This window comes from Gymnoscopelus microlampas (genome assembly GCF_963454915.1).
Source record: "Gymnoscopelus microlampas genome assembly, chromosome: 17".
NCBI lineage: Eukaryota > Metazoa > Chordata > Actinopteri > Myctophiformes > Myctophidae > Gymnoscopelus > Gymnoscopelus microlampas.
This window is the reverse complement of record NC_139954.1, coordinates 24,199,649-24,271,737: the sequence shown is the minus strand read 5'-3', so window position 1 is coordinate 24,271,737 and position 72,089 is coordinate 24,199,649. Positions and strand designations below refer to the sequence as shown.

Here is a 72,089-nt window from a genome sequence, read left to right as displayed (position 1 = left end):
GTGTGTTTATTTTGTTTTGGCAGCAGTGGGGGCGATGGGGGAATGATGAGCAGGGGAAGCTAGGGGTGGGGTTATACTGTTGGCGTTGTGCAAGGCAGGTGTGGCTCCTAACTGCCCAGTGTATGTTAAAGGATAATGTTTATTCTGATTGTCAATCTGAATAGTATTTATCAATTCCACTACACAGACCCTTATGCTCAGCTACAAAACGTTGAAGTGTGACCAAGCTACATTGCTGCCGAGTTGCTGTTGAAGTGTTACTGAAGTAACGCTGTATAAATGAAAAGGGTATAGGGTTAAATAACACAGGGAACCTTGGCGAGAATTAAACACTGGAAACATTCACAGACAGACAGATACACAACAATTCTGCACATTTCTAGATGGATATGCCTCCTTAGCACAACTCTCTCTAATTCATCAGGCCAACAAAAGTTCATACCAGTAGGATTTAATGTAATTTGTGAATTAGACAAAATAAACTGCACTACATTGCAATAGTTCTAATGTAATTTGCATCTGATCGTATCTCTACCATTCTGTTTGTTTAGCGTAGCATGTTGCCCTGAGATGTCTGTATATTTCTGTTGTGATTATTTGGTTTGGATTTCTCGGGAACAATCTGACCTAAAGTTGGGAAAGTTTGCATCAGAAAAAGCAGATAGAATTCAGAAACTCTAGACAAGCACATTCACTTCTATCTAGCTATCTATGATTAGGAAATTAATCCCTGAGGGGCAATTCCTCCTCTGCATTTGACTCATCCTAAGTTTGAGCAGTGGGCAGAAACTGAACAGCGCCCAGGGACCAGCTGCAGCTGTTGCAGTAGTGCATCCCAGTATCATTGATATTGACTGAACAACATTCAAGGACATGTAATAGTATGTGAGTTGTAATACTGTAGATCAGTGTTTCCCAAACATAGCATGACCTGTTTTTTAAACATATCCTAAAAAAGAAAAAGGAAAAATCATCATCATCATAAAAAAGTATGGGTTTTCTTTTTCAAAAACGTTTCAGAAGATTTACTGAAGAATTCAATTTTTTTTCAGACATCTTCAAAATGTTTCTAAAATAGTGAAAATAGCAGATCTACAATCTCACAACGGTGTCACAATGCTAACAGCTATTTTCTCTATCCTTCTATAAATGCTCGAAATCTCTGTATGTGTGCGTGTGTGTCACCAGTGTATCTTGAGTATTTCCTCACAGATCGACTTCAAACTCGCCACGCGTATCGCCGAGGACCCAAGGGAGTGATACGCCGAGTGGGAGGTCATAAAATCATAAATCCTCATATTTGGAGTACCCCGTTGTTATCAATATGACGTCATATTACTGATGTCATAGACTGGCCTGGGCTCCATATCTAAGCATGCCTGACACAGAGCTCCATATATGGGTTATTATTATTAGACCAGTTTTATCCCATGGGGGAAATTCAGTTATCTGCTTCACTCAGCTGAGTGCTGCCCATGGAGGGGCGTTGCAGTTAGGGGTTGAGTGTCTTGCTCAGAGATACCTCGATTGCCGGGGCCAGGATTTTGATTTCTGGGACCTTCTGCTTCCCAGGTGAGATCTCTACCATTCAGCTATGGTCGCCCTCTTTGACAATGAGTACAACGGGTATTTCATGACTGGGTGTGGCATGCATTTCCAACAAGTGGTTAATTCATAATGTATTTTTGTATGTTTTAGTTCCAGGGAGACAAAAACTTTATCTATTGAGTCTCAAGCTGAAATAGTTTGGGAGCCCCTGAGCAGATAGATGCATGCATAGAGATGGCAGGGTGGGTGAACTGTACAGGTGCTACTGTGAGTCTGGAGAAAGCGAGTGAGGTGGGGGGGGGGGGGGGGGGGGGTCTAGAGAGAGCGGGGGTCACGTATCAGATATGTGGGTCACATGTGATCTGCCTCCTCCAGATGGTTTGCCAGATGCGGAGCTGCCAGTCATCTGACAGAGCACACGCCCCAACCTTGCATACAAAGAACAAACACATTGATTAAAACAAGAGAGTGACATTCATTGAAAACTATAAGGCTGACTCTAAAGCCTAAAGCAGTCCATATGACCAATTACTGGAGTAAGGAAAAAGCAAGATTGTTTAAAGATGTAATATTATTTCATAATAAAATAAACGTTTTTGGTTAAAAGGTTAAAGCTCCGTATTCCAGTATAGTAGGCCTACTCATTTCTATAGTGTAACAGGGGTCTCCCCATCTCTCCACCTCTTTAGTATAGAGAAAATACTTTTTTCAGGAATACCAATTTGATCCAGTCTCAGGAGAAAGAACTCCACAAATACCATTTATCAGCTTAAATTTTATAGTGTCCAATTTTTACATTTTGTGTCATTGCTTCCAATTTCATCCAAGTTTATCCTGTATCCTGTATGAGTTCTCTCTCCTGATTGGATAGAATTAGTATCCCACCCTGAAAATGTATTTTCTGTTTACTAGTGGAGAGACTCCTGTTACAGAACAAACACTTTATAGCAATGATTATAATCAGAATATAGAGCTATTTAACACTTATTTAACAAAAGGAAATATCAATTACACCACCTTTAAGTAAGTCCACGAGCCCATACACAACGTCTCTGTTTAGGAAAATGATTGGATAGTATTTAAAGTAATATAACTGATGTACTGTATGAATAGTAGTGGGACTGGGATGAAGTAATGGTCTCGCTGTGCTCTGAAGTGCCCTGAGTCCATCTAATAATGTAAAACAACACTAATTTGAGAGAGCCGCTTCATCTCTGCATGTTAATCAATAAACTCATTACCTCCAGTGCTTAGTGAAGGATTCCCTAGTGCCTTCTCACTGATGGAAAGAGAGAGAGAGACAGAGTGAAAAGAGGAGAGAGATGGAGGCGGGAGCTGAGCAGGGGAAAAAGGAAAGGTGGAGGAGAGGTTGATTATAATTACAGATTTTAGCAGCTTGTGCCTTAGCATAACCTGCTCATTACAGCGAGTGAGAGTGCTCTGTGTGTGTGTGTGTGTGTGTGTGTGTGTGTGTGTGTGTGTGTGTGTGTGTGTGTGTGTGTGTGTGTGCTCTGTGTGTGCTCTGTGTGTGTGTGTGTGTGTGTGTGTGTGTGTGTGTGTGTGTGTGTGTGTGTGTGTGTGTGTGTGTGTGTGTGTGTGTGTGTGTGTGTGTGTGTGTGTGTGTGTGTGCGTGTGTGCGTGCGTGTGTGTGCGTGTGCACCCGTGTGTGTGTATGTATAGGTACAGTATATGCATATGTGCGTGTGTGTGTGTGTGTGTCTGTGTGCGGGTGCCTACCTCACACTCTCTCCCTAAGCTCTATAGACACCGTGTTCCCCAGCTTCCCTCTCTGCAAAACGCCAGGACCAGCCAACACAAGCGGCCCATTTAGAATATAAACACACAAAAACCTGTTATTTCAATTGACCTTCGTCACATCAAGCTGTCAATGATCTCAGCCCCGAACTCTTAGTTCTCTCTCTCTCTGTCTCCCGGGCAGGCCTCATGGTAATGACCATTTTGGTTTAGAATATGAGAAAGAGCAAGAGTGTGCGCGCATGGGAGAGAGGAAACAGGGCAAGAGCGGGAGAGAGAGAGTTAGGGAGAGAGACAGAGAGAGAGAGGGAAGAGGGGAAAAGGCAGACGATATGCCAGGGCATTTAGCCTGGGAGTGTTCCTGGTGTCGGTGAGACAGCCAGCAGCGTTTATGGAAATGGACAGAGCCGAGGGAGACACTGGGACTGCTGCTGTGTTTTCACCCAAACTCATAACAACAGAGGGATGGAGGGTACTCTGTCAAATTGACTATTCCTTTGTCAAAGCGATTGGCAAGCCTTCATTTTGGCAGCTGATTTCTTGTGGTTGCCTGTGTTATTAAATATAGGCTGCAGCATCCTCTGTTTGCTTACTTATGAAATAAAATATGAGCACAGCCGCACTGGCAATATCTGTCTGCTGTGGTGTTTGTGGATTTGTGTGTGTGTGTGTTCGTGTACGTGTGTGTTTGCCTGCGTGCAAGGGGGTATTTGTGGCTCAACGTGTTTGTGTACTGTACGGTATGTGCATTCACTTGTGTTTGTGCGTGTGTGTGCGTACCAGTCAGATTGTCAGTGGTTGTTGATCATTATATATAGCAGTGTTGTGCGGTGGTGTATCTAGCAGGCGTCCCCTGGCCTGCTTATGCCTTGTGATTATGAGATGAGAGGCGTTTATGATTGACTGAACCATTTGCTGTCACTTTATGCATCCATTATCATAACTCCTCAACCCGTCACTGCTTCCCTGCCTGCGTACTGTGGGGAGGCTTCATGAGATATATATGAAACTAGTGATTATGAATGAAAAAAATAAACAAAATAAAAAAACACCACTCCTCTCTGCTTTGTAATCAAGATCTTGCGTTTTTCCACCACGGTTGACTTGAGTTACACGGTGTCATCTCAATTTTGTGTCGAGGCATGCGACATTCAATCGTTTGGACATGTGCCTTCAATCTCAATGTTGGGATTGGGACAGATAGTTATTGATGTATTGTTACCAGAGGATATACACTCTGAGATTTAGTTGATTAGAAAATGGAATGTCACAATCGGTGCCACCCATTAATATCCGACACTGTGCAAAACTTCTGTGCAAAGGAATGCTTCGAGTTGTTTGTTTGTTTTGTTTTTGTTTACCGCTGTCAACGGGTGAATAAAAGATATAGTAAATGGAGGTAATAGAATATATATCTGCATGTAAACTCACTTTGAGGATTTAATAGTCCAAAACGATTAATACTCGATGTGGCAAACAAAATACCTCTAACTGTTTTCAGCTTGAGAAAATCATCACTGAGGCCGGTGAGGCACTTCTGTTTTGTGCTTCCAATGTGAAATTCAGATCAGATCAATAGCAAGAAAATAAATGACACGGACAGACTGCTTCCTCGTTCCTTTTTTTATTTTAATTTTTTTGACGTGAGGCCGCTACTCTTCTGTTAAGTTATATGACTTTTTATGAGCAACCATTCAAAGCACTCTAGTCCTGCTAGGATGTCCATTTCTGTTCTGGTCCCCGTCTAATCTTCATTAGTCTCCTGCTTGGTTGAAGTCAATTTCTAGTCTTTATTGCCTTGTTTTACTAAATCAAGTTCAGTTCAGTCCTGTCCAGTCCAATCCAGTCTTGACCAGTCCAGTCCAAGGAAAGGAACGTTTATTGTCTCCGCCAGGCCGAAAGTTATGGCGAGAGAGTATGTTTTGCCCCCTGTCCGTCCGTCCGTCCTTCCGTGTGTCCGTCTGTCCGTCCGTCCTTCTGTCTGCGAGCAGCTAATCTCCGCCACCGTTGGCCCGGTCGTTGTGAAACTGCGCACACATACTCCCTGGATGCCACAGCAGAACCTCTGCCCCACATTTTTCAGATCAGCCTGTCATAGCGCCACCATGAGGCCGACTTTGCAAAACACATTTTTTGATATTACTCCTACAGATTTTGTCCAAAAAACACGCAAATCTGTACACAGTATCTCTATAGCCATGTGATCAACACGGATCTGTCCCATTTTCCATATTCCATCCTGATTGGCTAAGATTGGCTTCCAAAGTTTGCAGGATTGGTTCATTTTGAACAAAATGCCTCAAATCATGAACGCAGCATGCACTTTCCGTGCAATTTTCCACGTACATTCCCACTTGGTCCAGGAAGAAATGTCACTCGAAAACTTTCAAATCAGCCTCATGGTGGCGCTATAACAGGCTGATTCACGTTTTTAGCTATAACTGCACCGATCTGCGTGCAACTTTGCATGCACACTCCTTAGAGGCCAAGGAAAAACCTTTGCCCTGCATTTTTCACATATGCCTTTTAGAGCGCCACCAGGAGGCTGAGTTTTGTAAAAATGTTTTTTGCTCTTGCTCCTTCAGATTCTGTTCAGAAATCACGCAAATCGGTACACAGTATCTCTATAGTCATGTAATCAAGATGGATGTGTCCGATATTTCATATTCTATCCTACTTGGCTAACATTGGCTTCTAAAGTTAGCAGGATAGGTCTGTTTTGAACAAAATTCCTCAAATCATGTACGCAGTGTGCGATTTCCGTGAACTTTTGCACACACATTCCCACTAGGCCGAGGAAGAAATGCCACCCTTTTCACATTGGCTTGTTATAGCGTCACCAGCTGGTCTAATTTAGCAAACCACATTTTTGGAACAAAATGCCTCAAATCATGAATGCAGTGTCCGATTGCCGTGCAAGGCCTAAGAAGAAATGGCACCCTTTTCACATTGGCCTATTATAGCGCCACCAGGAGGCCATAATAACCTACTTGTGCTCCGAGGAGCACTTTTTCTAGTTTGTTTATCAAGTGTTTTCATAAGGCATAAAAAGTCATTTAAACTGAAAACAATACCACCAAGGGGACTCGAACCTCACGAAGCTGGTTGTACAACAATTGGGACACACATAGTTATGGGAATTGAACCCATCCTGTATTACAATTGATTATAATCCAAACTCTTGTGAGCACACCTGTTCACAAGTTAGTCCAGTCTAATACAGTCCAGTACATTATTACATAATACTAGTCTTGCCAAGATCTAGCACCCACTTCAAAGCTAGTCCTGTTAGCAGGAAGGCTGTCATTAAAACCCTCAAGACATGGTGATAATGTATTTCAGTGGTTAGCCAGCCTTCTCCATTCCTGTGGTAAGACCATTATCACTCTTTTGGGTAGTGTAAAGCTTTGAATATCACACACCCCCTGCACGCGCGCGCGCGCGCACACACACACACACACACACACACACACACACACACACACACACACACACACACACACACACACACACACACACACACACACACACACACACACACACACACACACACACACACACAGAGAGATTACCAACACAAAAAACATATGGAATCCACCTACAGTATAAGAAAGATAAAGTGGTGGACATCAGCCTTTACTGTTGGCCGCTTGAACATGCACAAACAAAAATGCATGTGCCTACGCACTCATACATTGGCAACCAAAAAGTTACACATTCACGTTTAGAAGTAAGGAGTCCTTGCCTTGATATGGACTTCTGGGCGATTCTACCCTGTGCTTAGTTCAGTGGGCACCACGGGCACAGGATCTGGCAATGCCAAGACATCTGGACACAGTGAGGGGATGGGTCCGTACAGGCAAGCTAAAGGGACAGCCGTGCCAGAGAGGGCCCCCCAGATCTGATGCCAGTATTATGTTAATGCGATTTGTTAATTCAGTGGCCCTGTTTGAGGGAAATCTGCCACCAACACCTGCCACCACTTCCAAAGGCAAGGACGTGGATCCGCTGTGACACTGGCTTCATTAAATAAACAAACCAGGTCCCCCATAACAGCATTTGGTGGAAGGCACCATCAATTCTTATACATTTAGCTCACAGCGATTGGAGGTGACACTGAGGAAATACACCCCACTGTCTCACAGACTCACAGTGTGAAGACAGTGTGAGTAGTACCAGAATATGTGCTGTATGTGTGCGTGTGCCTGTCTATCTCTTCTCAAGTTTGAATTGTGTTCAAAAACATTTAAGCCCTATTCAAAGGGGTTTGAAAATAACCGATCAACAAACTCACAACACATCACATCGCTATCTCTTATGTGCTTGTAGATGTGATATTTTGATTTTTTTTTCCATCTCCAAACTTGTATTTTTCAGCCATAGTTCCACAATCAAAGAGATCTTGTGGCCTTTCTGATGCATCATGTAAATTTCATAGACTGTGGAGAGACAGACATTGCAGCTCTGGAAAGCCTAATGTCTGTTTGCCTTTAACTCTGACAGGCTGTCTGTGCTGCTGTCTGTCTCACTTCCCTTCCACTTACTCTCTCTTCTGTGGATCAAGGCTGGTCAAAGGAGCATCTTACCACAGGGCCCAATGTCAGATTGTCTGTGTGTGTGTGTGTGTGTGTGTGTGTGTGTGTGTGTGCGCGCGCGCGCGCGCGTGTGTGCGTGTGCGTGTGCGTGTGCGTGTGCGTGTGTGTGTGTGTGCGCGCGCGCGCGTGTGAGCGCGTGTGTGTGTGTGTGTGTGTCACCCCGAATCGAACCCTGGCCTCCTCTATGTTGGTGGGCGAGTGGTATCCTTCTATTCATCTAGATGCCCCTAGAATAATATGCTATAATTTAAAAAGTGACATATTGTGTGTGAATATGTATACATGATATATAACAGGTATACATCATATGTTGTTGTCTGCATATATGTGTTTGCGTCTGTGTAAATATATGTATGTGTACTTGTGCTGCATTTATATGTCTATTATCGTGTATGTGTCTGTGTGTATGTGCATGGATGTATACTGTATATATATCTCCAATATGTGTGTGTTTATGTATGTGCATAGTTTATGTATGTATACAGTATGTATGCACATGATTGAGTATGTTTATGTGTATGTGTTTGTGTACATTTACAGTAGTGAGAGTGTATGTTTGTGTGTTTTGGTCCAGACGCAGGCCTATACAGGGAAGCAGGCCCACACATATTTTCATCAGCTGCACTTCTGGCACGTCCAATGCCTACTGTGTGCTTTTCTAATGATTCAATTGGCTCAATGAGCATATGCTCTCCTCTGCATCATAACGTTCAATTAGATGTGTTGTAATGTGATTTGTGTGTGTGTTTGTGTGTTATTGTTGTTGTTGAGTGTGTGTGTGTGTGTGTGTGTGTGTGTGTGTGTGTGTGTGTGTGTGTGTGTGTGTGTGTGTGTGTGTGTGTGTGTGTGTGTGTGTGTGTGTGTGTGTGTGTGTGTTGTGTCAGTGTTTGCAAGAGAGAGAGAGACCAGAAAGAGATATTGTGTACATTTTGTAATCTGATTTCTGCTTTTTATTGACTTTAAAAGACAGCAAAAAGTAACCTGAAACACACTTTACATTAGCAACCTTTCGCTAGCTGCACAGTAAAGTCCTTGGTGTTAATTATACCCATTTGTATTTTGTAACTGAAATGTAACCAAATGGACCCGTAAGAGGTTTAAATTAGCACTCAATAATTTTAAAGTGTGGTTGTTTGACCTGGCTTGGCACAGAGATGCATCTGTTCCTGCATGGGACTGAGTGTGCACTTAACTGCATATCAAGACCTTTTTCACTCAGTGCGTTCCATGATGTATGCATTAAATACCTCAAAGCACAAAATATAGGAAGCATGCAATAAGACTGTAATGTGTGGTACCTCACCTGTTATACAGTAGGCAGGAGACAAGAGACTTCTTCCAGTTTACCCAGTTCAACTGCTCGTGCCGTTTGTGACTGCCCCACCTCACATTCTCAGCAGCCACGTTGCCACGCCTGCTCGGGATGTTTGCTGCTAAATATTGATAGACATCTGGTGCGCCATTCAGCCACTGTCAAACCGCACACTGGTGACAGCGAAATAGGCCCCGCCCTCTTCTTAGTGTGTCACATGCAGGCATGGGCATATATCTACAGCATGTGCAGCCTAGTTCAGACCAAAGAATTTTGCGATGAGTCAAAACCGTTATAAGCCTGGTTTATGTGTCGTACGATGGTGTTTCACGCTAGAAATAGTCAATCTACAAGCTAAAATAGTAGTTACGTTGTAACTATAGTACGTTGCGGGGAAAGTATCAGTGTATAAATTACCCCTAAGGCTTCACGGTGCACACACACACACACACACACACACACACACACACACACACACACACACACACACACACACACACTTGGTCTGACCATTTACTCCATACTACCTGGTTTTTACTTTTATACTCTTATATATACTTTGTTTTATCTCATCCACTGTATTTCTTTTTCTTCTATGTGTGAGAGCAATGCACCAATAACAATTCCTAGTTTATTCATTATTATTATTATTACTTTAAACTGATTCTTGTTTCTGACAAACAAAGTATGGATATTGAGTGTAAACATAGACGCACACATGCACTTACGAAACACACACGCACTTACGAAACACACATGCACGCACGCACGCACGCACACACGCACGCACGCACGCACGCACGCACGCACGCACGCACGCACGCACGCACGCACGCACGCACACACACACACACACACACACACACACACACACACACACACAAAGGGATCAGAGGCAAGGTGGTTGGCTTCATTATAAATCAGAGACCTTGGCTGAAACATACTTTTCTCCAGAATTTGGAGGATGTGCTGTCGTCTCAAAGGCACTCAGTTTTGGCAAAGTGCTGAAAACATATTAGCCGGATTACCAGGACAGGATGAATATGACCTTGCTTGGTGAATGTCTTAACAGAGTCCATGGGATCCTACAAGGCCTACATTTCGCCAGAACATAACACTGTGTGTCTCACAGCTTCATTGAACCAAGTCCGGCCTAACAAAGATATTGTTTTGGGGACAGTCAGTAGCTGGAATTTGAACAATTTGCATGTCTTTGTCTCCAGGCTAGCAATGGCAAAACATGATGTTTCAGTCTAGTGTCGCTGAAGTTGTATTGTTTGTGTTTGTCATCTAGAGTAACGGTGGAGGAAAGGACCTGATGTTTGAGAGAAAGGGAAATTCAGGATAAACTGTCAAAAAGCATCAGTGGGATTGACAGACTTTCAACAGTTCTGTTTTCACCGCAAGCCTCCTCATGTTAGAGAGAGAGATACTTGAACAGGGTCAGATTGGAAACATGTGTTGTGTGAGCACCATGGAGAAAATGCTCCTCCGTCTTATTAGAGGAGAACTCAGAGTACAGTACACTGGGGTTTACTAGACACACAAGCAGCACAGAGAGAGAGGAAAAAATGAAAAATAAAACCAGGCGCTTTTGTCTTTTCTTAATTATTCATGCCCGAGAGGGATGCTCTCTCCTTTGTTTTTGTCAGCTGACACATGTACAGGTACTGTGTGTGTGTGTGTGTGTGTGTGTGTGTGTGTGTGTGTGTGTGTGTGTGTGTGTGTGTGTGTGTGTGTGTGTGTGTGTGTGTGTGTGTGTGTGTGTGTGTGTGTGTGTGTGTGTGTGTGTGTGTGTGTGTGTGTGTGTGTGTGTGTGTGTGTTTGAGTAATTGCACAAGCTTGCTATGCATGCATCTCTGTCATTTCTGTGTAAATGAGTATTTTGCCTATGTGCACATGCATCCATTTCCCTGTGTGCTTTTGTACTTGGGTTGCGTGTGTTGTGTGTGAACAGACAGAATGTGTCTGTATCTGTGTCTGCATATACGTATGTGACACAGAGCCCAGTCCCACTACAACAATGGCAGAAAGACCAAATCAAAGTGAGAAGGGGTGGGGGGGGGGGTTCCAGCGGTTCGAGCTGATGGGCTCTTTAGATGCTCCGCAGACAACAGCAGCGCTGCGCCGACCCTGCCCCATGCTCTAATCGCTTCAAATGAAGTCATGAAGAAATTGCGGGCAGCGCCAGCCTGAGCTCTCCTGTTCCGCAAGGTGCTGCAGCACTTGTTTGTGCAGAATGTCTGGCAATTAAAAATAATTGGGAAGCAGGTTTGCCTGCGAATCTTCCAAGAGTGCCAGTTATGATCTAATGAAGCTTCATTAGGCATGCTGAAAGCTAAGAGCGCCATATGACAACGGCAATTAGCCAGGATCATAGGCGAAAAAAAGAAGAAGAAAAAAAGAACATCATTAAAAAATACCCTGGCCAAGATTAGCTTTTCACTTAATGACCAATTCATTAGCTAATTGATTTCTTATTAGTTACAGGCAGAAAAGACTGTTTGGGGTACTGGCGCCGGTAATTAACAGCATTTACACCATTAGTCAATCGTCTAATTTTCCAGGAAAACAACTTTAGGAGGGAGCGTAGCTGGAGGCTTAGGGCCATTTGCTTTTTGCTCCTCTGCTGTGTTATCTCTTTAATATTGAGAGGGGAATCGTCTTTCAGCTTCGGGATCATTAACACGCACTAATACCTCCTGATTATCCATTCATGTCATGTGACCATGTGCTCAGTGCCCAGATCCATGTTAGCTAAGATGGATGGGCGAGAAGATGAGAGAGGGGAGGGGGTGAGTGGGGTGATATCTATAATTGGAGAAAGAAAAAGAGAAGATTCGGAACTCGCATTGCAGATTTGTTATATTCTATATTTAATGTGACATTTTTTTCAGGATCACATCTGTGCTACCTGCACCTATGGATTAGGGGGTGTCAAATGAATTGAGAGGGAATTCGATTAATTGTTGCTCTCGGCCAGTAAGGCTGCTGTGGACTTGTGAGGGTCTTCTCCCCTTCCATCAGTCCCGAGTTAAGGCAGACAGGAGAGATGGATGGATGCTGACAGCTGCTCTCTGCCTACAGCAGCCATCAACTAGGAGGTTGATAATGACTATCTAGAGGGGGAATACCAACACCGCCCAGCACCTTTCATTCAGAACCATTACAATCCTCTGTCAGAACAGTGATGATTTGTAAAGAATTAACCTGATTACAGGCCTGTAATGTGCATATAATGCCTGAAAGAGGCAGATGAATGCTGACAAGATATTTAAAGTGACTGTTTAGTGCCGATGAGATGGTGGCCTGCTGTTACTTTCATTCGCCTCGATTTCTTTTGCGACTTATTCAGTGAGAGGACATGACACATTTATGGTTTCATAACATCCAACTTGATTGGCAAATAATGTAATTCCCTTATCTACTGCTTATTCCTACGTAAACCCTTTATATTTCGTTGACTGGAGTCCCCCAGAGGTTTATCCATGGCACCATCCTTTTTTCCCTCTACACCAATTCTCTTCAGAGAACACAATGCATTGGGCTACGACGCTTTGGTTAATACGAAGCTTTGGTTTGGTCGAGTGGTTAATCACCACACCCCATATCTGTCCCAATTATAATTGAACATAAGTGTAAAAAGCTACACAATTGCTCAGAAATGGGGTGTATTGTCTAAGATGTCAAACATGTCCAAGTACTTAAGTAAGAGAGAGGAGCTCTGGGGAATGCAGCATCCAGAGGAGTGGACTCTCTGGGTTCACTGCAGTCACTGATGCACTGGCCTCACCCTCTTTGGGGGAGAAAGAGGGAAAGAGAGATGAAAAGAGGTGAAATGATAGACATGTCTGATAGATGAGAACAGTGATTTGGCCCATCAAAGCTTGCCTTCAGCCAACAGACACAGCCTGCGGCGGAAGCCTGATCATTCTTACGAGGACAGCTTGCACGGGTGCACATGTATGCACAAGTGTGCGTGCGTGCGCACACACACACACACACACACACACACACACACACACACACACACACACACACGAACACACACACACACACACACACACACACACACACACACACACACACACACACACACACACACACACACACACACACACACACACACACACACACACCTGTGTACAGTACATGTATAAATACACACACAAGTGAAATGGTGTTAATGTTTTGTTCTGGGGTGTTTAAACTGGGATTTAGATGTCACCTGCTGGTCAGACTATCTATAGACGCACAGATATTGACCCACTGTGTTGGAGTATTACAGGGAGTTGCGGTGTGTTTACACTGAGATTGCTTGCGTGCGTGCGTGTCATATTTGGTGAGGTAATGAGAGAAACCATGGCGGGGAACAGCAGGGTTTACCTCGACAAATCTGGACATTTGCTGAGTCTTTTCAGGGTCCAGCTGCAGATGGCACCCCTGTCCAATCACAGAGTCACCTCTCAAAATACCCACTCCCTCCTCCTGCTGCCAGTTTGCATCCTAACCTCGAGCGCCTGTTTGCCCATGAATCCTCGCTTCCCCCCTTTTCTCTCCCTCTCACACGCCGCTGCCTCTCCGTGCACAGTCCTGCTCACTGTGTTTTTGTTTAGGTTTTCGTATCTCATCGCTCCCTTGCGCATCCGTGCTTTTCTTTCCCTGTGTCTTTGCCTCCTCTACGCAACCTCTACCCTGCTATGTCTGACTACGTCAATCTATCCCAGAGATAATTAATTCTAATGACATCATCCAGTGAGGACTTCTTTTTTCTCGACACCACCATATAAATCGCATGCTATGAAAGACTCTCTCTCTCTCTCTCTCTCTCTCTCTCTCTCTCTCTCTCTCTTTTTCTCTCTGTAGACTAGACTCTAATTGCATGATTGAGAAAGTGTAGCGCCACTCTGTAAAAGCCTGTCTGTGTCAAATGGCTGCTCTCCGGCTAACACCAGAGGGACCCCTTATAGTCTGCTGTGGTGAGACACGCTCAGTCGCTCACACACACACTTAAACAGACACTTATTGTAAATGTACCTCATTGGTCTCCGTAGACGTTGTTAACATGTCTGTGGGATGGTTCCCCTGCCAAGGGTGAATTTGATCCATTCCCACATTAGCCAAATTAATTTCTGTTACAAGCCATGGCTGACTAACACTGTCCAATTTAGGTTTCATTTGGCCACACAATGTCACAAGCACAATAATAATTTTGCCAATAAATGCGCAATATTGACGGATACTAATTGAAGTCAGCTTCAGAAAGCAACTGGTACGCAGGCCATTATTTCTTACAAATATCTTCTGCCCTCCAATGAACAATAAGAGTTATACCCTCACTTAAGCGGCGTGTTTTCCCATTTGTTCTGGTCCACTTCCCCACAAAGACCATGATGTAACACTGATGTAATGAAATGTACATGAGATGCCCAGACACATCCAAACAATGTATAAATCATAAATCTTGTTATCCTTTATTCACAGGTTCAGCTGCCCTCTGCACGCCAAACGATCAATGTCCTCATATTATCCTCATTCAGACTCCCCCGGTCCCATTTCCAATTCTCTCCCCTCCTCTCCCCAAGTCTTTCATGTTGCCCTCTGGGAGCCAAATAAAACACGGTTCTCTACTGCAAGTAAGGAGCTAAAATACCATGCTATCAGTCATGAATTATTTGAACAGTATTGATTTGTGTAAATTGTGCTTTATCTGTTGCATTTCCCCAGAGTCAGTGGCCATAACCATAACAGCATTGCATAAGGACTCTGTGATAAATACTACCCTCTTACATTTTCTTCTTCTTTTTTTTTTAAAATCAAAGTGAAGTGATTTCATTAAGATGCAAGTAATGAATTAGTAGATGAAACCTGAAAGAACAAACTGCATCTAGGCGAGAGAGAGAGAGAGAGAGAGAGAGAGAGAGAGAGAGAGAGAGAGAGAGAGAGAGAGAGAGAAATGGAGAGAGATTGGTGGTGGTGGGGGTGTTTGATTTTGGAGCATTGTCAGTGGATTACTGTGTTTTCTCTGCAAATCTGCATTGCATTTAAGGGTATAATGTCAATTTCATGCCTTCTTTCAATCGGAGGCCCCTCTGCCCTGTGGGTAGATAGCAGTTAGAGAATACACAGGGAGGAGTAACAATCCAAAACGGAGACCAACATATTCCCAAAACATCCTGGTCTAGTGTGCACTAATGTTGAGCAGAGCGTGGTATTTTTCATGTTGGATTCTTTTGCCCCCAAAGCCTGATTTAGATGGTAGACAAGTCTTTTGAACGTGGAACATTCTGTATTCTCCATGGACCCTGGGAATTGCAGCACTGGAACAGGACCTAGTAAATGAAGGCAACGGATAATACAGCCACCATCTAACGTAGATCTCTGACACCCCGCAGACAAGCTTGAGGTTACTGATAAACAAACCCACCTAATCACTGTCATTACCATGTCTGGGGGTTAAATCCCTGAGTGGTTAAAACTGTTCAACTGCTGGATGAATCAAACAATTTCATTTTCTAGCTTGGGTTGCATCCATAAAGCATTGTGACATTACTGAATCAGATTTATGTTTTATAGCATTTTAGCTGCTCCATACAAGATGATGATATTTGGGGGTGTCTAAGGTTCTAGAAGAATCTTTTAGGTTATGGAGATCACATTATAGAAGCCGCAGCTGCAGTGAGCAGAATACTGTAAGTTGCTTTTTGAGTTGAAATTTTAAATTTGACCGTCCTCTCCAGTGGCCAAGTATAATATAATATTTAGAGAATCACATTTCTCATGTATTATCAGGGGGTAGAATTGTGGTGCAGAGACGGAGTGTATGCAAGAGACAGAAAATCTCTCTCGCACATGCACACAACAATATATTTATTTGTATGTATGTATAATTTACACAGTTTTTATTAAATTCAAATTTTATATTATAACAGAAAACAGTATATATGTGCTAATTTACAGCAACACCAAAAACGAATTTTAAAGAAATCGTATCCTCATTTAACCTCTGCTGTTCTATTAACAAAGTCGTCATAAGTCAAAGTAGCTTCCCCTTGAAAGCAGGAGAAAAATCTTGGCAAGCATCCAGAACCTCAGATCTGCGTTTAGAATCGCTCATTCCCTCACACATGAGGGGATTACGTCTGGCAGACTGAACAGGTTCAAACGCTGTTGTGGCATTTGTCCGAGTCAGGCCTTGGGGTCCAGGTCGTATCAGCTCTGCCTCCTTCACTGCTCTCATAGTTCCTGGCAGAACCCTGCCAGCCGCACAGCCAGGAGGACTCCAACCTCCAGGCTGCAGGCGACAGAGCTTCTGCTGCTCAATATAGTTCTCCTGAATCATTCACAGTAAAAGATCTTCAGTGTTCAGTTAACCTGAGAATTTGCTAATGTAACCAATTGGACCCGGAAGTGTCCATTTGGTTACATTTGTACAGTCTTGGGGTTAAATTAACACAGAGGATTTACTGTGTATTAGCCATGCAGGACTGACTTGTGATCAGTGGGTGCAATGTTCTCTTAATTCACTCACCACCTTCCAGTGCTCGCTCGCTCTCTCTCTCTCTCTCTCTCTCTCTCTCTCTCTCTCTCTCTCTCTCTTCCCCCTCCGTCTTTCTCATTCTCCCCCTCCCATCTCTCTTGCTCTCTCTCTCTCTCTGTCTCTCTGTCTGTCTTGTCTTCCAGGCAGCACAGACTCATTTAAGCCTGCTGATGGCTTGATAATGTTCCAAAGCCTATTTCAAACAGGTAGAGGGGAATTCATAGTCTCATAATTAGCACTGGAAGGACACTCTGGACATGATTAGGTTTATGGGCAATAAAGGACACTGCTTGTCATCTCATTAGGCGACGAGCTTTAGCTGTAGCCAATTACCTCTCAAAGTAACAGTTTTCTACCTGCAGCCATGTAAAATTCTACTTAACACTCACAGCATGTTTTAAAGATTGCAAATAATGCCTGTTTGATTCCTCTCCCCACTCTAATGATCAGCCCAATTATGTTGATTCTGTTCCCTGGTACTTAGAATAATTAATTATATCACCTCTAATAGGTACAAGCACCTTTTAGGCAATGGCAGGCTATGTACATATATCAACACTGTATAGTAGAAATGCATTGGGTTTTTGGTGCAGGGTTTTGGTATATGTTGAATGAATAGGTTGATCAAAGAAGGTTCTCAGCACATTCATTCCAAAGCCAGTGGCTAAAACGAAAAGGCATTTAGAACTAAAGGTGTATGTTTACATGGAGCAGAAGGAGTTAGCTGTTGTTTCAAGTGATGGTAACTCATTAGAAAGTATTACGCTACGCTATATTGGGGGAAAATAAAAATGTATTTGTATTTATACAGAGAGACAATTACAATTTTAAATAATAATAATAATAATTGTGTGAATCAATAATTTTAGCTTTTGTTTAGACAAACAATTACTAATGTAGTCCAAGCAAAATGTTCTTATATTCTATTCTCATGTGAACATGGAATACTCCGCTGTAATATGCCAAATAAGGTTTTTGTGAGGATATTTGTGGAGCTAGATAGTGCTCCTTTCTGTCTTTATGGCCTGCAATGGTGCATGATGAAATAAATAAATAAAAACACCAGGCCTTTCCCTATAGCGCATGCACTCAGGGAGGGAGGGTGGGGTGCTGAAATCGTTGCTAATGCATAGAAAGTGCGAAATATGATTGAGGCGCCTTTAAGAATGTTTAGCCACTAAACTGCAGCGACACCAACAGCATCCCTCTTGGATTTGTGCTCATGCATTCTGATGATATCCTCCAGAATGTTGTTGATTGGGCACCACATGTGTACATCATCATTTCCCTACGTTTTTAACCCATTACAACCAGTAAAGGATCTGATCTGTGTAACCTCTTTAACCATTATTTGGCTGTTCAGAAATAGCATATCTACAAGCTCATAGCACCAGCACTACGGGCTTGTAGATCTGCTATTTTTGAAAAATCTTGAAAATCTGTGCAAATCTTTGAATATATATATTTTTTCCAAGCAAACATTTTTTAACTCAAATATTTACTTCTAAAGGGGTGTCCCTGGAACAACATATTTTGAGATGGGGGGGCGGGGGGGGGGGAGGCGCGTGGCCAAATACATATATTTCTGACTGGGGGACCTTCACGTGAAAACGTTTGAGCACCACTGATGTAGAAACATGTGTTTTTCAAAAAACTGTTAGGATTTAGAAAACAATTTTGAATTTGAATTTGAATCGGCCTCAGGTCTTGATGGGTTAAAAACACAGCGATGCTTTGAAGTTCTACAATTAATACGGTTGCGCCGACGACGACATGCTGAAAAGTGTGTTTAAATGCAGGGCTGAATTAATTATCATGGTGTGGTTTGCCTTTGCCACGCGGCTTTAATGGGCATTCTGTTCGTTCGTCATTATCTTTAGTGTTGCAGCCTTGCAGGACACCTATTTGGCCAATGTTTTTTTGTTTTTGCCTATCTCATTAAAATTGTAAACAGCACTATAATAATGTAGGTCTATCGATTTACTTAAATGTATTGTAAATTGTTAAAGCATAAGAGACATATATCATTGTTTTCTTCAGTGAATAGAACTTCCAGCATGACTCTGTTGCACAACAGTTGGATTTGTGATCAGATGTGCAACAAATCCAATATCATTGCATTGTAAAATGCACGTTATAGCCTAATAGGCTAAATAAAGTCAATAATATGTGTCCTTTAACAGGCCATGCGTAAAAGAGCGTGTAAAATGTTAAAGGTATACATTATAATGTTTTATGACAGGGCAAATATAGATTTATTTCGTTCCTGGCCACACGCGTATATCTCTTATAAAGGCCAGTTTATTCCAGAGTGATATATTATCGAGGCACACGACTAGGAGCACAGATCTGCGTCCTAAAGAGGATTAAAGTCCATTAACAAGAAAAGGCACGAGGGGAGAGACCTCAGCTCAGCTCGCCCGTCAGACGCACTGATCAGAAGCGGGTTCAGTGATAAATGGAGAGATATCAAAACGCGTCATTAGAGCAGTGGTTCTCAACCTGTGGGTCGGGATCCCCCAGGGGATTTTTTTTTTTTTTTTTTGGAGGGTGGGGGGGGGGGGGGCCCCCAGATGACAGTGAAGTGATAATTTAAGACCCTTTTAAACCCTCAAAAATAAAGAAAGGGAAAAGACCATTACTGCATCAAAAGTAATCAACAAACTGGTCAAACATTGGCCAAATTGTCAAATAATATAAGAAAGAGGCAAAATAAATTAAAATAGCTGATCTAAAGCTCACAACGCCTGGCTTTGCTAGAGCTTGTAGATCTGGTATTTTCACAATATTTATCTGTGGAACCAAAAATGTAGTGCCTCAACTCAAGTGCTTTCTCATGGTGGAGGGGGTGTCACCAGTTCAAATTATGATTATTTTGGTGGGTCCCCAGTTCAAATATGATTATTTTGGTGGGTCCCCAGTTAAAATATGATTATTTTGGGGGGTCACGGCCTGAAAATGGTTGAGAACCACTGCATTAGACAGCTGAGCTGTGAACGGGGTTCACACTGTGTCGGGCGCAGAGGGCTGCATATATACCCTGGGGATGACGCTCCAATCCCGGCCTTTTGTGTCTGTCTGTGCGCTGCGGCTGGACTGACGGACGTCGTACAGATAACTTCATGCCATTGGGGCTGCACTCATTTCCATGAAAATCCTGTAAATAAAGGAAGTTTATTTTTGGTCTTCTTCAATGGTGATTGATAGGTAGCCTATTGATTTGTATCTGTACTGGGAACCTAATATGATTCAATAGCTAAATAGCCCAAAGGGATCAGAATTTAGTAGCCCATAGCCCAATATGTAGGCCTACTTGTTGGATTGTAGGCTAATTTATATGGGATACAACCAACATATCCCCCCCCCCCCCCCATTTCCAAATATGCATGCAAACATTTTTAAGACATTCGTTAGGCCTTTTCAATTATCAGGCTATATAAAATGATATAAAACTATCCGCCATTTAGCGCCAGAATAGGCTAATTGAAAGTAACAATAATTTAGGTAAAATGGCAGGCAAAAACGTTACAGTCTAAATAGACATTTTAAACATAAAATAACTGAACCCAGGCCTAATTTATGAATACGTTTCAAAATAGTTGATATGATTTAGACTAATTAATCGATTTAATTGTCAATCAAACATCAATTTACATTGCAGCATATGACGTCAATCATTTCTAATTCAAAACATGTTTGGTTAAAATATGGCTTTTTAAAAAATGGCTCAATAAGTTATTAATAGGTGCATGTGTTGGAGTTCTTTCGTGTTGATTTTCAATTATATTTGTCAACTCAACAAACAGCAACAAGAGGGGGCAGTTCCAGAAACTCCGCATGTGTAGGCTATCTCATAATCACATATAAATGAAATTACCGCCGAATTCATTAAATATAGCCTACTTCTTTATACTCGCAGGAGTAAGGCAGGCACCCCTAGGCATTTTAATGACCCATAATTCAATTAACCGCCTCCGTCACATCATTGATTTCTGGGAAAAAGCTGCTGAAAGTTGAATTGTGAAAAGTCGGGCCGCCAGTATAATTGCTCAAGACACAGAGATGTGGGGGCTGGGCTGGAGTGGTCGTGTATAAATAGTGTGCTCTCAAATACACAGTCATAACAGCAGGAGTAGTGATCTCACCTCTTCTCCACCCATTCTATATCTACTGCTAGCACCCAACGAACTGCACCGAGAGCAGTAGTTACAGACAAAAGGCACACTTCTTAATATACGGTGGATTCCCGTGTTTAATCTGGACCACTAAAAGCCACGATGGAAGAACTTACGGCGTTCGTGTCGAAATCTTTCGATCAGAAGACCAGCAAGGAGAGCAGCAAGGAGAGCATCACGTACAGGGAAGTTTTGGAGAGTGGCTTGGCTCGGGCGAGGGAGCTGGGCAACTCGGAGAGCAGCCTGCAGGACATAACGGAGGGCAATGGCCACTGTCCGGTGCATCTGTTCAAGGAACACGTCGAGATGTCGGAAAAGGACAAACTCAAGGACTTTAATGTTTCGAGGGCGTCAGAAGGTAAGTTTTTGTTGCCGCGATCCCCCATTTTGTGCCGGAAAAAAATGTCTGATGAAGTGTGCAGTGTTGTGTTGATGTGGAGGAGCGACCGATTTCACATTTTTTTTGCGTAGCGAAAATCCGTGGCAAGTATTAGTTTGGATCGTATAAGATAAGACACAGTGGTTCTCAAAGTGGATTGCATGGATTCTCAGGGTTCCTTTTTTTGAGGGTTCTAAATTGACCCTTACACGTCTGTAACTCTCTGACTCTGACAGTATACAAATGGAACCAAATGGACCCGTTAGGGTCCATTTGGTTCCATTTGTATACTGTCAGAGTTAAGGGGAGACCTTGACATTTAAAAGTTTGAGAACCATTGGTATAAGCACACGTTTTCACTTTATTTAGGCATATTATACATACGTACCGCATTTGGATTTGTAACGGATAGGTGTTTCTTTTATTCCTTACATGCAGGTAAACCTATAGCCTATAGGCTATACAGTCTAAAGGGCCATTCACACTGAGCACTATAACTATAACAATAACAAATATAGTTTTAAATTTTGTTCTAAGTCAAGTGGATCACACCAACTATTTAAAAAAAATACAATGGTGAACTATAATAGTTATAGTTATCTTTATATAGTGCTCAGTGTGGGCTAAAGCATGTCCATCGTCTCAACTATTTTGCTGAAATACAGCCTCACATCAGACCCAATGTTTGTAGAAAACATCGTCTTACAACAGCAGTTAATTCCTGTAAACTTTATTATTAATACTATCGAACAAGAATTTGGCAATTTGTTGCAGTTTTCAAAATATTACTCCTCCGTTAGGCTAACGTTAAATAGCCTAATTGTTTATCAATTGCATCCGAGTATGCCTATTTTCTACTCAGCATTCACTTGAATAGAGTTCAGTAAATAGGTTTGTTTGTAATATGACATGACTTACTGTGTAATTATTATAGCCTTAGTTTACAGCAGGTGCACAGTATATGTCAGCTTTCTTTAAATACAGTAGCCTATATCAGGTACAGTATAGGCCTATTATTGTCACACCGGTTTACAGGTGTAAAATGTGTTTAAAACAATACTGTACTTCACGCATAGAAATAGAAAATAGGCCTACAGGATTTTCCCAGCAAAGGAAATAGGCCTATTCTATAGCTAGGTTGTGTAATAGTTTCGACTGGGAAATATTGTGTATATGTGCAATAAGATGCAAACAGCATGGTAAACGGTATAGGCATACACACAACCTGCTACTATTATTAACACCAACGCTAATATATCAAAATAAAACAAATCTGTATAGACCCTTATAGCGTGTATGTGTGAAATAAGCTATACACATTTTAAGTATTAATTAAAAGAAAGTAACAAGGTTTGCCGTGTTACAGAGCCTATAAGACATTATTTACAAATGCTACTATTTGACTTCATCTCGATATTTGTCTTTACTCTGTCTTTAAATCCGTTGTAGCTAGCCTACCTGTATTAGCTTATTGCATTCTGGGCTGCACATATGGGACTGCAAAACTTGCAAACTTGTATTGCTGTCATATAGTCAACCCATCGGCCTATATTATTAAGGCCCGCTTGTAGGCTGGCTGCAATTGTGTGTGTGTGTGTGTGTGTGTGTGTGTGTGTGTGTGTGTGTGTGTGTGTGTGTGTGTGTGTGTGTGTGTGTGTGTGTGTGTGTGTGTGTGTGTGTGTGTGTGTGTGTGTGTGTGTGTGTGTGTGTGTGTGTGTGTGAGAGAGAGAGAGAGAGTTTGTGAGAGAGGGAGAGAGAGAGAGAGAGAGAGAGAGAGAGAGAGACAGACAGACAGACATGTGTGTGAGGTGTTCGTGAGTGACAGCTCCAGGAGTGTGTGCGATAAGATGTCCAACAAACGTATTTATTTTTGTTTAATTATACGGGTCATTTAACAGGGATATATGAGTGTAAGGAGAAAAAAGAGGACGTGAAATCGGAGGACGAGGACGCACAGAGCAAACTGAAACAGCGGCGGAGCAGGACGAACTTTACCCTGGAGCAGCTCAACGAGCTGGAGAGGCTCTTCGACGAGACCCACTACCCCGATGCGTTCATGCGGGAGGAGCTCAGCCAGCGGCTGGGCTTGTCGGAGGCCCGAGTCCAGGTAAGGAATGGGATGGATGATGATGGTGGCCTCTATTAAAGTGGTTCTCAACCTTTTCAGGCCGTGACCCCCCAGAATAATCATATTTGAACTGGGGACCCCCCAGATAAATATTGCGTTGCAAGGAGTTGTGAGCTTGCAGATCTGCTATTTTCACAAATTTTAACGCTTTCTTATATTATTTGAAAATTTGGCCAATGTTTGACCAGTTTTATAGTATTTTGGTGACTACTTTTGATGCAGAGATATTAAAATTGTCACTTTACTGTCATCGGGGAGCCCCCACAAATCCTGTGGGGACCCTCCTGGGGGTCCCGACCGACAGGTTGAGAACCACTGCTCTAAATCAATGGCGCGCAAACTTTTCCCATGCATGTCAACGACCCCGAAATGTATTATGTTTTTGGCCGCTGCTGGACCCCCATCTGAAAAGATTTTGTGCCAGGGACCCCATATACACGTGTTGTTGTGTTGTTAAAACGTTTCAAAAAATATTAGATTGTTTTTTTGTTTTTTGTTTAAAAATATTCAAGATTTTTTTTGGGGAAAATTAGCAAATCCACAAGCCCACAATGCATCGTCATGTGAGGCCTTGTGAGCTTATAGATAGGCTATTTCTTTTTTTCAAATAGCCGTTGTAGCCTAAGTGGTATAACTGATTTTGATGCTATTTTAACTCATTTGGCTGGGGACCCCCTGGAACCCCGTCGTCAAGGTCCTCGGACCCCACTTTGAGAAACACAGCTCTAAATCAAAAATTAACATCACTGACGAAACGGAATTATACGGTTTTTGAAACAGAAATGTCCTGTGACAAATGAGTGGATATACAAAGGTTTATGGAGACGGCGTCTCGATTCATTCCCAAACAGCCCTGCTTGACAGACAGTCCATGGGAAATAGATAGATAGAACGAACACAATATTAGAAATTAATCTTGATTGGGGCCAACAATGTGTAGGTTAGCAAACATTCACTGGCCCATTTTGAAATATTAGTTAGGCTATAACCTTTCAAATAAAAAATATTTGGTGAAAATATTATGCAATTACAATAGCTAATGTTTCATGGGCAATTATTCAATTATATATTGTATTTTGGCTATAGATGTTGGAGTTTATGGTTATTTTTGAATACAGGCTCCAACTTGTTCAGCATCTTCTAATCTAATACAATTAATTTATTCTAGTTTCTTATTGACGGGCTTATGGCCAACCATAAGGAGGAATGGGCCTACTTAAAACATAAATTATTTTGTAAGCAGTGACAGTCATATATTGAGATTTGCAAAACGGAAAATGCGTAATAAGCCTATACTGTAGGCTACTACACTACTAAACCATGCATGCAACATTTCGCTGCTGTACCTGTTTGAGTGAACGACAAACAAACCCCTCTTGATTCTTGATGCATGGGTTTAATACTTAGACGAACAATTATTTTTACAATCAAGAGTAAACAGCTTAAGTCCACGGACTTTTAGGCTAAAAGTTTAATGATAGCTTTAACTCATTTAGTAGGCCAAGGTTTTTTTGCAAGGTTAGTGCAAAACAGTCTTGATTTGCATTATTTTGCTTCATGACTTGCAGTCTACTGATTTAATTCAGAATCAATCTTCAAACAACTGAACAGTCAGGCAGTGAAGCTATAGCCTACGTCGAATGGTGAGCCTGTAGGCCTACCTCAATGGTTGCACCAATTGCTTATGTTATGTGCCTTGGAAAATCTTACCACATCATTAAAATTAATGAAGAGATTGAACGGCTGCTTCGGGGGACACGCTTTTTATGTCACTCACCTCGTTTCACTGCTCATTTTCTTTGCAATATCTGCCATTGGCTTGATGTACTGTTCCCATAAAAACAGATTAGAAATAACTCAATTCCTTCGCAACAACTCCGCTGCTGTTAAGCTATCTTTGTTGGGGTGAATAAGATACATTACATCGCTTTGGAGACGAGCGACTACCATTTTGATTTAGGCCAATTCACTCGCTTTTACAGCGGAACCCCAAAAATCTCTATGTGCTGACTACAATTATCCACGCCATTTAACATATCTTTAAATCAGTGGTTCTCAACATGGGGCTCGGGACCCCCAGCGGGGTCCCCACATGATTTTGGGGGCGGGGTCCCCAGATAACAATTTAAGGACTTATACGACCTTTTAATACCTCAAAAAAAGAAAAGAAAGAAAAAGACCATTACTGCATCAAAATTAATCAACAAACTACTTTAAAACTGGTTCAACATTTGCCAAATTGTCAAATGATATAAGAAAGAGACAAAAAAAAAGAAAATAGCCGATCTACAAGCTCACAAGGCCTCATGAGCGTTGTGAGTTATAGTTCTTTTTTCTCCTTTCTTTTTCGTAAAAAAATAATCATTCGAAAGCAACCATTTTAACATTTTAATTTCTTTGGCTATTCAAAAATAGCAGATACAAGCTCATAGCGCTGCACCTATAGTGCCGGCGCTATGAGGCTCATGAGCTTGTAGCTCTGCTATTTTTGAAAAATCGTGAACCCCAAATCCATTGAAAGTGAATTTCATAGCATGTTGCTGATCGAAGGTGCATTCAGTGCACAGTGAACAGAAGCCCAGCTGTCAGGAATCTAATTGAAAGTTATGAGAGCTTGGTGGTGGAGCAGGCAGTAATTCCATTACGACTAATATCTTTCGGTTTCTGGTGCAGAGCTAAATTAAATGTCATTATTCACTGTCTCTAATAAAAATCAAAAGGAAATGAGATTAGGGTATTTGTGAAGCGCATCATTGAGTGGTCCTTAATGAAGAAATAACTGTCTGAACCAGTGTATAGTTCACTTTGCTTAACATACTGGCACGTAATTGGAATTGATCCCGAGCTGTCTGATATTAGTCTAGAATTTATCTAAAGTTTTTTCTGTGTCAATACAAAAACGCCTCTGATTTTTATAAACACCCTTTTTTCCCTACCAGCCTCTGTTATTGGGCTGGTTCTGATAGATTGAATTACAAACCGATGCCTATTATATACATTCATGTTAATTTACCAAATAGGACTATATTTCGACCCATGGTAATTTATAATAATAATAATTATATCCTAGGCTAGCATAATAATAATTATAATAATAATATAATAACAATGAATCGTTAGGCCCTATATATTATAATACGTCATTATAATTAATAGTTTAATAGGCTACTATTGCCATCATTTTGTCGTATACAAAAATCATGAATGTGCTATAAACAGCAAGCTACACACTTACAACATGGCAGCATGTCAATAGTGTATTGCCTACTTTATCGACACGCGTATTATTGCTGTCCCATCGACACATGTTCAAACGATGTTCTTGTAACTTAAAATGGCTCCGGCACCTTGAGTAATTAGTGTTCGCCCTTTGTGGTCCGCAGTGGTCCGCACAGTCGCTAATTCTGCAACTGTAAATGATAATCATTACAGGGTCGGAGGGGAGAGGAGATAATGGGTTTCAAGAAGGCAAATGATGTTGATGATGATTAACAATAAGGTGTAGAGCCTACAGCCGCTGCTCCAAGCTATAGTGAGCAAATTAGTCGATGGTTAATGGAGCATTTTCAACCTCCATAGCCTATGGATTTTTTTTCCTTCTTGACGCCCCCAAACTATTTGATTAACTTGGAAATAATTTTGTAGCTAAAGGCTATGCGTTGCAGACTGGTCTTTTTTTTATAGCTATATTATAAATTAGCATAGGCCTGCTGAATATCAATTGAAATATTAATATTATTATTTTAATCAGATATAGGCCTATATAGAATAAGAATGATGAATAAAGATTGTATTTCTTTTATTATTTTGTATATTGGGTTTCTGGGCTTAATAGATTATATGTATATGATTTCAATTACAGGTTTGGTTTCAAAACAGAAGAGCAAAATGTCGAAAACAAGAAAACCAGATGCACAAAGGTAAATTTCTAAGTAAGGATTTTGTTCAACCTTTTGAAAGGCATTTTTACTTGATTTATACTTTTTATGTTTAAAAAATATATATATGTTTTTATTCTCATGTGTGCTGAATTTGAATTTACACAAGTTTCTTTGTACAATGGACTGCCTCTAGTTTTACGTGTTAGCAAAAATTCTTGGTAGCATTTTAACTGCAAGTGGAAATCTGTGACCTGCTGCCTCCTGATCTCACGCTACAACAACTGTCTGGCTGTCTGACAGACATCTCTCCCTTCTCTGCAGGTGTTATTCTGGGCACTGCCAGTCACCTTGACGCGTGCAGAGTAGCTCCCTATGTCAATATGGGAGCCCTACGGATGCCCTTCCAACAGGTAGGCCACATTCTCATATCCAAATAAATGGGAGTTAACAAGGCTCCAAGAAGTGTTATCTGTAATTGGTGAACCATTTTGAGAATGGCCGTTTTGAGAATAACTTGAAACCACATAATGTGTGTGGCTGTTCAGACACAAATCTGTTAACTGCGTAAGCCTATAATTGAACAGTATCAATGTAGGCAGTGTTTCACTTTCTTAGCAAAAATATGACTGCTCAGCATTTTGGAGAGTACTGTAGGGAGGTGATCACTCAGAAAACGGGGGAAAAAAGGCAGATGAAACTTCTGTGTGTGTGTGTGTGTGTGTGTGTGTGTGTGTGTGTGTGTGTGTGTGTGTGTGTGTGTGTGTGTGTGTGTGTGTGTGTGTGTGTGTGCGCGTGTGTGTGTGTGTGTGTGCGTGTGTGCATGGCTGTGTGTGTGTGTGTGTGTGTGTGTGTGTGTGTGTGTGTGTGTGTGTGTGTGTGTGTGTGTGTGTGTGTGTGTGTGTGTGTGTTTGTGTGGGTGTGTGCATTTGAGTGCACGTGTGTGTGTGTGTGTGTGTGTGTGTGTGTGTGTGTGTGTGTGTGTGTGTATGTACACAGTATCTTAGTTTAGCTCTTGTCTTACATAATAGAGCAGGCCAAGACCATACTTTCTGTAAGTCTATAGCCTTGTAAAGTGTCTTCTTAAGACAACTTGTTGGGATTTGGCACTATATAAATATAATTGATTGGGGAAAAAAGTTAGCTATTAGATGTAATAAATCATGTTAGACTTTGTACGTACGCTACATGTGTGTATATGAGATGGGTGAAAGGAAGAACTCAACCTTAGCTCACTTTTTTCACCTCCTGGTTGTGTTGAGGGGGTCGGTAGGGGAGCAAGTGTGGTGTGAAGGGAGAGGAGAGGTGGACAGACATATGATCTGCTGCTATAACTGCACAGTAAAAAAAAGAAAGAAGAAGTGAGTGTTACGGCTCCATCTTTACACTCTCAAAGTTAAATGTACACTCAGGATATCTCGGTGTGTCTTTTGCATCCTGGGTTCTTGCGTTGTCTGCCTCACCCCTGTGAAAAAGCCCCGGCCTAATTAAGCGGCAGGCGCGAGCACATAAAAGAGATGATGAAAGGAGGGAATGGAGGGGGTTCTGATGGATATTGGCGTTGAGCTGCGCTGGCAGGGGTGGAGGCACGAGGCCTGCATACTGAGAGAGAGGTTCAACTATACGAGGCTGAGACAAGCACCGTGGCAGCGCACGTACTGTAGGCCGCACTGACACTTCACACCAAAGATATCACAATGCACCCGAGGAATGGAAAAGGCCAGTCAAGACACACAAAGATAGGTTAGGCCATGTGTATGTGGGACAAATATGTACGAATGCATGCATGGTCCACAGACAGTTACACAAGTACTCACTTGCCTGGACACACGTTGTGCAATGTGCCCGTGCACACCAGGGCCGCACACGCACACACACTCACACGCTCACACGCACATACACATGCACGTGCGCGCACACACACACACACACACACACACACACACACACACACACACACACACACTCACACTCACACTCACACTTACACACACACACACACACACACACACACACACACACACACACACACACACAGGCAAATGTTCACCACCTGTTGGGGACTGATCAGTTTCTGTCATGTCCCTTCCAATTTCAGAGATGGAACAGCTCCAGGCAGAATTGCTTTACAAATTAGGTTTCATGAGAGAGTCGATCGTTTTTTGGCGAGTCATTCTGTGTTTTATTTAGACATTATGAAGAATGTGCATCCGTAGATCTGTAGAATTTAAGTTGCTATTTCAGTTTGAAACCTGCAGGCAAATCAAATATGCGGAGGGGCTCCCTGTGTGCAGCAGTTTGTGTTTGGGACTCGTGTTATTGCTATGCTGAGCAAATATGAGTAGCGTGCCTCATGAAAGGCACATTTTGTGGTTTATATTAATTTTCCCTTAAACAACTTAAATTTTAGTAATTTTCAGTGTTTTAAAGCATTTTGAAATCACGTTAAGTGAAAAATTGGTCGGAATGGCTAGCCAAGTTAAAACTGACTATAGCCTACTTTGCATGAAATGAAATGTTATTTGGGTTGGATGAGAAATCACGAAACAGTGTAGTTTTCCTATTGCTTCCTGCGGTGTTTGAAACACATGAGAAATGGCATGAGGCAGCTCAGTTCCCTCTATGAAGTAAGAGGATGCCTAATTTTCACCTACTTCTCATAAAATAAATGCCAAGAATGTGAAACTGATATTCTATGCTCCTTATGACTTCTTCTTCCCTATGCTTAGGAATATGTCTGGATAAATATTTATAACTCCAAATAATGTGAATATCTTTTTAGTGCAAAGTTGTTTATTTATGCAATTGAATACATTATTAGAGGCAGTGCATATTTCCAAGGGTATAATGGAGTTCTCACTGTGGATTAAACAAATCTGTGCTGGATCCTAGAAAGACTTTGATTCTCGACTATTAAATTGGATATGGTGTCTGAGACCAATGTATGATTCATTAACTTTTAGAATAGCTGACATGAAAAAGGGGCTAAAGCTCAGGGCACAGCCCTTAACTATTTTCTTAGAAAACACACTGTAAGCAACGGCTCTGAGGGGGTAAAACTTTGACGGGGAAATTTAATAGTGTCAGACTGTGAAACCTAAATCCTTTGACTCTCTTCACACACACATGGCCTGAGGGGACTGGTGGGAATGACTAAACCCTGGCTTTGTGTTCTGGCTGTCCCACAGGTCCAAGCTCAGCTCCAGTTAGAGGGCGTGGCTCACTCCCACCCCCACCTGCACCCTCACCTGGCTGCTCACGCCCCCTACCTGATGTTCCCGCCCCCTCCCTTCGGACTACCAATCGCGTCGCTGGCCGACTCGGCCTCGGCGGCGGCGGCGGTGGCAGCGGCTGCCAAGAGCAACAGCAAGAACTCGAGCATCGCCGACCTGCGACTCAAGGCAAGGAAACATACCGAGGCTCTGGGACTCTGACCCCACCGGGCTGCCCCTCCGCTCGCCTGATGCCCATAATCGCCTCTCACACGAGACTGAGCCTGTGAAAGGGCCTTGACACTCACAGCTAAAACTAAACTAAACAAAAAAAAAAACACTGAGCGAGAATGAAAGGGAGAAACGCAGACACAGAGAGAGAGGGGGGAGAGAGAGAATGTGTGTGAGAGAGTAAAGGGGGAGAAACAGTGGAGGAAGGAAGAAAGAAAAGAGAAAAAATGAAAGAAAGAAGGAGGGAGCGAGAAAATTGTCACAAAACCAGCTGCCAAAACAAACCACTTTTAGAGAACGGTAATTAAATACCAATGAAATCACCTTTTACTTTTCGCCCAACAGGCAGGACTTCTACGGGGCCAATGGCTCAGTCCACTCCAGGCACAGATCACAACCCCAGGACCGTACAAACACATGTGGATGTCTGTCTGAGGGCCGGGCCGGGCCGGCTGTTCAGACGGGGGAAGGCGTTCTTACAAAGCAAAGTGGCAGGCAGCAGGGCAGCAGCAGGGTCAAAACTAGAGCTTCACTGATGCCGTGGCCCGCCATGTTGACATTTGCAGTGGCTTGAGCATGAGCTGAGGTCGATGGGGGGATACAGAACCACATACCTTCGAGACATTGGACCGGCTCTCACTTTTATGACCCCATCCCCACCACCACCGCCTCCCTCCACATGCCCCGCACCCCCACCGAAAAAAAAAAAGAAAATAAAGAAAATAGCATAAAAAGGCCATATTTGTCTCTCCAACCACTGTGTTCCCTGCTGCTGCCAAGTGCATGAGTACCAATGGAGGTTATCAGACCTTTATGGGGCTGGCCTCTGTCCCATATCTTTATGCTCAACAACTGTTTTTTAACACTGCCATGCAAACATGCCAACTATACCCTTCCTCATCCATAAAGTGAAAAGTCACTGGCCTCCATTAGGGTTTGATGTCCGTATGCTATGGACTTGTGTTATAACAAAAGCAACAAATCCTTTCTTCTTTTTTCCGAGGAGGGAAGAGACATGTTATTCTGTGTCGTCGGGCATGTGTCAGAAAGACCACGTTTTGCATTCTCCGAGTCCTCACATTGCGCTCTCTCTCTTTCCTGATTTATTTCTGTTTATTGTGCTGTATCCTGGGTAAAGAAGTGAAGATAGCCTTTGCACTTCAGGTCTTGTATGTGGGTGTTTACAAATGGCACTACAAGCAGACTACTTTACTAAATGAGGGGAGGGGTGGGGGATTTGATATCATCATGTTATCAAAAAAGGACAATATCATGGATAAAGGGTATAACTGCATTTTTTTTGTTTTGTTTTGTAATTCTGAAAATATGAAGAAAGCATCAGTTAAACTGAAATGCAATGGTGTGCAGTTTAAGTGCAATACTGTAAATAGGAAGAAAAAAGTAAAACAGCTAGCAGTTAATCCTCAATGATAAAGAGACCCAATGATTTTCAGTCTTTTTTTTAAGCACTGATATCGTTGGAGTGTTGAATTACTTTGCCAAACACACCAGTTTTTCTAAGGCAGTGTATATTATGTTAAGTTGAATAAACACATCCACAACCATGTGCCATACCCCAAATGAACTCTTATGTATTCACAACAGTTTTATATACATCCGGTATAATTATAACTTGTTGAGGTAGACACAAGCACATTTTTGGGATAAAAAAGAAAAGAAAAAAGGAACAAACAAAAAAATACCCCCAAATTAACTTGATTAACATCTGTGGAAAAAAAACCAAAACATAATGTGAAAATCCATGTAAGATCTTTGCAAATATTCATTGCAAAAATCAACAAATCCGTGTTGTAAACCAAACAAAGCTGTTAACTCTTGTTACATATGCCATTTCATGGTATGTTTGCCAAATAATCCATAGAGTTAAAATTATTGAGAACATTTGGAATGTTTTAAAATTGTTATATCCATACTACGGTTATTTTTGGGGAACTGTTAAAACGCTGCGGTCAGAGCAATCTCATACACGTAGATCCTAGCGAGGTCTACCTCTAACAATGTACAACCAATCTTTTTCTCTGTTACGAGACCTCCATCTAGAATTGTTTATCTATGTCTCTCCATTTTAAATTAAACATATGGGTGTTTTTAATTTATTATTTTGTCTCAAAGTTTATGAAAGATTAAATAGTTGAACTACAAGTGTACATTTTTTACATGGCTTTGCATTTATTTTTGTATGTTTGTTTCTTTGTTTCTTTTTCTTTTTTTAAGTGTGAAATTTGAATTGGGAGGTGTGGCTGTAGTGCTTTGTTTGCCTAAAATGTAGCGTGTCCGAGTTTACAAACATTTCAGGGATGGTTGAATTTAACAATACTCCATGGAATTTGTTGTACCCAATACCCATCACCAATTATTAGCATTTCATATGCAAGCATGCCTAAACATGAATCATCATACAGTTTATGTTTTTCCCTTTTGATTCACTAAATATGAATGTACATCTTGTACAAGTAAACTATCAATAAAGTTATAAATATTTGTACTTGAGTTTTAAAATATATTTTTTAGAGCTTTTGTATCACAAAACATTTATTGTTATGGACAAAGGCTGCACAGTGACCCATGGCTGTTGTAGAATAACCGGAATCTTGCAAAGTCTCTTTTGTCCAAATTCTAAAATCATAAATTGTAATTGATAGTGGAATATGAGCACTAGCAACATTTACAAGACAATGAGGCCAGTACGAACTACGAAGGCTAGAGTCACGGCCTTCATGTCCCGGGTATACACACTGTTATGACCTGATGCACATTTGTGCGCTTCATGTGTACCATGCCATGTTGTTTCTGATGCACAGCAGCTGTCTCACAGTGAACCTGTGAATCAATATCAATATAGGTCTAGGTCTGACATTCTCACAGACTCCATGTCAGTTCGCCCAGCTCATCACATCCAATCTGAGCCGCACACCAACAGAGAAAATTGAGCTGCTATGAAATCCAGATGCACACGCTCTTCTGCACTGGCCCCAAATCTGGAGCCCAACATTATCTACTCACTCTCTCTCTCTCTCCCTCTTACTCTCTGTGCCTCCCTCTCTCTATATCTGTCTCTCTCTCTCTGTCTCCCCCTCTCTTTCTCTTTGCCCCCCTCTCTGCCTCTATGTCTGTCTCTCTCAAACTCTAACTCTCTCTCTCTGTTAGTTAAAATGACAGAGATAGTATTGGTATGGAAAGTGGGACTGTAACTTTGTCAAATAGCAGCAAGATGGCTGTAACCGGAGTTGGGAAGCCTAAAGGAAAGTAGGAAAATAGTAGGCAAGCAAGAGATTTGAGGGATATATAGGACATCTAATCCTCTTTGAGCTCACAATTTTTTTCTTCCCAAGGAGCAATCTTTCTCCCTGTTTCAATGGCAATGATTAACTTTGAACAGATGATACAAGAAGGTCAATAGCTAGCGTATGTTTCTGTGTATACATCTGCATCTGAAATTATTAACTACCCCCCACCCAACACACGCAAACATACTTACACACCCCGTCCACTTGTTTTACCCGCACATACTAAATTTTGCACGTTCATAATGGCAGGCCTCTTTTTCAAGTGTATTAGCTTCCTTTGGGAACTTAAATCCAGATGTGTGTACACAAAGTAATTACAGCATGTGGTATAGTGCCCTATTGTCTGAACCCCATGCAGGAATTAGCTCAAATGGCGTCCTGTTGAGCCTAGTGCCCCCTAGAAGGTCGTTGCACGTTTAATTTGTACCTCTGTGCTCATACATCAAGATTGAGTGATATAGTCGCAGACTGATGGCTCCGTATTTACCCAATGACCCTTTTGGCTGGGGCCCGCTGGGCCAGGTCTGGAAATAACAGCATCCTTTTATGTGTACTAATAATTAGCTAGGCACACACAGCCATCCATCAACCTCCAATGAGCCATGGCTGCTTTGTCAACATGTTCAAGCACATAAAGCTATTTATGTTGGCTAACAAATACTGAATAATATAATAATAAGAACAGAGTGAGTGTGTGTGGTGGTGGGGTGAAACGTGGCTGTGTAAAGTATTTAGTGTACAATATGTCTAGCCTTGAATCATTTTATTGTTAATGAGCATTTGCATTCGTTTTCTTATGTATATAGTAGCCTACTGTATGAGTGTGTTGTTTTCAGAAGCAACATTGGACACAAAACTAATGTCCCTGTTTTACTCAGTTAGTTTTACTTCAATATAATTTCTCTCCTGTGGTGAATGTGCTATGATTCTCCCACATTTGAATAAACATTTTGATATCACATACACTAAATAGTAGAAAGCCTTGTCGGGTGAATACAACATTGAAAGATGAACGTTTTGTAGTCTGGGGGTTCGAATCTACTGTGGTGCATCCGGCTTTGTTGAGCGTCAATGCGAACACAAATGGTCCGAAAAGAAAGATGAACGTTACATTCACAGAAGTTTCAGCCGCAGTGCTACACCGCACCAGGCCTATTAGTCAAGTGCTCTGGGGTCACGTGAACATTACTTTTTTTCATCACATTTCATTCTCATAATCCTATTTAAATGTCACACACAACTATGATCAGAGGGAATGTGCGCTGTTGTAGACCCATTGTAAAGCTCAGGAATGCATTACACAGTGTGAAAAAAAATAAGACCTAAGTTAGGTCCGAGAAGACAGTGAATATCAACGCTTGCATGATATTGTCATTGCTGAAAATCAGTTATCTAGAGTATAAAGGATTTATTATCTTATCACCATGTTGCTGGGTCTGTAAAGACTTGAGCAGAGGAATGACTGACTAGTAGGTTCCCAAACGGTGTGCCGAGGCACAGTGGTGTGCCCTGAGACAAATCCAGATGTGCTTGGGATTTTGTGTCAACTACACATTATTATTGCTACTATCTACTGTATCTACTGTACAAAAAGTTATGAATTTTATTTAATTTAATTTACGATATACGTTTTTTGTGTGCACTCATTTCCCAATATAGAGGCAAATTCTATAGCCTAAAATATATAAATATTTTAACTACGTTCTCTCTCTTTTGGGCATGTAATTATTGGAGAATATTTTAGAATATCAGTAATATCATATTTTTCTTTTTTAGCACAATGCATGCTACTGTATGAATACGGGTGTGCCTTGAGATTTTGACTTGCCCATTGGTCTGCCTTGGGCACAAAGAAGTTGAGAACCACTGCTTTAGCACATCACAATACATTCTACTACACTGAAAGTGACCTTTTGTTTCATATTAGGATAAGTTGGTTGTGAAGTAACACCAAGTAAATCCCCTTCCAGTGGTGTCAGTATTAGCTTGAAGCAAAGCCACCCAGCGAAACCTCAGCTGAAAACAATCGAGTTGAAGTGCTGAAGTCACTATAGCCGACCATAGATCAAAGGCCGCCTTTCAACACAGTTTGTTTGGGTTAGACTTTGGTTTGCTTTGTTGGCTAATGCTCATAAATGTAGCTGGAGTCAACAACAGTGCAAAAGTATATTAAAACTAACATTATAAGACTAGATCAACATTTTGTATTTTTTTGCAGCAAGAACACGGGGTATCAAGTATTTACACATTTTTAGGAGAGCATACAATTTGAATGGGATACGGGCATAAGCTCACATTGACCACATTGTTTTTTTATTTGCAGTTAAAGTATTCTTTGACTGTGTTAGTTTTACAAATAAATGATCAGTTCATTGTCCACCAACAATATAATGTCCCATTTATTTGAGACCATTACTATCTGCTATCAGGCCCATCTATAAATATTGAAACTTAAAACTAGACTACTCCCTTTAGCCAAGGTTACTATATACGCAAGCCATGTGTTCTGGCAAGTATAAAATGTGATTTCAAGAAAGTGATATAGTGTTATGATATCACTACTTGGCTAAGAGATGATACTTCACATTCTTGGCTCCCTTTTATCCACTTCCATCACATGTATTTATTGCATACATATATACATTGATTAGATATATTTGACTTAAACAATAACAGCAGTAATTACATGGCTAATGCAAAAAGGGATGATAAATGATGTGCAGTTATCTAATGCTTGTCAGGCAAGTTTGAGTTCTATTTGGTTTTGAATGTTTTCCTTGGGTCTGCAATGTTCTGTTTGGCTCTGGTTAGAGGAGACCTCTGGGTTGCGGAGTGTCGTTGCAGCTCCATCCAGTGGGCTTAGAGTATTTCTGACTGGATCTTTTACTGTGTTCTCGTGCCCTTCTCCCTCTGATGGAAGAGTATATCACACAGTTTGAAATTAATCCAATATATACACAGTAAATCTTGGAATTTAACATAATTCGATGAATTTTAATTTGCACTCTTTTTTGAAATATATACATTTGGAGCTTTTCTGCCATTATTGATAGTACACAGTGGAAATAGACAGGAATCGGAGAGAGAGACGGGGAGTGTCAGACGCAGCATAGGTCGTTGTGATCCGATTCGAACCCGCGACACGCTGTCAGACTGCATCACTGTCAGTGTCAGCCTATTAGTGGCATGCGCCTGGACCGCTAGGCCAGCGGGCACCTTTAATGTTCACTCTTGAGTGTAAACATTAAACAATATACAGTACTGACTTCATTTGTTCTATGAACAACTAATGAAACATTCACTGACTTAAACAATCTCACAGATCATGTTGAAAGAACATCTTCATTTTATTTATTGACTTCAGGGACATAGTTTAATTTCTTGTCTTGGTTATAATCCCATTGTTTTGGAGATATTTTCTGTTGCAGCTACAAAAATAACACTAAATCAAATTGTTTTATGATGCCATTTCTGTCATCTGGATACAAGTCCATCACTAGAGCACTTATTTCCATTTTCTTCAAAGCACTAAACTATGTTACATAAATATTGGCTGAATTTAGACCCTGCAATAATGCATGCTTTGCTTTCTATATGCATCAAACAGTAAATGTATATTGTTGCTGCTTAACATTTTAAAGCATTTGTTGATAAATCAACAACGACATAATACACATTGTGTCAAATTTCTTTTACAGTGAAACACTGAGGAAAAGTGTGCAAAACCAAATTAGCTTCAATAACAAGTCATAATCCAATTTGAAATGTCTTCCACTGAAGTCTTGACCCAGAACATTTATTAAAATGTCAGCCTTTACTGGAATATATTTCAAAGCTATTTTAATTTTAATTACACAACTTCAAACAAGTATGTAAACAAAAAGAGAAAATAATCATATATTAATGCCATCAATAATCCCCAGAAAACAGCAGTTTACTTCCAGTGCAGGCTGCCTGTTTGTACTGTACTGTATACGTGTGCCACAGCCTGAGACTCCATCTGGCCATACAACACTAGTCAACATCAGTTGGCTAGTAAACGCTAAACGCTTTGGCAGCTTACTGTAGATAGTTGATGTTATTTTACGTTTACAAATACTGAAGCTAAATGGGCAGGCAAATATGATTAAGTGGAGAAATCAAAACAGATGTCAACAGTAAACATAAGCATTAGCAACCATCCCAACAGACCATCAGAGCAAATTCCAAGACTGCTAGCTCCAGTGCTCAAGTTTGTTCAGATGACCAGAGAGTCTCAATTTCACATTCCGCATCCCAGCCCATGCTTTTTCCTGCATCGGCTAAAAAGCAGGTGGTCTGCGGCGACATTTTAATGACATTTATCATGCAAAAAAAAGGAAAAAGGATTCTACTAAATTAGTTGCTCATGGTAAAAAAAAAAAGTAAACTATGTTGCACTAAATCTACTGTAGCAATAACTTTCGTCATTTATATAATAGGCTATTAGTTGCTTAATATATGCTCAGTCACCCAGATTGGTTTATGCTAATCTGGACCAAGGTGGAGCAGAGGTCAAGGGGATGATTTCTTCCTTTCAACCCAAGCATTTGGTCTGTTGTACTTCAGTAACACATTTAGTTTGACATCAAACCCATCCTGATTATTTCCCAAGTCAGGGAATGTAGAGGTATCTAGGAAACTATTTGCACCATGTTGCGGTGTGGCGGTGTGGCACCGCCATCTAGAAGAGGGTCTGTCTGTCTGTCTGTCTGTCTGTCTGTCTGTCTGTCTGTCCTGAGCTAATCTCACAAACTCCATGGAACGATAAGGACCAAATGTCTTGTGCACACTGCCAGTAGGCCACAGAATCACCTCCACTAATTCGTTTTATACTATATAAATTATTTAATTTGAATTTTATAGTGGAAGTCAATGGGACTTGGATCAGGCTGAAACCTGGTTACCTTGCCCAAATTTGGAGTCATAGATCATACGCATACGTATGTCGAGACTGACGTCATAGCTGACGGATGTCACAGACTGGCCACATTAAGTCAGAGATCCATATTGAAGCACAGTCCAAGATACACATTCGAGCCCCTCCATTCCCATGTGTATCTCGAGATCCACATGATTTGATACTTTAAATACTCCACCCACTGGCAAAGAAGCCATTTCACAATATACATAAGTAAACACCCATTCTCATACAAAGCAGGAAAATGAAAAAGAACAATTCCATAGTTCAGATTTATTTTAATTTGTAGTTTCTCTAAATATGATTGGGCCAACATTGACCCAGGCTATGACCATTATTAACATAACTAATAGAAATAAGGTAGCTTAATAAAATATGTCGATTTCCATAGTCCATAATTAATGTTTTACGTCTTGTTCTCATCTCATCTCAATTATATTCCTCTCCTCTCCTTCAGCTCATGTTACGCGCCTTCCCTCAATGCATCTGATCTTCGTGAACAGATAATAACATCAAACTGCGTCGCTGTGCGTGTGTACATCAAACAATGAACCTCTCCCATGCTTCTGGTCTCCATAGACATGCGCCACAGGGGGGCAAACATGATTCCTCCCCCCTCTCCTCTGCAGGGTGGCTGGGAGGGGATTTTAGAAGAAGGAGCCTCACAGATTCAGGGCAATCAGACAGAGGGTGAATGTTAATGAAAAAGCAAACAGCCCACCACTGCAATTTGTGCTGGAAGCCATGTTAGAGCAATTGCTGCTGTGCTGTACTCTTCTCTGTTCTCCCCACAAACAAGAAACATGGGGGGTTGTAATTATCTGCCATTTCCAGTCTGAGGGTCGAATGCGTTTCGCAACTTCCGGTTTTGGATTCTAACTAATGATATTGCAAAATGCTAATGCGGTTCTCAAAAAGTCTTGTGACCAAAGCTATCTTGTGTGGAGGATTCAAAAACAAACAAGCAGCACACTTGGGTCTTGTTGTGTAACTTCTCTTCTGATCAACTACAAATATTGATATTTTTTATGTATCATGATTCGTGTATCATTATAGTTCTTAGTTGAATATTGAAAGATGTTTCTCTGACAGTTTCTTGTTCTATTTAGTTTAGAAGGTTTGGGGATAAAGCAAGAAAGGCAAGGTTGAGATGTGTGGAGGAGGGATGAGGGGTACATTCGGAGAAAGATGCTGAAGATAGAGCTGCCAGGCAAGAGAAGAGGAAGGCCAAAAAGGAGGTTTATGGATGCAGTGAGAGAGGACATGCAGGTGGCTGGAGTCACTGAGTGACCAAGGAAGATGCAGAAAACAGAAACAGATGGATCCGCTGTGGTGACCCCTGATGGGAATTAGCAAAAAGTTTCTTGCTTTATTTAGATATACTTGAAGAAATGACATGCCCCACCCATTGTGCAATTGTAACACACATGATGTAGCGGATTACATATGACATTAACATATAGAAACTAAACCTGGAGTTTCTATGTTTTAGTAATTCAGTCTCAAACCTAACCACTGAGTGGTGCAGAAACCTGTAAATTGTCTAATAGTCACAAAAAATGTGCAACAGAGTGACATGAGGTTCTGGCCAATCAGCAGTCAGTGTAGGGCAGGCTGATATGCTGTTCCAGCCATACAGCAACCTGTAAAAGCAGGGAGTCGCTCACACCTGCAGTCCTACACTCATCAAACTAGAGTCAGTTCAGCAGTTGAGGTTGGAGACAAAAAAAGTCACAGAAGCACAGAACAGACAACACAGAGAGGAAAATTGTTGAAATCTAGAAGAATATAATAAATACAAACCACAGAGAAGCAAGGTAACTCACACATTGTTATAATTTCATTGAAGAGTAACAAATAAGTGGAAACTACGTGGTGTTGTTTAATTTCTAGAAACCAATTGTGGATCTACTGGGGCAGCCATTACGTTTGTATTCTAAAATATGAAACCACTTATTTTATCCTATATTACAGTAAAACACCCCCCAATCTATTTTTGATTTCCAACAGAAAAGCCTAATTGATATACTCAAATAGTACTTGTGAAAAGACCTGAAATAAACCACTGTCTGTGCACACTGCCACTGCTATGTTTGTGCCCAGCCTGTTTCTCACAGACTTGGTGAGACTGTTCATTCTTTTCAATTGAGGGATGTTGTTGTGTTTCATTTTGCACTTTGAGTTAATTGTGAACACTTTGAGTCATGCTAAGTGTAATAGTTAAAAATGTAGTTTGTTTTCAAGTTTTGGTTACTAAATGGATGTAATCCATTTTGCATTGCACTTTACTGTACAATAGTTGAATTCATGTCAAGATGTTTTTGTTTAAAATACATAATGTTTGTAAAAAAAAGACAAATGCACAGTGTTGCATACTGTATTTTATTGTTTTCATTTAAAAAGTTCATGTGATGCATATTTCATGTTAAAAGCTTAATAGAGAACAGACAGTAGATACTATGATACTGATTGGATTTCTCTGATGGCCGTTCAGGTTTCTTTGTTGGATTGGATATTTTTCCAGTTGACCTTACCAATTGATGGCCCCATGAGGATCTAGAGAGACAGAGCGAGTATTGCACAATACTCTGATTCTACTGGACAGATTCTACTGCATTCTACAGTGTGGTAGGCCTACTTCTGCAGATTTTCCCACTCAGCTGCAATATTCCCATTTCTCCCCCTCTCTCACACAATTTCAATTCAAAGGGCTTTATTGGCATGAGAAAACATACGTTTACATTGCCAAAGCACAATACAACAATACAGCAATACAATCAAATAAAACAATATGTACATTTGAAAGTCATAATCTTCAATCGATCAATTTCTACATACCAAGATCACTGGGTGCAGGTATAGTGTAGGAATATACACAATGATAGTCTTTAGGGTGGTTGTGTTCCGTTTGATATCCTTCTCCTATCACAGCAACTCACGAATCTTGCTGCTGTGTTTGCACATTGTTGTACTTCGCCCAGCAGATATGGGAGTTTTTTGTCATTGGTCATGTTTTCAAAATCTCTGTGTGTGGTTGTAATCTGTGGGAAGTATGTGTCTCTGATGTCTTGGTACAATGGACAGACGGTTAGGAAGTGTAGCTCGGTTTCCACTTCATTTTGTGTGCAGTGGGTGCATAGTCTGTCTTCTCTCGGGATACAGGTCTGCCTGTGACGACCTTTCTCGATCGCAAGACTGTGCTCAATGAGACTGTACCTAGTTAAGATTTTGTTTTTGTTTTTGGGTCGGTCACGGTGCTCAGGTATTCTGCCACTGCCATTCTCTGTTTAGGGCCAGATAGCAATTGAATTCCCACACACACACAAATTCCCTTGGAACTTGGAACTCAGATACTTACCCCATACCTACCTTTCCCAAACCCACCTGTAACTCTGATACATACTGTACCCTCCTGGTTTATCCTTGGAACTCTGAACCCTAACACATATACTGATTGTTTACCTTCATTTCTGGGAACTGTGACTGAGTGGTAAAATACTTAGCGATTGTAATTAGGTGGATGTTTGTAAATTGTAATTGTCCTACTTTGATTTTGTGATATAACTGGAACAGAACAAAGCTTGAATTTAAAGGTGATAGCTGCAGATCAAGGTAGAAGGGTGCACCCAGATACATGCAGTGAACTTGAAAATTGAAAGTGGCAAAGCAATTACTACACAGTGTTGGTACCAAACTATTTGTGTTTCCTAATGGTATGTTTACATGTTTGTATGTTTGTTTATTTTTCAAGCGAACATTTGTAACGGAAATCTTTGCTTCTGGGTGGTCCCTGGAACAAAACATTTTGAGATGGGGTCCGCGGCCAAATACATATCTAAAAATGATTTCTAAATCCTCTTTGCCTGCCTGCCGACCCCCACCTCAAAAGATTTGCACACATTTTCAAGATTTTTCAAAAATAGATCTATAAGCTCATAGTGCCAAAGTAGCCAAAGTATTTAAATAATGGTTTAAGTGGTATACAGATGCGTTCCCGGTTTAAATGTTTGTCACCATTGTCAAATGACTGCATGACCGCATGACCATAACAAGCATGTCATTTGTGATAAGCTGTGATCAGCTCTTGCCTATAGAGGGTGCACGTGTGAAGACGTGTATATATGCAGTCTGTACATTACAAAAAAAAAACAAGACACAGGACTTAAGTTAAGACGTGGCAGTAATTGCCACACAAAATAGGGAGCTAGGGGGTGGCAATTGCCGGTCCCTGGGACCCCAAATGACGCCTAAGTGGATATCAGGATGCCACTGTGCCTTCCAACTCATCTGCTTTCTAGGACATCATGTCTGTATGTATTTGCTTATTTATATAGCGTTCTGCTTAGCTCTATCAGTCATGACTCATATCGTCCGGCTACCTCTGCAAATGTATATATTCTCTATTATGTGCTTAAAACTAGCCATTTTAAATGAGAAATTGATCAATACTGAGCAATTACATGCACAATTTCTCACCTAAAAAAAACATAATTTCATATTTGCTTTTAGTAGCCTAAGCCTGCACTGCCTTCAGCCGTTGAGAGTGGAGTGTCCACTGCAAGTCCACAAAGGGATTTTATTGGGGATTAACATTGGCCTTACAGATTAAGCTTTTGAGTCTCTGGTCTAAAGCTGTACTTTCTGAGGCCGGGTCAACAGGTCAACGATGACTGAATTAATTCCAATTTTCTTGTCCTGAGGGGACCTCTGCCATCGTACTTGTAGGAAACGTTATTTACATAAAATATGGTCAGCAACTCTCTGTGTGCAGTAAAGGAAAAGCTTATAAGACTGCACATCGGCCAGATTTGTACTGGCATTCATTTTTAAAACTATGGCCAAGACCTCAAATAGACTACTAATGCTGTAATGGTTGTCTTTACAACAATTGTGCCTATGACTGAAATTGCTGAGTGTCAGAACATTATGTCTATAATCTAGCAAGAGCATTTAAAGGTAGACCTCCAAAAAGGGCCTCACTTGACAAAATTGACTGTATCGCCTTACACAGTATGACCTTTGAATGAATGCCATTCCTCCTGTGCAATTATTAACAGTTTTAAACCAGAATGTGCTAACAAGCCAGCAGGACCATTAAGAGTGCTGATTGATAAAACCTAAAGTAAAACACATGACTTGTTGAAAGAATATCTTTGCTTTAGTCACGTCGGGAGATCCATTGTGACCAGGAACACAATGAAGGCTAGTAATCCAACTAGTACAATAAGACCCAATATGTAGCATATTAATCATTCTTGGCCCATGGCATTCACTGGAAAAATGATCTCATTTGCATGGGTGAGTCTGGGCTTGTCTATAATCATATTCCAGCAAATGTCCCTGTTGTTGGTTTTGTGTATTCTATTCTGTGCATAAAAACAGCAACTCAATTTTTAAAAATGTTTTGGTTAAAATTCTTTAGGTAAAAATGCAATATTGATTGAGCATTCTGGGCTATCATTAAAGATTATGAATTATGCACACATTTCTTAACCTTGCCAATCAGAGAGAGAATATATAACATATTTTTTAATCAACTGATGCATTTGTAAGACAACAACAAAATTGATCTTTGGTTTAGTTCATGAACATTGCAGCGACCTTGCATGGTTAAGAGATAGGCTAAGTACTAATTTGTTTAAATTAAGAATAAATAAACACATTTGCATAATTATGTTATTATAGTGCATATTCGGTGCTATGCATGTTGCCAAATGTTTCCACATGACCACTTGACTTCAAGAATCTAAATGTATAAAGAACCCTTGAGTCATTAATGCTGGGAGGAGACTGCTTTTCTCCAGTCTACTAAGGGCTGCAAATTTGACATAAGATAAATATGAATATAAATGGGACAAAAGGCATGTAAGAGGGCAATACAATCCCCATGGCAGCTCACAGAGGTCAGCTCTAGTCATGTAAAATAACAATATGTCATATACCCATGTCTGACCTTTCACCTTGCAAGTATTCTATTGGCTAAGAGCTGTGCCCTGAGGGTAGCACCCGGGCTCACACTACAGAAACCCTGCACACCAGGTTACTTATTGGGCTCCCTCAAGGTGAAGACGAGGAAAGGTTTTTATATGATGGGGTAAAATGGGTCTATAAATTGCCTGAGGGAACGCTACCATCCCTGATTGCTGCCCATCTCTGTTTCCCAAATGCTTCATGGTCTTCTGACTGGTAATCAATAGCTACACATGCAGCCTCTCAGCAAACGCTGGTCTGTTACAGTACAGAATGCTTCAGAAGTAGTTGTCAGTCAATGGCTTTGTGTAGATGGAGCATTTTCCTGTCAACTGCGTGATGCCACAACTCAAATGTTCAATTCCAGTTCACCAAGAATATGCAGTATGCTCTCATTATACCACAGCACCGGAAAATAACAGAACCACTAGAACAACTGCTGTACGTCACTGGTTCTCAAAGGTTTTCATCTCAAGGACCCCCAAATGTATGTATATTTCCGTGGACCCCGACGCTCCTGAAAATGTTTGTGCCAGGGACCCCCAGCAGAGAAGATTTATGTTTAAATTATTCAAAATCTTCCAAACATTTTCGATATAAAAAGCAAGATAGATTAGCTTTTTAATAGCCAACATATACATGGATAAAGTGGTTAAAATGATTGTGATGCTATACCAATTGATTTAGTGCGGGACCCCACTTTGAGAACCAATGCTGTACGTCATTCTGATTGGTTGAGATGTACCCCATGTCAGGTGGGGATTTATTAAGTTCTCTATGAATCCTGATTTATACTTATTCGCATGATGGTATCATGCAACCGAAAGAGCAGATCTGCAAGCTGTTTTGAGCTTGCAGATCTGCAGTTTTCAGTGCGAACATCATTCAGGAAGGAGCATACATTAGGCATAACACTGCTAATGAGGACAGATGAAGCAGATGCATAGAAATATCAATGCACACTCCATACTGTAGAACATACTAGTAACTCACAACAACAACAATAATAATAATACATTTTATTCATATTGCACTTTACATTTTAAACAAATCTCAAAGTGCTAATTTCACAAGTACTTTTACTTTAACTCAAATTAGTGACACTTGGGTGACACTTAGCTACATTGAATGAATGAATGAATGAGAACCATGGAAGACAGTTCTTATGAAAATTTTAATATTTTTTGACGTCAGGGACACAAGTTAGCTGTAGTACAAGCAAGATAATGCATTCTGAGCAAATCCATTATTAGAAAAACATTTCAGTAGGGTAAACAGCCTTTCGCTTTGTGTCAGGCCGTTGTGCAGTTATCTTTTCATAAATGGCTTGATCACTGCACTCACTGGGCCTATCACTTACGCAGATGAAAGCTGTGTAAGGGATAGGATATACTTGAGCTTATTACTTGTGGTAAAACAAATGATTGACCCTACAATGGACAAAGGCAATCTAGCATTATGATGGTAATTTAACTAGAGCATTTGTAAACGTATACACTAACAAACCCACACTCTTGCAGAGCATCTGTACAGTCACTGCAGCGGACACATACTTCAAAACATCTCTCGAATCTGCTGTTTGCTTTGAAGAGAACAGTGTACCTAATTACCCTTATTTACAGGACTCTTCTATGGAGAGCCTCACATTATCTTCCTACAATTGATTCACTTGCCAGTCGTAGCCTAGTAATGCAACCACGATCATTTCCTATTTCTTCCAATTATTCCTTATGGATATTGCTGCTTGCATGGGGTAACTGGCAATCAAAGCAGCACAAAGTGGTTCTTTAAAGTAAAGGGCATAGAAGGCATCATCTTGAGTTACTGTGGATGTGTTGGAGTATAGACTATGCCTGGACTCCTTTAAATCCCAGGGGGTTGACACATACACCACATGTGCCATAACCAGACATGCACACAGCCATACACGCCTGCACACACGCACACACACAAACAATTTAAACAAATACACATATAGACACAATGCAAACAGCAAAACATAAAGAATTCACTGGGTAAATACAATATTTGAAAGTGGCTTTTAGAATTAGAGTGTTAATTTGTATTGGGGTGTGTGTGTGTGTGTGTGTGTGTGTGTGTGTGTGTGTGTGTGTGTGTTTCTTGGGTTGTACAGTAGGGCATATAGCTCTTCTGTGTTCTCTGTACAGCTAATAAACGTCACAGGTACATAATGTGCGACAAGCTGATGCAAACAGATTGCTCCCGTTAAGTCACTGCACTGTCTGTCCCCTCAGGCCTGGTTATGCTATATTGATGAGCGCATTAAGGAGGTCTGATTTGACTAGAGAAACTTATATTAGATGAAGCTGTGAAAGATGAATTCAATTGTGATTTGAATGGCACAGCCCGTGCCCGCATGACTTTCAATGGGTAGGCAGGAAATTGGCTGGGGGTAAATTGAGTTGTGCTTGTTATGATGAGTGCACAGCAGCACATCAGTTGGGATTTCATTTGTCATCACACCCAGTATGTACACAGAGGCTGGTAGAGGAAATATAATTCCTTGTCTTTAGGAACACAGCAGCACTCTCCTGGTGATGTAGCATTCTTACTTGATAACTCCATTTAATGAACAATATTTGTAGAGATTCACAAGTACTACATTTATCCAGCATGTGGAAAATTCAATCAAACACGCTTCCCCCCACTTAGCTTTGGCTTTGATTTTGTTGACTGAACCTGCTGTATGCTGTTCTGATGTTTCACTTGATGTGCGCGCCCTCCTCTGTACTGTTATTTTGAGATCCAATTAGATGTACATATCCCACCAAACAGTGTGGTTGGAGGCCAGAGTGCGCCTGTTTGTCCGAAGGGAAGAGGCGTGGGAGAAACGCATAGTAGTTTTCCCCGCCAACACGCTGCACTGAGCATAGTGCATATCAATACAGCCGGTTACTAATAACACTGGCTGCAGGTATGTCTCCCAACATCTGAGGGAGACGAGTGCAAAGGTTGTTTCATCTTTTATAGATCCTGTTTGAAACCAGCAAATGCCTCAAAGAAAATCAGAACGAAGGACCAAGGAGTAAGAACAGAAGTGTATGTCTGGAAGTGTGTGTGTGTGCGTGCGTGTGTGCGTGTGCTTGCCATTGTGTACAGTACAGTATGTGTAAATCATGTGTATGTGTAAATCATACGAATGTGTGTGTAAATCGTGCACCAGCAGTGTAACTGCTCTGTTTGCAACAATCTTGCTTTCTCTTTGATATTGTTTATGTGGGCCCAGATCCCTCTGGTCCGATAAGCGTGGGGCTGTAGAGTTCCCCGCAGAGGCCAGCCTTTGTGAAGCCCCCCTCATTTGTGATTGCCCCTTGCGATAGGACCCAACAGGCCTGAGAACACAGGCCTAATGTTCTGGATGGATGGTGTCATAAAAGCAGACAATTATCAGGCAGTGAGCGGGGTCTCCCAGGGTTATGGTTTTAGTCAGATTATTTATTTTATGTAGTTTTTGAAGCAGGAGCTTTAAAGTTTAACAGCCTTAGGGTTCCTTTTTGCCTTCTCCGCTCCCTGGCTTTGTGTGTTTGTGTGAGGGTGTATTGCCACGGATAGGGTTTTTTGATGATCTAATTGGCTATTATTGGATGTTTTCAGGCAGTAGCGTGGTTTTACTTTTTAGGTGCATACAGTGTTAGGGAGTTGACTTCATGCAAGCCCTCTCTACACCCCTGAGCATGTTGATAGGGCTCAGGGTGACCACAGCTGCTGCTCCGTGTACTAGCGAGAGAGACAGAAAAAGGAAGGGAGCGAAAGCGAGAGACTCGCTTGCGGTACGGTAATTAGCAGGTATCAAGGGGAAGGTTAAGCCCTGCGGTTGCAGTTTGAGTGGATTGTTGCCGAATGATAAAATATGGAATACATGCGCCATAGCAGTACAATCAACATTTTAGACAAGCAGCGATAGTGATCACAAATGCTTTCAGTGCCGTGGGTACCTTACAGCGCAGTGTGTTCTCGAGTCGATTTTTGAATTGTGAGATATCGCTCATTATTGCACTAACAAGAGTTAAATTAACACTCCAGATTTTGCAGTGCATGACGAACAAAGCCTTTTGTCTCAAAATGTTGTCTCTGCATGGTATGTGCTTTGTGTGGTTTCCATCCAGGCAGAATGAGCTAGCCTTGAGTGTGTGTTTGCATATGCCTCATGGCATGCTTCAGGCCACGAGCTAGACTGCTGGCTGCTAAAGGGTAGCACATGCTACAATACATTAGTGTGCATTTCATACCCTATAGCCGATGGCGCACCCCAATCATAATTACACATCAGGTAGTATATTTATTGATAAACTTGCATCTGTGAATTATATTTGGCGCGTAATTCCAGCATAAATGTTTTTTAGTTACGGGGCCAGGCTTCCAGCATGGACCCGTATTGTTATTCGCATTATTCCGTTTCTTCTTCTGCCACTTTTGGCAGTTCTGGCTGAACCGTGCAGTCGCTTTTTATGAAACTCGGCCATATGATAGATGGTCATGAAAAACGATCAAGAAATAATTCTCACAATCTTTCGTCAAAAGGTGGCGCTATAGCACTCAATTGAAAAATGCCAACTTTGAACAGGTACAACTCATGCCCTGTTTCACCTACAGCCATGAAACTTCGATACACACATGCGTCTCCTCATGCTGAACAACTTTCACACTCTGACTTTTGACCTCTGACCTTTAGATCTCCCACCATTTTGAATTATATGAAAAACAGTTAAAACCTATCTCCTCCTGGGATTTTTGAGTAATCTGCACGAAACTTTTTACACATGAACTTTGGACCTATGCCAAAAAACGTTTGCAAAATATTTTCCATAAGTGAAAAAATGAAGCTTTAATGAGCCAATGAATATTGCAGTTTTATGACAATTATTCATCTGCCCCTAACACATACATGCAGACTTACCATTCTTTGAAACTTTGCAGAAATGTAAAGGGCCATTCCAAATATCACTGAAACCAATCTTACTCCAATTGGTCAAACGGGGGCGCTATAGCAATTTTTTGAAAATTGAAACTTTAAACAGGCAAAAGTCATGCCTCGTTTGGCCGACAGCCATTAGACCTGCTTACACATGTGCCTTGACTAATGAGGAACACATCTATCACGTTGACCAGTAAGCACAGCCCTTAGATTGTCCGCAATCTTGAGCAGTTTGAAAAACACTTAAACCCAGGATTTTTCAGCTATTTGCGTGAAACTGTATCATCTCTGTGATCTCCTTTCACAGGTTCTTGTCTGTTGGTGGCTTCTCGCTTAAATGTGTGCCCCACAACCTGAAGGTCACCAGTTCAAGCCTCACTTGGTGCAGACTTCATCTAAGTTGCATTTCACACAACATGACTATCAATGAATACATCTGCAATTGTTAAAGATAACATGAAATACTTAATTGAGTGTTTTTTACATACAGCTGATCTACAATCTCACAACTTTTCAGATAGCAATGAGAGTATGTTTTTTCAATGTATAACATACTTCATTGTGAAAATAGCCGATGTACAATCTGACAACTTTTAATGGTTTGTGAGCTTGTAGATCGGCTACTTTCACTAGTTTTGCTTCTGAGGAGATGTACAATTTCTTCATTGGTAAATGGTTTGTGAACGAGTGATCTTAGTGTTAGTGAAACAGGGGCTTGGGTCATGACAGAAGGCAAGCGTTTGTCATCCTCAACAGACAACATCAGCCTGGACAAAGCTATAGCACTATAGGTAGTGTTGCAGCTACCTAAGAGTGCCTCACGACCGCAAGGTTGCTGGTTCAAGCCTCACTTGATGCACACTCATTTAAGTTGAATTGCAAAAAACATGACTCAATCTATTCCGTTTCCATGGCTCTCTCTCTCTCTCTTCAATCTATTCCGTTTCCATGTCTTTCTCTTCAATCTATTCCGTTTCCATGTCTCTCTCTCTGTCTCTTCAATCTATTCCGTTTCTATCTTCAATCTATTCCGTTTCCATCTCTCTCTCTCTCTCTCTCTCTCTCTCTCTCTCTCTCTCTCTCTCTCTCTCTCTCTCTCTCTCTCTCTCTCTCTCTCTCTCTCTCTCTCTCTCTCTCTCTCTCTCTCTCTCTCTCTCTCTCTCTCTCTCTCTCTCTCTCTCTCTCTCTCTCTCTCTCTCAGGGGCGGCCATAGCTGAGTGGTTAGTGAGCCCGCCTAGGCAACCAGAGGCTCTGGTTGCCCCAGGTACGATTCCAGGCCAGGTCAGCAAATGTGTCGATGAAATTTGTCATCGACACAAGCAAGACTCTTAACCCCTAATTGCTCACAGGCCCTCATTGGAAACAAGACCGCAAGGACTTTCATGAACTGACCTGTTAAAGGAATTATCATTTCTCTTTCTCTCTCCTGGCCCCGTATTATCGCTGCTTGCAGCTATATTTGTTGTTGTTTTTTTCCCCGACATTTTACTTAATTTGCGATGTACAGTTTGATCCACAGAATGAGAAGCAGTTGTGCCACATTACAGCAGCTCCTTATGCGTGGCCAATAATACTACTTCCTGTGCAATCAGCCTCTCGGCTTTGCCAGCGAGCGGCCTCATGTCTCCTGCAATTATATCCTGCTTCTGTAATCTGTACTTCCACCCAAATGAGACGGGGCCTGAGTAATTTGCGTGAAGATTCGCCAAATTAAGAAATATAATGGGAGAAGAATGGGGCTCGTTGGCCTGGTTATTGAATACAGCAGCGCCAACAGCAATGCTCCCTCTGTACCCCTATTGTTTTTTTGTCGGGGTAATCACATTCACCAAAGTAACATCTCTGCAAGGCCGGGCCTCTCCCACATGGAAAACAAAGGCGGTCATGACAATCTGTAATATTAATCTGATTGAGTTAATACTGTCCAGGGGGCTGTCTCTTCCATCGTAAGTATCCGGCTACCTGTGGCTGTGCTTAATCTGATTGAGTTAATAGCATATTCCAAATCAAGACCTGGCTGCCCTCCCCCTCCCGTCATACATAACTTCTAATAGAACATCCTGTATTTCACATGAACACTCACAAATTTGTAAATAATTACTATCACATGGGGGAAAATAATAGGCGGCCCCTATTCAAATTCAGTCGCTCCAGGCAGTGTGGTAATCATGGCGGAGACTGGGAGCAGGAGAACGGGGGATATGAGGGGGCAGGGGGAGAGAGAGAGAGAGAGAGAGAGAGAGAGAGAGGAAGGTAATCACATTGTGTTATGACCACTGTGTGTGACAGTTTGATAAGTAAAGGAGTTCAGAGTGAATAACGAGCAACTTTGTACACAGTACTTATGACTTTATGTGCTACATCATTTGTCTCTAACAACTGTATGTGCTGCCTTTAGAAATGTCTGTTATCCATTGTTGGATTTCTTTCATTTGGCAAAACTTAATGGATTCACTGTTCGTTTATGGACGCCTCCTTATAAATGAGCACCAATACATTGCTTCGGCTGTAGGCCCAAAATTGTTACATTATAGTAAATGTAAATGCACACATACACACACGCGCGCACATATACACACACATACACAACTCACGCAGGCACGCTTGCACTCATGCATGCACACAGACATTCGCCCATGCATTATGAGAGCTTGGTGATGGATTGGATGTGTTATCTCCCTATTAGCACAACAGCCCATTATCAATGCACCCAGGTTAGTACACGAGCTGTAAAACAATAAAGACACCGTGAATCCAGCTACCGCTGAGTAAGAGTTCAGTCACTGCCTGCGTCCTATCACTTTCAAATGAGCACCACAAATCGCTTCAGCGGGATGTCTGCACCAGTAATGTGGCCATCAGCATATGAAAATATGTATGTGAGACCACCCAATTTACTGCCACCAGATATGGTAACAACCTTGCAGTGTGTTGAGTGATTGTCAGATGGCTGGTTGGTTGCTGTGTGTGTGTGCGTGCATGTGTTTGTGTCTTCTGCCCCCAGCCCCCCACGGTATCTAATAACGACACGTGTTAGCAGGGGACTGTGGAGCCATAGTAAACACCATCCGTATTGCAGCCAGCCAACAGACAGCATTTGTTGCATTAATAAGCAAAACCAATTTCTTTCTGGCAAGAATCAGAGACAAGACATTAAAAGGAAGTTGGGCGTGTGTCTGTGTTCATCTCTGTTTATGCGTTGTGTGTGTTTTTTTGGGGAGCACGATGTCATTTGTGTGTCCTTGTCTGCCTGTGATAATGCTTGTTTATGTGCTGGGATGTGTGAGCACAGTATGTGTATAAGAATGTGTGCATGTGCGTGCCTGTGTGTACAAAATATATTTTTGTATTATCAGACTGGTTGTCATCAGTGTTTTGTGTGCACTTTGTTCTTCACTCTGGTTTTGTCCCTGGAAGATCATAATTAAAGTCTGTTAAGGCCAATTTATACTTTCTCATATCATGGTGTCACGTGGCGAAAATAGCCGATCTACAATCTCACTGCGCGTCGTGTCGCAACGCGCAGTGAGCTTGTAGATCGACTATTTACGGTGCGACGCCATCATACAATGGAGCATAAATTAAGCATTTCTCTGCCACTGCCATCGAGGGAGGACAACACACTAACCAGCCTCATTTCACTGCTTCACAGGACATCACAGTACCCAGGCAGAGCAGGGGGGGGGGGGCGGGGGGAGAGGGAGAGCGAGGCTAGATGGGGAAAGATGATGCGGCTGTAGGACGTAAAATGCTAATTACTCCACCTCGTCTTTGGATGTCTGTCAAATCGCCCACTTCTAATGATGAATCCAAATTATGTTGTGTCGAACAGATGCATGAGAGCAGACACGCGCTCACGTACGCATGCACAAGTGTGCACACACACACACGTACACACACACACACACACACACACACACACACACACACACACACACACACACACACACACCTATTCTCTTTACAGTAAGATGCAACAGACAAAGCAGAAAAGGAGACAATGCAGATTTTCCGTTTTTATTGAGATTCATCATGCACACACGCACGTACGTGCACACACACACACACACACACACACACACACACACACACACACACACACACACACACACACACACACACACACACACACACACACACACACACACACACACACACACACACACAGTCAACCCCCCCCCCCCCCTCTGACACTCAACACAAGGATTTACATATGGTACACTCAGACATGCATATACACTCATTAGGAGAAGGTGGCTTGCGCATGATATATGGTGGATGATACCCACCTCCTTGACAATAGATCTGAGAGAGATCCCTGCAGTAAAGAAGAAGAGAAAAAAAAGGAGACAAAAAAACAAAAAAACAACAACGTTGAAGGCTTCTAATATCTTTGATAGCGTCGTTATGGTAATGATGAAGGATAATGTAAAATTCATGAAGTGTACCTACTAGCATTATGAGGATTGCCAATAATTGTTCTGCTGGCACATGACTGGGGAAAGAGGAAGTGTGCTACAGGAGGCACACAATGCAGATGTTATGTTTTGCCCTAATTGTTTTTAGACAGTTAAGTGCAGCTAAATGACTTTCATGTGTTGGCATGTGTGCAAAAGGGAGGGAATCACTCCTTACCTTTTCCTTTTCAGCTGTTTGGCAGAGTGCTTGTTAGAACAAAACATTCCCCCTCCTGATTATTCCAACGATTAGACCTATTAATTTGCCCAGTCAACCAACCAGTCAGACTGTGTGCAAAAATAACAACAATAGAGAAATATTGTTATATCCTGGGGAAACATCTAAGCACAGCCAAACAGCGTCGAATGCAGGACAATCAGCAGTGGTCTACGGAGGAAGTCTGGTCCGCCCTGTCACTTCAAAAACCCATCCCGCATTGACAGTTATGAGGTTGGACTGTGTGTTTTCGTTTGTGTACGTGTGCACGTGTGTACAGTAGGTTGCATATGTACGTGCTGTGTATATTGTGTGTGTTGCATCACGTATATATCAGGTGTATGTGTGAGTGTATGCACGTGTGTGCATGAATTATGCCCAAACTCAGATCTCCAAGGAGCATCTTTCAAACAAATTTCTGTTGAGCATTCATCAGTGGGAGGTCCAGGTCCATTGGAGATGGCGTAGTCACTCTGAAATCACACAGCTAACCAAGAATGTCAGCCAATCAGGATGTTTTTGATTTTCCTTGGAATCGGCGTTCAGTTCAGATTAACCTGGACTCCGGCGCAGACATCAGAATGAGCGTGATGAGATGACTATGGATGTTCACATCTGGGGAACAATTAGCCTGGATGTACGGCCATGCTAGTGTGAACAAAAGTGACAGTATTGTCAGGTTTGACAAGCAGCTCGAGCTGTTCCAAATTTAGAATTGTCAAAGTCGGCTGCAGAGACAAGGACATGTGTAGTAACAACTGGGTCACTTTGTCTCTAGATCCCCCTGCCCCAGGTCATCTATCACCCTCAAAATATTTAGGTATATATACAGTATGTATACAATTTTCTTTCTTTTCAGAGTGTCCCAACAGATGCCGGACAGGAAAAAAGGAAGGCGTCTGTGTTTTTCATTTCATGGACCATTTAATTAATTACACATCTTTTTCTCATGACCTATAATATTTACCATCGTGTGGCTTTGATGCTATGAAATGATGTTATGATGATTTGGGGCCACGTCCAGTCTGTTGCTGATGAGATCACCTTCTGATCACATCAAATGCTTGCTTCCAGCGTGGATTTGCCGCCAAGTTCAAACCGTGTCTGTACCAGTATGGAAAACAATATTGCAGCAACGATTTCCAACAAAGAATGCATTGTCCCTGATGCACACACAGTGATTCAAAGGCTGCTTATTTGGGAGACTTGCTGGCGGTCATTGCTTCCCTGCAGAAAGTGAAAAGTGAAAACTAGTAAATACTCAATGATGGACTGACAAGGGTGCCTGTCAACAGGATGTTTGATTCTTTTTCAGACTGAATGGAAACCTACAGTATGAGTGGAAGGCAATGTGACTTTGAAGTACATATTTCATGCTGGATTCATTGAGCATCTGACAGTCTAGGTGGGTGTGAAACACATGCAGTGAAGAATTGCTTGTAAGGAGCATACTTTAAAAAAGTTCCAGTCCAATAATTCACATACACAACTCTGTCCTATGGCCTTGGAAATTTGACCAAGTATTTGTAAGTATAGAAACTATCCCAAGCATAGAAACCAGAGAGCTAAGAATCTAATTATTCTACAATATAGAAGAGCTGGGAAGTTTTCTTATGAGTAGTAGACTAACTTTAGAGTCGGTCTTTTGGTCTGAATGTTGAGCTTTAAATTGTGTGTGTTATGTATAAAGTTACCATGTCCAAATCAGAGAATGTCCCATGATTCTCAGTCCAATAACATTTCGGTTGGTATACCGTCATTAGTACAGTCACTAGTGAGCTTTGACATGACATTCTTGCTATGGGAAAGTAAATGTTCATTTTTACAGACCTAACTGCCCTAAGGACAGTCCTTTTAATCTCAGGGTACACAGTGCTGAGATTTAAACATCTTAATTGCTCCAACATCGTAGATGCTATGCACCATTGAAATGGCTTGTGCTATGTTTATAGCTCATTATCCCTAACCGTATTCATATTTAGATCAAGCTAATGAAAATTGTTTTTTTGGACAGAATTTGATGCAAATGGTTGAGAACATGAGCTAAGCCGATAAGCCAAGCAGGCGCTGTGATTTTCTTCCACCACTGCCTGGTGTATAGGAATTGGAATGTCAAAAGTTTAAAGCTGCAAAAACATATTTTAATGATTAAAACATTAATTTAATCTGTATGGTAATCTGTATGTTAATACAATAAAACTAGCACATCTGCAGCGGTTGGATGTGGTCTCCCTACCTCCATTGAGAAACATAGACCCTGGTGTCGGGTTTAGGACACTTACTGTTGTATCTCCCCTAGCCAATCAAGGGTTCTGTCTTGGAAGGGGGGTTTAAATGTCGTCTCCCACGTGAGAAACCAGGGTTCAAATCCCGGGTAGGACATGAAACCTACAGATTGCAGCTTTAAAATTTGATGGTGTGACCCTTTTAATTGCCATTGATCCCCTGCTCCCTCAAGCACCATCAGTTCTACCAGAGTCTTCCTCCTTTTATGTCCCACTTTGACCTGGTGGGGTCCATCGCTGTTCTGTTCCCCACACCTGTACTCCATTTCACCCTCGCCTCATGGTTCCCACTCTGGAAATGTGTTGAATGACAGCTGCACTTCAAAGGTCTGCTCTCTCTCTCTCTCTCTCTCTCTCTCTCTCTCTCTCTCTCTCTCTCTCTCTCTCTCTCTCTCTCTCTCTCTCTCTCTCCTCCCTGTCCTCTGCTCTGTTTTCGCTTTCTTTTTCCCTTTCTCTGCCACCCCCCCCTTCTCTCTCTTTCTCGATTATCATCCGTTATGGGAGTCATATGGTATTGGTGGTATGGGGGGTAGGGGTGGGGGGTCTCAGTCAGCCGGTTGAGTTTGCGGGGCCAATTTGGATGATTGGCCCTGAAATGCAAGCTGAAATGGGCTTCCCTGTGTTCCTTTAAAGTGACCCATGCCCGGCAGTGTAGTGTAAAATTATCCCCGCCGTGTTTGTGTTGTGTCAGATGTGGTGACTGGCAGAAACCGTTAGTAATTGTCTAAGTGCTCCGGAGTGTCAAAGCTGTCCGTCACTCATACCAGCCCCCACCTCCCTGCCTTCCCTCCTCTTCGCTCCCCTCCCTTTCTCTTTCTTTTGGCTTTTCATAATATTTTCACGGAGCTGCAGAGGACAAACTACTTTCGGTGATGGAGTTGTCACTTTGGTGCTTTCACTTGGAAAAATATTTTACCTTGGGAGGAACACACAACCGACTGACATGTGTTCCTGCTATTTGGGAAAAGAAAAAATATATAAGAGGCGTACTTGTTCGTCTCTTTTGTTCTTTGATACTTTTACAAATTCAAGACTATGAGCTTTTCTTGTCATAGCCCATTGAAGTCGGAGCTAACCTCAATTTGACATTATGAAAATATATTCCTGACAACGTCAACTCAAAAAGAACGGACACGGATGCGTACTCTTTTCTGTATGCACTTAAAATGAAATGTATTAACCGAGCATCTGGATGGTAACTGTAGCATGTGAAAAAGACTAGCTGTTTCACAAAGCACTAAAAAGAATATTTAACACCGATCTGCCCCTGCAATTCTTCACATTATTTTTAGGAAATGTGTATTTTCAGGTAAGGTGACCTGATGAATATTTATTTGGTATTTTGATTGCTTGTAAAAAAGTGCTCATCATAATTGCTAACTTCCTGAACCCCTCATAATACAAAAGTGGATAGATATAGTAAATGACATGTTATGGAATATATTACTTTTCTTCTTTTGTCTTCAGAAAAAATAGGCCACGTGGGTCAAATATGACAACCAGATTGTGTGGAGGCATTGAATGAATGACCCTATAATTTTGTTTTATTCTCTCTGTTAAACTTTTCATTGCTCTTGCGTAGACTTAACCTCTCACAAAATGTACACATTTCTTAATTGTAGAAAAAATAATCTATGGAAGACAGAAGAAATTAAACTGCATTTGTCTACAATATAGAAGAGCTGGGAAGTTTTCTGATGAGTAGTTGACAGTCAGTCCTTTGGACTGAATGTTAAGCTTTAAATTGTGTTTTTACCATGTCCAAATCAGAGAATGTCCCATGATTCTCAGCCCAAAACCTCCCCCTAAAAAATGTCCAGTTACTATTAGCCTTGACATTCTTGCTATGAAAAGTAAAAAAAAAATATAGCTGCAAGCAGCGATAATACGGGGCCAGTGAATAGAGAGAAAGAGAGACATGGAAACGGAATAGATTGAAGAGAGAGAGAGAGTGACATGGAAACAATAGATTGATGAGAGAGAGAGATGGAAACATAATGGTTTGATTGGACATCTCAACCTACTGCCATTAACAGGATTCGAACTCTCAACCTTCAGACTAATAGGCTGCAACACTACCTATAGTGCTATAGCTTTGTCCAGGCTGATATTGTCTGTTGAAGATCATAAACTCTTGCCTTCTTTCATGAACCAAGCCCCTGTTTCACTAACACTAAGATCACTCGTTCACAAACCATTTACCAATGAAGAAATTGTACATCTCCTCAGAACCAAAACTAGTGAAAGTAGCCGATCTACAAGCTCACAAACCATGAAAAGTTGTGAGATTGTAGATCAGCTATTTTCAGAATGAAGTATGTCATACGTTGAAAAAACGTACTCTCAAATACGCATTTCAGGTTATCTTTACCATTTGCACATGTATTCATTGATACAGTCATGTTGTTTGCAATTCAACTTAAATTAAGTCTGCATCAAGTGAGGCTTGAACTGGCGACCTTGAGATTGTGAGGCATTCATTTAAGGGAGACGCCATTGGCCCAATAGACAAGTAACTGTGAAAAAGGAGATCACACAGATGATACAGTTTCACGCAAATAGCTGAAAAATCCTGGGTTTAAGTGTTTTTCAAACTGCTCAAAATTGCGGACAATCTAAGGGCGGAGCTTAATGGTCAAATCGATACGTGTGTTCCTCATGAGTCAAGGCACATGTGTAAGCAAGTTTCACGACTTTCGGCCAAACGAGGCATGACTTATGCCTGTTTAAAGTCTGCCTTTTCAAAAAATTGCTATAGCGCCCCCTTTTGGCCAATTGGAGTGAGATTGGTTTCAGTGATATTTGGAATGACCCTGTACATTTCTGCAAAGTTTCAAAGAAATGTGAGTCTGCATGTATGTTTTAGGCACAGATGAATAATTTTCATAAAACTGTAATAGTTAAAATCTATCTCCTCCTGGGATTTTTGAGCAATCTGCACGAAACGTTTAACACTTGAACTTTGGACCACTGCCTACAAAAATTTCCAACGGATTTTCCATAAGTGAAAAAATGCAGAAGTTAGGAGCCAATGACTGTTTTACATATAATTCAAAATGGTGGGCGATCTAAAGGTCAGAGGTCAAAAGTCAGACCACAAAAGTTGTCGGGCATGAAGAGACGCATGTGTGTATCGAAGTTTCATGGTTGTAGGTCAAACAGGGCATGAGTTGTACCTGTTCAAAGTTGGCACTTTCAATTGAGTGCTATAGCGCCACCCTTTGACGAATGAGTGTGAGAATTATTTCTTGGTAGTTTTTCATGAGCATCTACCATATGGCCGAGTTTCGTAAAAAGCATATGCACGGTTAAGCCAGAACTGGCAAAAACAAGTATTTTTCAAACTGCTCAAAATTGCGGAAAATCTAAGGGCGGAGCTTACTGGTCAAATCGATACGTGTGTTCCTCATGAGTCAAGGCACATGTGTAAGCAAGTTTCACGACTTTCGGCCAAACGAGGCATGACTTATGCCTGTTTAAAGTCTGCCTTTTCAAAAAATTGCTATAGCGCCCCCTTTTGGCCAATTGGAGTAAGATTGGTTTCAGTGATATTTGGAATGACCCTGTACATTTCTGCAAAGTTTCAAAGAAATGTGAGTCTGCATGTATGTTTTAGGCACAGATTAATAATTTTCATAAAACTGTAATAGTTAAAATCTATCTCCTCCTGGGATTTTTGAGCAATCTGCACGAAACGTTTGACACTTGAACTTTGGACCACTGCCTACAAAAATTTCCAACGGATTTTCCATAAGTGAAAAAATGCAGAAGTTAGGAGCCAATGACTGTTTTACATATAATTCAAAATGGTGGGAGATCTAAAGGTCAGAGGTCAAAAGTCAGACCACAAAAGTTGTCGGGCATGAAGAGACGCATGTGTGTATCGAAGTTTCATGGTTGTAGGTCAAACAGGGCATGAGTTGTACCTGTTCAAAGTTGCCATTTTCAATTGAGTGCTATAGCGCCACCTTTGGACGAAAGATTGTGAGAATTATTTCTTGATCGTTTTTCATGACCATCTACCATATGTCCGAGTTTCGTAAAAAGCGACAGCGCGGTTCAGCCAGAACTGCGAAAAGTGGCAGAAGTGACAGAATAAAGCGAATAATAAAACAGGTCCAGAGCTGAGCTCTGGCCCCGTAACTAAGAATAAAAAAAACTAAGAATAGAAAGAAAGAAAGAGTGCTTTATGTGGTTAGTGGATCCTACTTTTATGCTTTATAATTTGCAAAGCATTGCAAGGAGAGACAGAATGTCCAAGCCAGGACTGTTCCTCTTCAGAATAGTTTAAACATTTTATATATGGAGCTTTGTGATAGCCAAACAGCGGAACAAAAACCTTTCGATGAAGCCCAAGCCTTTCGACTAAAACCCAACAAAATACCGTCAGCAGTAGTCCTGTCCATCCTCTGAATGCAAACAGTTAAACTTGTACTTGTACAACTTGCGTAGTAGTCATTTTCAGCGTCTGGGACTGGGATAGTTAAGTGGTCATTTATCAGTACAAGGGACAGCTAGTTTCCATCTTTGGTGTCTGTGTGGTCAGCCTGTATGTTACGTATATGCTGCATGGCTATTTTTGTACCAAGCATCTCTGCTGACCTGAGGCCCAAACCTCTTTCACCACATACTTTTTAAATGGACTCATGGAGACATTCACAGATGCAAAAGTGCACTTCCGAGAAATATACTACGAAAGAAAGAAAGAAAGAAAGAAAGAAAGCAAAAGACTAAAGTTCAGTTCAGTATATTGATATTTGCTCTGGGTTTTGAGGCTTCTCATGATCTTTCCCACATTGTTTCAGAAAGTTCTTGTGCAAAATGTACTAATGAACAGCACCGGCACAACACAGAACAGTACGTATATTGTACAAGACGTGATTGAGTTCACATGCTAAAACCTCTTAGTACCAGATAATGGCCGCCTGGTGCTTCTTAGACAGGGACCAAAGCATCAAAGAGGAAAGAGGTCATCTTAAAAACGTTTAATAGGCACAAACATAATAACTGATGTTTTAACCCAGAAGACACTGTGCTATGTGCATGGAAACATCAGTAATTGTCTTTGCACCTAAGTTTTTAAGATGACCCATGTGCTCCAGCTCTTTCCTTTTTGATGCTTTACAAGATGTGTTAACACCAACAAGACACTGTAGAATGTTACTTTAGTGGTGCAGTGGATGAGATCCATAAAGTGTTGAGAGCTGTAACCCATTTAGACCTGAGGCCGATTCTCGTGTGTGTGTGTGTGTCATATGTCATATGTCATTCTCGTGTGTGTGTGTGTGTGTGTGTGTGTGTGTGTGTGTGTGTGTGTGTGTGTGTGTGTGTGTGTGTGTGTGTGTGTGTGTGTGTGTGTGTGTGTGTGTGTGTGTGTGTGTGTGTGTGTGTGTGTGTGTGTGTGTGTGTGTGTGTGTGTGTGTGTGTGTGTGTGTGTCTTAAGTGGTTTATAGGGGTGTAACGATACATTTGAACAGCGATATGATAGGCATCACGATACATGGTTGACGATACGATACATGGACAATATTGGTTCATTCATGGCAATACGATTCAATGATTTAAAGGGGCTACACCATGAATTTCATTTTTTTTTAGGTTTTTAGTATTTTTTGGGCTCCCCAGTGTCTCTTGTACCCCAAAAAATATATTTTTTTAACATTCAGTCATTCATGCTCATTTCATGGATTTCCTGAATGGGCGTGTCTGAACAGGCCATTTCAGAATGGCTGTGCAAGTGATGTCACTTGCACTGATTTTGCATTGACGATGGCCAGACAGAATTGCTCAGTAGCTCCCCCCTGCCCAATAGGACGTTTTGGTATTGCAGCTGAAAAAGCTTGGAATGACAGACAGTCAGATTGTGAGAAAAAAATATCTGGATGTTTTTTAGGCTTACAACCTGTTTAAAACGTATTAGGGGGCAATATTTATATATAATATATATTTTTTTAATTCATGGTGTAGCCCCTTTAAAATCGATACAGTAACTATTTAGCAAAGAAACGATATCTGTGTGAAACATGTGGATAGCGCAGTTTTTTTAAGGGGAACATTTATTATTATGGATATAAATAAGTAAACACAGTGATTCTCTGGCAAATACATGGACATTGTATTTGAACACACATGGACAAACCCCCACCTTGACATGAACACAGATATTACACACATTTATCGATAAACCAAGTGTAGTGATATGGAATGGAAAAGTAAATAAACCCCTCTTTTTCTTTTTTCTTCTTAAAATTGTTAAATGCAATCGATTACTTGCATTGCAAAACGATTCGATATCGATTATTTGCATTGCAAAACGATATGATACACTACAAAGTCAAACGATATGATATGTTGCTGTTTGCAAATCGATATACTTCGATTGTTGAAATTAAAATAGATGCATCGATGCAGTTACATGCAGTAAACAATGTAAAGCACAGGACATCTGTCCTTCCTCTAGGCTACAACAACCTGGCCAACACTAGGGTCTATTTGGTCCCCAACTTTTTTCCGTTGAAGAAAATAGCTGATCTGCAAGCCCACAACATGTTGCAACGCAATGCGCTGTGGGCTTGTTCAGATGCTATAGGCATGTTAGATGTTTGTCGTTTGTTTGTGCTTACTGTAATTTTACTATTTTGTTTACTGCTTAATTGTATAACTTTTATTGTCTCCGCCAGGCCGAAAGGCATGGCGAGAGAGTATGTTTTACCCTCCGTCCGTCCGTGTGTCCGTGTGTGTGTCCGTGTGTGTGTCCGTGTGTGTGTCCTTGTGTCCATCTGTCTGTGAACAGCTAATCTCCGGCACCGTTGGCCCGGTCGCTGCGAAACTGTGCACACACACTCCCTGGATGCCAATTCAGAACCTCTGCCCCAAATTTTATGGGCCTGTTATAGCGCCACCAGGAGGCCGATTTGTGCAAAACATATTTTTTGACAGTACTCCTACAGATTTTGTCCAAAAATCGCGCAAATCGGTACACAGTGTCTCTATAGTCATTAAACGAAACGGGTCTTTCAGATTTTTCATATTCCATCCTGATTGGCTAAAAATGGCTTCCAAAGTTTGCAGGAGTGCTCCGTTTTCAACAAAATGCCTCAAATCATGAACAAAGCATGCAATTTCCGAGAAATTATTCAGGCATAATTCCACTATGCCGAGGAATAAATGCTACTTGAAAATTTCCAAATCATCCTCATGGTGGCGCTATAACAGGCCGATTCATGTTTTTACCTATAACTGCACCGATCTGTGTAAAACTTTGTATGCGCACTCCCTAGAGGTCAAGGAAAAACATTTGCCCTGCATTTTTCACATTTGCCTTTTATAGCGCCACCAGGAGGCCGATTTATGTAAAACACATTCTTTTATATTACTCCTTCCGATTTTATCCAAATTTCACGCAAATCGGTACACATGATCTCCATAGTCATGTGATCAGGACGGATGTGTTTGATTTTTCATATTCCATCCTCCTTTTTTTTCTGTATCTGTCCAGTGTTTTCAAATGTGGTACGGCCAGGACAACAGACATTTATTGATCACTTGTGGGATCAATAAAGGTCTCTATCTATCTATGCTATGTTAGATTTCTACCTGCTATCCTGTTTACCTTGAAGCACAGCACATACAGTACTTGTTTTACTCTGACCGTGCGCTTTAGGTCTCTTTGGATAAGAGCATTTGCTAAATGCCCACATTTTAAATTGGTGTATTCCAGGTGGCCATGGAATGGTGACTTACTGTAGCTGTACATGTGAGCACTGAAACGACCTGGGATAAAATGCACTCCCAGGCTGTTTCAGTGCTGGCATCTTGCATGCTGAGGCGCCCCCCACCCCCGCCTCCCCTCTGTCCAAACACACCTTCGCTGCCTTCCTCTGGGGAGGAGAAAAATCATTCGTTATTTTAATGGGTGTCAAATATGTTTTCCAAATCTACTAAAAGGTTATCGTTGTTACACGCGGACAAGTGCTTATATCTGAATCAATGTTAACTTTGTTACCAGGGAAATTTACTGCCTCTCTGCCCGACCGCGGCACACAAACTTAATCGGCGTGTTTTCACAAAGCACAGCTTGAGGGTGATTTATGTGGCTGAGGTGACTGACTGCTCTTTGATAGAGCGGGAGAAAAAAAATATTGTATATCCGAGAGGTGCGATGAAGGGCATAAATAACCCTTTCTTTATTTGAACCCCAGTGTCCGACACACTCGGGTTATGTATTGTTAGTGTTGGGACAGCAGGGGGTGGGGGGGACGGGGACGTGTTGGCTTGAATGACATATGACTCTGCAGACAGCCTCCAGAGCTTGAGGCCTGATTTGTACTTCATCGTACGGCAGTGTCGTTCGCTGAAAATAACATATTTTCCACCACAAAACGGGACGCATCGTTAGAACTTTGTTAGCTTGCTTCAGACCACATCCTATAATCTGGTCTCTGCTCTGATCATTGTAAGATGAAGCGGATCACTTTATGAGTAAAATGTTATTCTTGTTGATTTATCATTCCAAGTTGAAAATAGAGGGAAGAGGAGAGTGAGCGAGATCAACAGAGAGAGACAGTGGCTTTCCCGGAGTTGGAAAGAGGGAAAGTACTGTTGTTATACTTCAGTGCCCGAGCATCACTATTTGTCTTGGGCAAGTTAGCTTTATCTAATAGAGTGTCTTTGTATTAAGATGGATACTTCAAGCGCACTTTTGCCCCTACAATCACAGAGGAAGGAGGCAGAACTCACACATTCCTCTCCCAATTTATTATTAATAAGTACATCAGTGGGAGAAAGATATCCCGGGGACCAAAACACTCGCCGAACGCAACATTCATCAAACGTAAACGAATATCACAATACACAGGATACAGGGTCTCCAATAACAGATAATTGATGAGAGAGGTCTTTGGGTACACCGGATTATTGTTGATGGTTATCATTATATAACGTCATTTCATAGTTCACACCAAATGATAAATGATTCGTGGAGGGCAACATTTTTTCCCTGCAGGCTTCTGTATGCAATTAAGAGGTCCCTTCATGGCGGTAGGGTCATTCTGGTTTCTCCTGATTAAGATGTGGTTAGCGGTGTAACAATGTCCACTCAGTGCTTCCCTCTTCGTACAGGAAAATAATCTATTGAGGCCACAACAATTACCCTACTGACAGCATAACAAAACACAACCACAACTAACGCTGTATGGCTTTCCAGGGATTCCACACTCCAACCACTTCGTTTTCCATGGAAATCAAGATATTTCAGGAATACCTTCCATAATTATTGAACCGCTTGTTGAGAGATAAAGATTAATGCTCCAAACACTGCCATAGACGACAGTATGGGGTGTAAAAGAGAGATTTTCATACTGATACTTAATTTTATACATAATAGCCTACACTTTAAAGGTGTTCAGTGATCGTTTAACTCGGAGTGTACACATGTAACCAAATGTAACTCTGAGAGTGCACAAATGTAACCAAAACCAAAACCACACTTACAGTGCATGTCCATTTGGTTACATTTGTACACTCTCAGAGTTAAATGAACACTCAGGATTCTATAGTGTACATATACACTGTATATACATCATCCTAGGCTTTCCTGTGTCAGGCTCCAACAATAGGGATGCACCGTATTAGATGACAGATGGGACAGAGTGTGAGTCGTAATAGGCCGCTCCACACCCTGCTGCACAACCTGTGCTCTGGTGTTGGGTTTCTAATAGCCAATATCAGCGCTGACACATGTAGATATAGGACCCAAGTCTGAGGGCAGGAATCCAATCAATACAACTAGCCCCTCAACAACGAGAGAGAGAGAGAGAGAGAGAGAGAGAGAGAGAGAGAGACATCTGCTCGTTTCTTTACCATGCTCCTCTGTCACATGTAGATTTGCACTGCTAATGTCCTTCTTATTGGGTTAAAATTCATATAGCGGTAAACTACCTTTGCCAGCTCTGTGTCATGAAGATATAACTCAATTGGCTTTGGTCACTGTCCCGCTCTCTCATCGGCTAACATCTGTTTCTCTCCATGGGGACTGGTGGTGTGTTGCTGTGGAGCCATTGTCACTCCTCAGGTGATGTGAGATCATGTGACATTACAATGGTTCTTCATTCAAATATTCAATCAACAGACTACCTACATGGCAAAATTCCGTATAGGTCCATTTTGACTCTTGCAGACTTAGAATAACACTGAGGATTTTACTGTGTAACCACATTTTATTCATTGAGTTTCGGATATTATACTTACACGGGACACATCTTCGTACAGGAAATGCACAAATCGCTGTACGTATGTCCGTCCATCTTTAGTTCACGAATCTCGAGAACTGTCTAACCAACCGACTTCAAACTCGGTGCGCGCGTCGCCGACGACCGGGGGAGTTCAGATTCTCGGGATTGCGGCGGCCGGATAGGTGGTTGTCCATAACTGCCTAACTGACCGAAACGCCCATACATGTATATAGACATTTATGGCGATACAGTTGTCCAGAACCACCGTTCCGACCACTATGCACATATGCCCATAATGGGACTGACTGACTTCAAACCAGGCATTGGCGAGGACCTGAGGTAGTGCCGGTGCCTGGCGTTGAGTCGTTCAGATATGCAGTTGTCCAGAACCACCGATCCCACTGATATGGCCATGTATGGGCAAATACATGGCATGCCTATGGTCATGCGCATATATGGGACCAACTGACTTTAAACTTTGAGCGCGCATCGACGAGGACTTGACGGAGTGCGGGTGCCTGGCGTCGAGTCGTTCAAATAGGTGGTTGTCCAGAATCCCTCATCCGGACGATGTGCCCATACATAGGCATCTAGTTGTCTAGAATCACCTATCCAACCGCAATGCCCATATATAGCCATATGGGAAAATACTGATGACATCAGGGATCTCCATATGGGCATGAAAGGGACAAGACAGACAGATACAGAGATCTCCATATAGGCACAAAAGGGACACAAACAGATGGGTACAACGGTTACTCTGACAACAGGTACAAGGAGTACTGTATAACCGGGTGGGGCATGCATTCCCAATTAGCATCGTTTCCAACTTGCTTCGTTCCTGAGTAGATCGTGCTCAACAGGCACTGGTATTGTATTATTATTATATCATTTACTGCTTGTACAGGTTGAGACCAATGTAGGCTAATATGAAAGAAATAATTGGTGGCTGCCAGGTGGAAGTTTAAGTTTGTCCTAGAAGCAGAATGACAGAAAATTCAACTCGGGCCCAAATTCAATGATTTGACATGTGAGGCTTTGAGGACCCTTGGCGGTGGGTGGCCCTTGAACTGAAGATCCTCTTCACTGAAGAGCTCTCCAGCTCTTTCACAATCAATGCTCTATTGTGAGTGAGAAGAACACTCATTAAATAGACAATTTTGGTGTGATTTACTGTAACCCCTGATTTATACTTGGTGGCGCACAATGTTGCGCACCGAAAATGGCACATCTACAAACTCACAACGCATTGCGCTGCGACGCATTGTGAGCTTGTAGATCTGCTATTTTTGGTGTGCGACACCCGCCCGCAGCTAAGTATACGTCAGGCTTTATGAAACACCCACACCAGAGCTTCATTAGCCACATCTTTCAAGTTTAACAAGAGGGGATGGGGACAAGATGGAGTTGTTTTTCCATTTATCATATCTTAGATATTTTAAGTTGTGCAAGTCTCCTTTTAGTATGCTGTAAATAGTACTTTGACATTTAAAGAGACCTGAAACTCCAGTAAAGAAAATGCTGAAAATGAGAAATATGACCACTGGCGTAAAAGCTGACTTGGGGTTATGTATGAGTACACCATGCCTACAGAAGAACATTTTTGACACACAATCTACCATAATACTTTACCCAAAAAGAAATGTGAATAACACATGATGACCTGAACAGCCCTCCCCTTTGACTTTCATCTCTGAGTCCACATTGGCTCAACAGCTCAGCTCACTGGGATGATTTATAATCCAGATTATGATAACGTTCTCTATTGTTTCAGTAGTCCGTACAGTTCTGCTCTCCCAATATGAATACTTCCCCATCTGTTTGGTGTTGGTTTTCAGACCGCACTTAGCTGCAAAACCACAGCCACGCAAGACATCCACTGTTTAATTAAAACAAAGAAAGGGAGAGAAAAAAAGGTGGAATAAAATCCCACCACTATAAAATTGTCTTGCCAACAATAACATTATCGTTTGACACGCAGCATGTAAAAAAAAGAAAAACTTCATATCACGGCAAAGAGAGTCAACCTTTGATGCATATCTGTGTATGTGTGTATGTGTGAACCGCCGATATTAAACCTTCAAAGAGTGCGTTTCGGATCCCACCAAAGAATAACCTTTAACTTCCAAACAAACAAACACAAGCCACATTTAAATAGCACAAGTTGGAGAAAAACAGTCTGAAAGCAAAGTTCTTTGGTGTGTGCGCGTGTGTGTGTGTGTGTGTGCGCGCGTGTGTTTGTGTGTGTCATAAAGAGCAGAGACGTGTCTATTAAGCACGGGTTGATTAAAGCCTGATGGCTGATGTCCAATCTGCTTTCCAGGGGAGTGCTGTGACAGCCAGCAGCGCGTCCTCTCCGTGTTAGGTGATTTACGGCTGACTCCCCCCGTTTATGAACTGCCTTATTTTCATTTCTACCCCGCTGAGTGCCAGGTTCAGAACTCCTGAAGAAATATTATGCTTTGCTGACAAAATACAGTGACAGCCATCTCCCAGCCTTAAAAGAGTGCCAGAGTGTTTAACAGTACTAGAGCCTGGAAGACAAGGCAGGGTTGAAGTCATCTGTAAGCGCGGCCCACTGAACACAAGCATTTGATCTAAACCAGCTATGATTGGGCGGAATGATGTTTATAGCCGAGTTAGAATCTACTTTCAATTAAAAAAATGACACAGGGTTGGGGGTGGGGGCGGTGTGTGTCTGTAAAACAGACGGTAAAATTTATTGAACAACTTTTACTGGGGTCTCGTCTGAGAAACATGTGGCGCACAAATGAAATGTTTGTTTCGACAGACGGGTTCGCCTGCAGACGAGCAGGTAACTCGACGCCAGGGACTTTGTCATTAACCCTGAGTTCAAACCCCCATCGCCCGCCTCGCTCTTTGTGGGGAAGCAACAATTTGATGTAAACGGATGAATATAAATATGGCTGTTGTTCAAGCGCACCGCCATGTTTCCCTACTACTCGCTCCTTCCTGTTTTCTCCTTTACACGGCCTACTCTGAGCCATAATGAGGTGTTGTAGCATCCCGAGGCGTTATCATTTGCTGCATTATTATTTCAAAGCTTCGACAACAGCTTCCTGCCTCTGATGTAATCCTCATGCATATGGAAGGTGTTCCGCTGTGCTTGTATCTTGGTTTTTGAGGAGAGTCCGACCCTGCTGCTAAATGAAAGAAGTGATCACAAACCTAACGACTAGGCAAACGAGCGTGCAGAGCGGCTGAGGCCAGGCGTCGGATGGACATGCTGCTGTCTGTAATTAGCCTTTAGCTACGTATGTAAGCAATGCTTGTTGTTATTTTGATTTCACCCACAAAAACCTGCAGCAGCTAATGTGAATCTGATGTTACAAAAGCCCACCCCTCCCTGCATCTGAGGCCGACTATAAATAAAGATTGTCATTATAACCTAATCAAATTATGAGACATTTTGTTTGGGCTGTCAGTTGTCGAGCTCTCTCTCTCTCCCTCCCTCTCTCTCTCTCTCTCTCTCTCTCTCTCTCTCTCTCTCTCTCTCTCTCTCTCTCTCTCTCTCTCTCTCTCTCTCTCTCTCTCTCTCTCTTTCTGTGTCTCTGTCTCGACAGACAAGGCGATGCAAGTGAATCCCCTGAGGTCCTCTCATCTCTCTTCAGGAGCTGCCGCCTCTCTTCTCTTTATGGTACACCCAGAAGGATTAAGCACAAATGGCATTCACATGATTTCAATGAGCTCGGGGAGACAAGAACCAGCCTTTCAGCACATTAGCTTTTTTTTTTTTTTGCCGTACCGTGGAGGACACAAAGCAGACACTGAGCCACCGAGGGGAAGAAAGTAAGGGGAAAAAAGTGATTGCGGTTAATAATGATCATAATAATAGACCGGTCTACAGTGCTTACGGAAATGGAATTCCGCCGGCCAAACCCCCCACCCCCCCCCCTAAGTGGTGATGTCATCAATAATGGCCCAGATTAGGTTAGACGTGAACCTGGGGTGACGGCGTCATAAAGAGTGACCCTTAGTGGCACCGGCAGAGACTTTAAAGAAAAGCAATGAAGTGGAAAAGAGGATATCTGGATAAAGTCAACAATGGTGACAGGTCCCCTCTGCTGCAAGCAGGCATCGATTTGTTCACGACTGAATTCTGTATACTGATTGTGCTTGATAATCTGATCCTTGAAGTATTTATGGACCTTTACACGTATGCATACCCGTATGTTACGACCCCCTGTGGCATCAATTAAGATGTTAATCTTAATTCTTAATTCAAAAGACTACACTCAGAGTTCATCAGTCGTAGCCATGGATGTTTCAATGACGTGATCGCTGTGAGAATTTAGCATGACGCCAGTAGTTAAAGAAACATTTCAGTGGAGAGTGAAGATGTCTCTTGAGAGCATTTTGAACTATTTAGCTTGTGGTCATTATGCCCCCCCCCCCCCCCCCCCAATCTCATCCCCCCCAGCATCTATCACTTTATCTTCCAGTCTTTATTTCCTCCATTACTTTATCATTCTCTTTATTAATATTTGGGCCCTCTCTCTCTGTCCTGTTCTCCTTGTCTGCCTCTCTCTTCCCTCGTTCCCTTGTGAATGTGACTAATCATCCCGCTTGCCGAAGGTGGAACGCCACCAGTTCCCCTCCTTTCTCTATCCCTCCTCCCTCCCTCCCTCTCTTTTCCGACACCCTCCCTCCCTCCCGGTGCGCCACCACTCTCCTGCTCTGTCAGTGATTTTTCATCGTCCTTGTTGGGGCCGTTTTATGCATTGTTTCCCTGATGCAGTGATTGATGTCGGGGGCTGGTAATCTGGGGGAATGACAGAGAGAGAGAGAGAAAGAGAGAGAGAGAGAAAGAGGGAGGGAGGGAGGCTCGACGGCGGCCGCCGAGGGCCCCCCTCCACCCCCACCCACTCTCCGTCTCTGACACATGTCGACCGCGCCGTGCGCCGCACCGCCTGCACGCTGGGGGCCCGCCCGGCCACGGCCACTGCTGCTGAGGCTGCTCACTGCGGCTCA

General features: G+C 41.8%; 1 protein-coding gene across 4 annotated transcripts; it reads left to right on the top strand.

The window, feature by feature from the left end:
• Window positions 1–20,888: 20,888 nt before the first annotated feature.
• Window positions 20,889–33,259, top strand: shox (shox homeobox). 4 transcript variants are annotated; one of them, XM_084085291.1, is made up of 6 exons: window positions 20,889–21,283; window positions 23,203–23,411; window positions 27,295–27,352; window positions 27,635–27,723; window positions 30,499–30,711; window positions 31,099–33,259. In XM_084085291.1, exons 1-6 carry the CDS (start codon window positions 21,028–21,030, stop codon window positions 31,186–31,188), a joined length of 915 nt encoding a protein of 304 aa, XP_083941417.1. In that variant the 5' UTR covers window positions 20,889–21,027; the 3' UTR covers window positions 31,189–33,259. The 4 variants fall into 4 exon arrangements, with proteins under 4 accessions (XP_083941417.1, XP_083941415.1, XP_083941416.1 ...); XM_084085289.1 differs by having other exon boundaries at window positions 27,614–27,723; XM_084085290.1 differs by having other exon boundaries at window positions 27,295–27,364.
• The last annotated feature ends 38,830 nt before the right edge of the window (window positions 33,260–72,089 follow it).

Coding starts and splice junctions, on each gene's coding strand:
- shox (XM_084085288.1), top strand. CDS start 21,028: ATGGAAGAACTTACGGCGTTCGTGTCGAAATCTTTCGATCAGAAGACC. Junction 21,284..23,202: donor TGTTTCGAGGGCGTCAGAAG/GTAAGTTTTTGT, acceptor GTCATTTAACAG/GGATATATGAGTGTAAGGAG. Junction 27,365..27,613: donor GCACAAAGGTAAATTTCTAA/GTAAGGATTTTG, acceptor GCTGTCTGACAG/ACATCTCTCCCTTCTCTGCA.